Source organism: Brassica napus, chromosome A9 (genome assembly GCF_020379485.1).
Source record: "Brassica napus cultivar Da-Ae chromosome A9, Da-Ae, whole genome shotgun sequence".
NCBI lineage: Eukaryota > Viridiplantae > Streptophyta > Magnoliopsida > Brassicales > Brassicaceae > Brassica > Brassica napus.
In genome coordinates, this window is record NC_063442.1 from 27102799 (window position 1) to 27170602 (window position 67804).

General features: G+C 35.1%; 10 protein-coding genes, 2 long non-coding RNA genes and 1 pseudogene across 18 annotated transcripts; 7 read left to right on the forward strand and 6 right to left on the reverse strand.

The window, feature by feature from the left end:
* The first annotated feature begins 5376 nt into the window (after positions 1-5376).
* Positions 5377-6622, forward strand: LOC106367263 (V-type proton ATPase subunit E2). The gene is made up of 5 exons (XM_013806997.3): positions 5377-5655; positions 5732-5888; positions 5973-6175; positions 6265-6364; positions 6441-6622. Exons 1-5 carry the CDS (start codon positions 5453-5455, stop codon positions 6483-6485), a joined length of 708 nt encoding a protein of 235 aa, XP_013662451.1. The 5' UTR covers positions 5377-5452; the 3' UTR covers positions 6486-6622.
* On the reverse strand, positions 6617-8974 carry LOC106367262 (BTB/POZ domain-containing protein At3g08570). Its single transcript, XM_013806995.3, has 4 exons — positions 8733-8974; positions 8578-8644; positions 7358-8503; positions 6617-7285 (listed from the first exon to the last, which is right to left on the reverse strand). The coding sequence occupies exons 1-4, from the start codon at positions 8801-8803 to the stop codon at positions 6746-6748; spliced, it is 1824 nt and encodes a 607-aa protein (XP_013662449.1). The 5' UTR covers positions 8804-8974; the 3' UTR covers positions 6617-6745.
* A 3036-nt stretch (positions 8975-12010) lies between these two features.
* On the reverse strand, positions 12011-14742 carry LOC125577618. 3 transcript variants are annotated; one of them, XR_007316034.1, is made up of 6 exons: positions 13507-14742; positions 13245-13379; positions 13119-13170; positions 12933-12990; positions 12460-12553; positions 12011-12369 (listed from the first exon to the last, which is right to left on the reverse strand). It is a non-coding gene; the product is annotated as an uncharacterized LOC125577618 (long non-coding RNA). The 3 variants fall into 3 exon arrangements; XR_007316035.1 differs by having other exon boundaries at positions 13119-13179; XR_007316033.1 differs by lacking the exon at positions 13507-14742 and having other exon boundaries at positions 13119-13179; positions 13245-13474.
* Positions 14743-16222: 1480 nt separating this feature from the next.
* Positions 16223-19930, reverse strand: LOC125577619. Its single transcript, XR_007316037.1, has 2 exons — positions 16678-19930; positions 16223-16564 (listed from the first exon to the last, which is right to left on the reverse strand). It is a non-coding gene; the product is annotated as an uncharacterized LOC125577619 (long non-coding RNA).
* Positions 19931-20243: 313 nt separating this feature from the next.
* Positions 20244-24584, forward strand: LOC125578160 (annotated as a pseudogene).
* A 958-nt stretch (positions 24585-25542) lies between these two features.
* LOC106367265 (N-acetyl-D-glucosamine kinase-like) lies at positions 25543-27722 on the forward strand. Its single transcript, XM_013806999.3, has 7 exons — positions 25543-25923; positions 26159-26306; positions 26384-26575; positions 26800-26928; positions 27064-27233; positions 27323-27453; positions 27526-27722. The coding sequence occupies exons 1-7, from the start codon at positions 25707-25709 to the stop codon at positions 27592-27594; spliced, it is 1056 nt and encodes a 351-aa protein (XP_013662453.1). The 5' UTR covers positions 25543-25706; the 3' UTR covers positions 27595-27722.
* Positions 27723-27769: 47 nt separating this feature from the next.
* LOC106367264 (WPP domain-associated protein) lies at positions 27770-31003 on the reverse strand. 2 transcript variants are annotated; one of them, XR_002653866.2, is made up of 6 exons: positions 30411-31003; positions 28624-30268; positions 28402-28528; positions 28180-28281; positions 27917-28092; positions 27770-27837 (listed from the first exon to the last, which is right to left on the reverse strand). XR_002653866.2 is itself a non-coding variant. In XM_013806998.3 (5 exons), the coding sequence occupies exons 2-5, from the start codon at positions 30255-30257 to the stop codon at positions 28024-28026; spliced, it is 1932 nt and encodes a 643-aa protein (XP_013662452.2). In that variant the 5' UTR covers positions 30258-30268; positions 30411-31003; the 3' UTR covers positions 27856-28023. The 2 variants fall into 2 exon arrangements, 1 of the variants encoding a protein (XP_013662452.2); XM_013806998.3 differs by lacking the exon at positions 27770-27837 and having other exon boundaries at positions 27856-28092.
* Positions 31004-34459: 3456 nt separating this feature from the next.
* Positions 34460-37298, reverse strand: LOC106367267 (2-succinylbenzoate--CoA ligase, chloroplastic/peroxisomal). 2 transcript variants are annotated; one of them, XM_013807000.3, is made up of 10 exons: positions 36932-37298; positions 36718-36790; positions 36411-36582; positions 36228-36329; positions 36034-36131; positions 35727-35920; positions 35522-35649; positions 35066-35445; positions 34780-34985; positions 34460-34680 (listed from the first exon to the last, which is right to left on the reverse strand). In XM_013807000.3, the coding sequence occupies exons 1-10, from the start codon at positions 37129-37131 to the stop codon at positions 34551-34553; spliced, it is 1683 nt and encodes a 560-aa protein (XP_013662454.2). In that variant the 5' UTR covers positions 37132-37298; the 3' UTR covers positions 34460-34550. The 2 variants fall into 2 exon arrangements, with proteins under 2 accessions (XP_013662454.2, XP_048595048.1); XM_048739091.1 differs by lacking the exons at positions 36718-36790; positions 36932-37298 and adding an exon at positions 36670-36688.
* A 221-nt stretch (positions 37299-37519) lies between these two features.
* On the forward strand, positions 37520-38622 carry BNAC05G23510D. Its single transcript, XM_013804174.3, has one exon. It carries the CDS (start codon positions 37984-37986, stop codon positions 38431-38433), a length of 450 nt encoding a protein of 149 aa, XP_013659628.1. The 5' UTR covers positions 37520-37983; the 3' UTR covers positions 38434-38622.
* A 937-nt stretch (positions 38623-39559) lies between these two features.
* Positions 39560-43767, reverse strand: LOC111215900 (glutathione S-transferase T3-like). 2 transcript variants are annotated; one of them, XR_007316032.1, is made up of 4 exons: positions 43497-43767; positions 42790-42984; positions 42409-42707; positions 39560-41224 (listed from the first exon to the last, which is right to left on the reverse strand). XR_007316032.1 is itself a non-coding variant. In XM_048739092.1 (3 exons), exon 3 carries the CDS (start codon positions 42081-42083, stop codon positions 41316-41318), a length of 768 nt encoding a protein of 255 aa, XP_048595049.1. In that variant the 5' UTR covers positions 42084-42707; positions 42790-42984; positions 43497-43767; the 3' UTR covers positions 39560-41315. The 2 variants fall into 2 exon arrangements, 1 of the variants encoding a protein (XP_048595049.1); XM_048739092.1 differs by having other exon boundaries at positions 39560-42707.
* Positions 43768-43970: 203 nt separating this feature from the next.
* Positions 43971-46061, forward strand: LOC106367268 (ferredoxin--NADP reductase, root isozyme 2, chloroplastic). Its single transcript, XM_013807001.3, has 4 exons — positions 43971-44206; positions 44492-44551; positions 44798-45142; positions 45233-46061. The coding sequence occupies exons 1-4, from the start codon at positions 44183-44185 to the stop codon at positions 45950-45952; spliced, it is 1149 nt and encodes a 382-aa protein (XP_013662455.1). The 5' UTR covers positions 43971-44182; the 3' UTR covers positions 45953-46061.
* Positions 46062-46727: 666 nt separating this feature from the next.
* LOC106367269 (nuclear transcription factor Y subunit A-7) lies at positions 46728-48618 on the forward strand. 2 transcript variants are annotated; one of them, XM_013807002.3, is made up of 6 exons: positions 46728-46875; positions 47004-47068; positions 47244-47359; positions 47846-47938; positions 48004-48168; positions 48238-48618. In XM_013807002.3, the coding sequence occupies exons 2-6, from the start codon at positions 47041-47043 to the stop codon at positions 48385-48387; spliced, it is 552 nt and encodes a 183-aa protein (XP_013662456.1). In that variant the 5' UTR covers positions 46728-46875; positions 47004-47040; the 3' UTR covers positions 48388-48618. The 2 variants fall into 2 exon arrangements, with proteins under 2 accessions (XP_013662456.1, XP_013662457.1); XM_013807003.3 differs by having other exon boundaries at positions 46791-46871.
* Positions 48619-60407: 11789 nt separating this feature from the next.
* Positions 60408-65333, forward strand: LOC106367270 (homeobox-leucine zipper protein ATHB-9). The gene is made up of 17 exons (XM_013807005.3): positions 60408-60920; positions 61477-61636; positions 61764-61879; positions 61966-62056; positions 62147-62242; positions 62326-62439; positions 62524-62607; positions 62693-62848; positions 62937-63011; positions 63092-63198; positions 63285-63474; positions 63555-63743; positions 63814-64035; positions 64122-64411; positions 64489-64606; positions 64736-64885; positions 64983-65333. Exons 1-17 carry the CDS (start codon positions 60703-60705, stop codon positions 65127-65129), a joined length of 2523 nt encoding a protein of 840 aa, XP_013662459.1. The 5' UTR covers positions 60408-60702; the 3' UTR covers positions 65130-65333.
* Positions 65334-67804: the final 2471 nt, after the last annotated feature.

Here is a 67804-nt window from a genome sequence, read left to right on the forward strand (position 1 = left end):
TCTTCTTGTTGTTTAATTCTACTTTTAAAATATTATAAATCTTGTTTCAAATTTTTTTTATTTAATTTCATGTGCAAAACTTAAATTTATAAAAGAAATTTGAAATATTTATGAGATATAAAAGTCAATAAACAAAAAAATATTTAAGAATTATAAATATGACGTATAACTGTAAGGACCAAAATGTAAATAAAAAGATGAAACTTCAAATTTGAAGTTTTGAAAAGTGAAACTCTATATTTGGAGTTTCACTCTTCAAAACTTCAAATTTGAAGTTTTGAAGTTCATTTTTGGAGAGCAAAAAACTATATATTTAGAGTTATAAAGTTTCTTTTGGAGATGCACTGAGAGGATTGGAATAAAGCCAATTTAGAATACTAAGCCCACCTTTTTTTTTTAATCAAACAACAGCTTTATAAATCATTAGTCTATATAGCTGGAGAAATTGTTTACATCAAGCAATAACAAGGTCAAACCGGCTAAAACATCTGCTGCTACCATAGCAAAGCTGAGCAATGAGATACAACATCATAAGATAGGAGTAAACATAACACATAAACAACACCTAATGTCGCTGAGCAGTCCTCGAAACTCAACGCCAATCGTGCTAGGAAGTGAAATGAGGCTTTGAAAATTAGAGAGCACAAGTACTGGTCTAACGCCCGGGATTGAAACCGCAACAGAAGCAGCTTTAACAATCAGAAGTTCGGCATCACAAGCAGAGGCGATAAAGCAACAAATGGATGAGCCTTTGAACAGAACAAACATGGAAGCATACATAATCGTAGGCACACTACTCTGAATCTGCCACAAGCGATGAGGAAGCAACTTTAAACTATCATTTGATGGAATGGAACCAAAAACTAGACTGCATACTGCAGAGACTCACACAGAGGCGAGCGTGCCGTAACAAGTCACGAGAGAACACTCAAAGGACATCATCAAAGCAAGCAAGATAGAGACAGAAAGTTTCAAATCTATAACCTGCAGGGATGTATCCAGTAGAAAGATTAATAGTTCCAGTGATGGTGGTGAACGACATCCGATGGTGGCAGACATGGTGAAGGTGAGAGAAGGGTGAGCTTCAGGATAAGAGGTGATGAAGACAGATCTGCCTACTGTAGTAAGGGGTCGTATGAACACGACAATAAGAATCATCAGACCAGAATCTATTGGGAGAAAAGTCTCTTTGAAGGTCTGGCTGCTCAAATCTATCTTTCTAAAAATTTGAATTTTTAGATCTTGAATGGTGAGAGTAAAGACAGGGAAGCAAACAGAAGAGGGATAGTAAATTCTGAAGTTAGATCTGAGTGACCCAAGTTTGTGCATAGCTTCTTGTTTTTACTGTATAGCAAACTACATAGACTACATGCCATTATTTTTCCAGGAATAGTTTACCAATATTTATTTGTTTCTCAAGAAGTCAGAACCTTTCTTGGAGGGGCGGGGGAAGGGTAGTAAAAAGTCGTCTTTGCATATCATTTGAATTGGCTCATATTGATTTTAACAAATAACTAGATTTTAATCCGCACGGACGTACAGATATTTTTTTATTTTAAAAATAATTTGATATTATTACAAACGTTTTAAATATATAAATTTCATTTTAGTGTTATTTATTTTGTAACTCTATAATGTTATTGTTTTTATGTCTTATTCGGCATTATTAATATATAGTGATTTGTTTAATACATTTTACTTTGTTATTAATTTTTTTACTTACTAATATATTTTCGAATTATGCACAATAATATAACAATCTGAAATAATCAAATAGAAAAACTCCTTCAAAATATGTTTTTCTTTAATTTATAGATTTTTTATATTATACATTTAAAAATTTTATTTATTTATATTATAGAAAATAAATATGGTTAAGATAATTTTTATTTACATGTTGTGTTTGAAAATATACTTTAACATATATCATTTTTATTTTACGGGATCTATAGCTAAAAAGATCATTTTGCTTTGCGTGGATATTCTATTGTCAAATCTTCTTTTAATTATTCAGATTATATTATAAAAGTTTCAAATTTGTGGTTTGTATTTGTGTTATATAATATGTGGATTATATATATATATAATATTTTCTTTACAAGTATATAATTTTATTTGTGTTATAATATGTGTTGTAAATGGCTAGGATCTATCCAGCTATACAGTTTTATTTGATTTTGATTACAAATTTAAATCAATGAAAATGTGTAGTAAATTTTTAGAGTTTTATCAAATATGAAGTTCATTTAAGATAAGTTTGTGATATGTATTTCATTTAATTATGTATGCATCTTTGTTTTTGGTCTATAAATCAAAATTGTTTATGCTAGTTCTAATTTAAAATATTTATGATAAAGTAATTTGTATGTTCTTATGTTTTTATTTGTTATATTTACAGTTTGCGATAAAAAAAATTAATTTTTTTTAAATAGTATATAAGTTATTCAAAGTTATTATACATTTATCCTATATAAAATGTATACGTATATAGATATAAGAGAAAGTTGGTATAATTTTCTTATATCAATTAGTCATGAAAAATCAATAAGAAATTCTCAATGACTCTCTCCATACAACTTTTGCAAGTTGCATAAATTTTGGTTCTATGTAAATAATAAAAATGAAACCTGGTAAAGTTTACTCAAATATACAATAATATTAGTATATTAGACAATAGTTACGAAACAAAACCTAATCTATTCTATTAAAAGGGAAGCAATCTTGAAAAATCTACTTACAAAAAGTTGTTGGACTTATTTGTTAGAAATTTAACATGTCTTCTTTTATATAGTATCAATAATATTAACAGAGAATAAAACGTTCATTAATAGCAGAATATTCTTTTGGTTTTGTGGATTTAACTACATTTAAGCTAACAATAAAATCGACCAAATTAATTATACTTTATCCCACAATAATAGATCAGTATGGTATTTTACCAAATACAAGAGCGGTTATTTAATATTTATTCATTTCGAATTTTCAATCAAATCACATAGAATAAATATTTATTCTAAATGTGGACTAAGTAAACATACTAAAAATGCACTAAGATTTTTATACTAATTAACAACTTATCTATGTTTTTCTATAATTCAAAATCATTCAGAACTATAAGAAATAAAAGGGTATAGATTAACAAACAAAATAACATCTAATTATTTTTTAAAAAAACCTATGTATCAATATTCAAAATAAATCATTCAAATATTATGAATATATTCAATATAAAAAAAAATCTAATATAAACTAAAATACTATACTGTAAACCATATATCATATACATATTTGAATATCATTTATTTTAACTTTCATCCATCATAATTTTTTTTTTGAATATTCTGTAAAACCAAATAAAACTTGGGAAAACTGTTTTTTTAGAGCAAAAAAATGGTAACTATGTCCCTTTAGATTAATCTATATTTTGTGTCATATTTTCCTATAACACCCTTTAATATTTTTGAAAATAAATTTAATAAATAGTTTTACAAACAAAAAAAATTTGGAAAAATAGTAACTTTTGGTAAAATACTTATATGAACTTAGTGATATTTTTTCCAGTTATAAAAAAGTTAAAATTATAAATTTCATATTATGTTCTAAATAAAGTAGAAATGACATTCTACGAAGTAGAAAACGAAATCCACTTTTTTCATTGAATCTACAATGTTTAGAATACGTGATCTACATAAATAGGAGTATTCTAAAAATATTTAGAATACACATTCCGCGCTTAACCTATTGTTCTAAAATCTTTAGAAATCAAAATCTACACATTAATATAAATCTAAAACACGTAGAAACCGACTTCTACAGATTTACTATAAATCTAAAACATGTAGAAATCAAAATCTAAACATTACTATAATTCTAAAAAACTGTAGAAACCGATTTCTACATATTAGTTGTATTCTACGGATAAGAAATCAGTTCCTAAAAATATGGAAACAAAATATTTGGGAGTATTCACTTTTATATTTTGAAAAAAAAAAATCGATTTTGTTTTTTAAAAATAAAAAAAAAAACGAAAAAGGAACAAAAAAATAAAAAAAAAATGAAAAAGGAATAAAAAATTACAATTTTAAGGGCATTACTGCCATTTTGAAAAACATTAGTCTAATGGGACATAAAGTAGTATAGATTAGTATAAAGGGACATAGTTACCATTTTTTTGCTCTAAAAAAACAATTTTCCCATAAAACTTTTACCTAAAAATTAACATAATAAATTATTAAATAAAAAAATATAAAATTTTAAGCCTAAAAATTTTACCTGAAAATTAACATTTTTTTTTAATATTCCGTAAAACCAAATTAAAATTTTACCTAAAAATTAACATAATAAATAATTAAAGAAAAAATATTATAAAATTAACTTTTAAACCTAAAAATGAAAACATAAACTTATACTAAGTTATTTATAACAAAAATAAACTAATACTGTTATATCAATTTTTTTTTTCTGTTAACATTTTTTTCGAATGATATAATAAAATTTTATTCAATTTTAGTTTTCTAAACATATGAAAAATTTAATCAAAAAGTTTTATCATGTTTTTTGAGTTTATATGAGATCAATCGGTATCATATTACAGGTTAATAGCGGATTTTTGGATTGTTATTAGATTTATCATATTTTCTATGTTATTTTTTTGATGATCATATTTTATAGTTGGAAAATTCATATTATTATGATTTGGCTAAATTATATTCCATATTATTATTATTTTACATATGTTATTGTTTTTAAATTGTTCGGTTCGTAAGCATAAGGTTAGTATTTCCTTCACTTTCATAATATAAAGACCGAATAATAAGGTTTGATAAATTGTGTGATACTTAAGAGAATGACCAAATAAGAAAGTAAATATCAATGAAATTTTGATAAGGTGGAAAAACAAAAATATCACACGTATTTTTATAAAGATGTGTAATATAAACATAAGATATTAGAATATGGGTCCAAAACTTAATGACAACATTTAATACTAGATAAAAATAAAATCCTAAATTAATAGATTAGATATATTTGCAATGGCATGCTCCAAGCTTTTTGATGATTCTTTCCGCTAACAACAAAAGCAGCATGAGTAACTTAGGTTTCTTCACCCATAATTTAAAGCATTAACTAGCCAAAATGGAGTTATGCTCAGCCAAAATAGGCTGTTTAATTAGTAATAAAATTTTGATGAAGAGTAAAACCAAATTAATAATATGTTATTGGGTTTTATCGAACTTATTCATGTTTTTTTCTAAACAAGACTACTTCTTCACAATCTGTGATTCCAAAAATAGCAGTGATTTGATATAAAGAAAGAGTCAATGGTCCATGAAAACGAAGTTTTGGCACCAAAAAGTGGGTCTAGCTCCTCTCGCAAGAGTTATAAAATAGAGTTTGAGAAGGAAGTTTGTGATTGTTTTTGTTTGTGTGTGTGTGAGAGAGAGAGAGGGATATGAACGACGCAGATGTGTCAAAGCAGATACAACAGATGGTCCGGTTCATCCGGCAAGAGGCGGATGAGAAAGCTAACGAAATCTCAATCTCCGCTGAGGAGGAATTCAACATAGAGAGACTTCAGCTTCTCGAGACTGCCAAGCGTAAGCTCCGTCAAGATTATGACCGTAAGCTCAAGCAGGTCGACATCCGCAAGCGCATGTAAGCTTCTTCTTTGTTTATATCACTTTCATCTTCTTCCTCTCAGGCTTCAGACTAACTCCATTTCTCTCTTTAGCGACTACTCGACGCAGCTGAATGCAAGTAGGATTAAGTACCTTCAAGCACAAGATGATGTTGTCACCTCCATGAAAGACTCTGCTGCTAAGGATCTCCTTCGTGTCTCCAACGACAAGAACGCGTACAAAAAGCTTCTCAAGGCTCTAATCGTAGAGGTATTGATTTATTAACTTTCTATATATACTTATATTATCCTTGTCGACAAGTCCTTGACAGTTATAACTGTGCATGTACGTAAGAGTTTGCTGCGGCTGAAAGAGCCATCAGTGCTGCTGAGATGCAGAGAGATGGACAAGAAGGTTGTTGAGTCAATCATCGAGGATGCTAAGAAACAGTATGCAGATAAAGCCAAAGTCGCGTCTCCTAAGATAACCATCGACGAGAAAGTGTTCCTCCCTCCACCTCCTAATCCTAAGCAACCTGATTCACATGACCCTCACTGGTAAACTTCTTCCATCGTTTCAATCTATCTTTTTTTGCTTGTCACGTAATATCATCCACATGAGCAATGAGGGTGTCTTGATGGTGAAGCTCGGGAGGGGTGGTGCTAGCTTCTCAAGACGGAAAGATTGTCTGCGAGAATACTTTAGACGCACGTCTAGACGTTGCCTTCAGACAGAAGCTTCCCCAGGTTTGGAATCTTCTTCTTTAATTCTCATCATACTCCCAACCTCTCAATTTAGTCAGTTTTGTTTTCATCTCCACAGATCCGGACACGCCTCGTTGGAGCTCCTGAAACCTCAAGAGCATGATACTACCAAACCAAGCTTACTCTCTTGCTTAAGCCCCTTAATAAGTGACGTGACATTCAAAAGGATCATCACTTTTTTACATTTCTAATTATTTTCATCTTGACGAAGAGAATAAATTTCTAGTAATGCCATTTTCATGTCAACTTCTTCTAGAATTTTATTTAAGAAATCGCATTGCAAGATTTGTATACACTCAGACGTAGCCATAGACTTTGTTAAGAATACATGATATTATTATTAAGTGTTCCCTAGCTACCTTTTTAAAACATAGACTCTGTTCGGTTAATACCGGTTTTGCCCTTCAACCTAGGCCTGTTTTTGCGGTTAGCCTTCCGTCGCTTCTCTTCTTTAGCTCCACCACCAAATAAAGACATCCTCCCAATCCCTTTGGAAAGTGATGTCAGCAATGTTCCACCATGACCTGACTTCTCAATCATCCCGTGTTTCATCAAAACCTGCTCCTTCTCTAACTCGCTTAGCCTCACTCTCACCCTCGAGATCTCCAGCTTCAACTCTTTGTTCTCCCTTCTCAACGATGCGTAAGTGTCTCTCGGAGAAGTTGCCCCGCTCGGGACCCCGCTGCTGAGTTTCTGAGACGACATTACCATCCCTTCTTCCCCTGACTCTCCTGAAACAATGTTCTTCAGACGCAGCTGTTCCGAATAGAGCACTCGAACAACCATCTGCACCGGTAACCGATCGTTCTGAGCCGCGTGGCTGCATGCTTCTTGTGTAAGTTTCTTCGTGTCTACGAACTTGCAGAGACTTTTGCATTCTTGTTCGGTCAGCAACGGATGCCCCTAAACATTCATCACAAAAACATCAATACGAGATTCTTGCAAAACACATAGATGTTCAAGGCTAGTAGTTACCTTAAGAAACATATCAATAGCTCTGTAGAGACCATCATGCGTGACACGCACGTAATCCGGCAAAATCTCTATCAAATCCGTAAACTTGTTAAGACTCAGGAACGGGTCTGGTGCGATCTCCGCCAGGTACGCATCTATGATCAGTCCCACTTTAAGTAACGAGCTGTGGCACTTGGAATCAAGCAGACTCTCAGTCTCGTTGTCATCTTCGTTACGTTCTTCGTCCTCTATCCTCTTCAAGAAACAGACTAGTATCCTATGCACGGTCTCCACATCGTACATGGACTCTTCCTCTCGGACGACAGGTATGAGTAGATCATCGAGCGAGACTCTTTCAAGCTGATGAGCGATTCTCATCTCAAGCTCAAACCTGCAAGAGACGGAAACGTTTATAGTAACCCCAACCCTCAACATCCCAAAGAGGAAACTCAGAGGGACTTTGTCGTTGGGGAAGAGGCTAACGATGGCTTCAACTACGTTCCTCTGCTCGTTCTCAATAGTTCCAGAGTCGAGCTTGGTACGTTCTTGACGGTTTCTGATTCCTTTTAAAGACTCCTGAGAGTAATGCATTAAAGAAGTGATGATACTCTCGGACCGCAAGCCTGTTCTCGCCATGGCGGAGACAACACGTGCGTAATAGTCGATCCTAAGAGCAGAGAGGTCTTGGATCCACCACTCTGGTGGAGAGTCTCCTCTCTGGCTGGTTCTGTTGAGACGCGATAGTCCCAACACTAGCTGTTCTCTACATGCATTCATAGCTATAGCCTCCACGCACCTTTCAGGGACGTGGTAAGCTTCGGCTACGTCGTGAGGGTGAAGCAACAACTCGCAGGAGCAGAGGACTTCCACCGACTTCTCCAGGCTTCGAAACACGACCTGCTCGAGGTAAGTCTCGGTCCGTGCGATGAGATTCTCTTCTTTGTGGTCCTCTGTCATCTCGAGGTAACCGGCTGCGCAGCGGAGAGCGACCACGTTGGAGATGGTGATCTCGAAGTTGATGCCGTAGCAGAACTTCATGGCGAGCTCGAAGGTGTGGGACCCGCCTGGGAAGTCTCGGAGCTCAGTGTGGGAGAGGGTTCTTGAAGTGTCTTTCATCTCTGCTGCCACTAGCTTCCTGATCTTTCCACACCTAGCCACCAGAGGAAACTGCAATATTGAAAATTACCGTTTAATTGAATTTTGTTAAACTGCTTATGTGCGTGTTTGTGTAAGTCACTGACTTTGTGGAGTAGAAAAGGCTCTCCATCTACGACAATAGTGATATCTCCCGCAACGTCGGAGAATATGCTGCAATATCCTTCATTCATTAGTAAACATATATTGCAAAAAAAGGAACAAACTTGGACATGTAGAGTGAGAGAGAGAGAGAGAGAACCGGGTGGTAAAGGATTTGGAGAAGCTGGTGGGAGGAACAGGAGCAGGAGGAGGGTTGTCCGATGTACCCATCAAGAAGACCAAAGTCTCTGCAGACAATCTCTATGTCTCTGGTGTTGAGGAAAACCTTTCAAAAACATAGGCTTTGGGGGATGTTAGCTTTTCTTTTTTAACTTTATCTTTGAAAAAAAAAAGTAATTCCAAGTTGAACACTTTCTTTTTTCATCAAAATCTTTTGATTATTATTTTTAATACAGTTACACTTTAAGTTTCGTGATCTTGACTCCAAATAGTGTTACATGTGATTGGAAGCACGTGAGAAAAGAGGGTTTGTGTGGCACAGGGCTCCATAAAGACTCAATTATTATAGTCTATTGGGGACACACACACACATTCTTTCCCTTTACCAATTGAGATATCTGTTTTTCAACCTCTTTAACACTAAAACCACCTTCAGAAAAACCTTACTTTCTGGTATAAACAATCACAATTGTGTATTGGTCCACTATGTCACCACTACTTTTGCTCCCATTTCGTTTCAGCAAATATATGACATGATGATTTGAGGCCGGACCAGAAATCTACCCACTACTAGCAACAAAACAAATGGCATAAGGACACAGCCAATGCATCCTTTTTGTTGAATATCTTGTAGATTCTCAGTCACTAGATACATCACTGTAGTTTTTTTAACATTTAAAACCACCTTTCTGTCAACTCAAATTTATGTTTGGTATGTTCTTGTTGGAGCTTCGTTCTCTTGCTTCCTTTGGATGTGGACATGGTTGAAGATACTCACGTAAATACTTGGTTTTTAACTTATTTCTGCTGGTATCTGTCTAAATTTTCCATATATACACTAGTCCTTCTTCGAGTCAGTGTTCACATTCTCCAAGTGTTCCAAGGACATCTCTGGGGCTTAAACAATAAACTGTTGTTGTTGTTTTGTTTCTTGTCTTTTCTGAATGCCCCAAGGGATCACTCATTACGCTTGATGGTATGGTCTTCTATGTTTCTGCGTAACGGCTATGCGTGGTGTTTGTAAACTAGGCAGCTTGACTCATCTCATCTTTTTCGAAAGTAGTCTTTTTCGCTTTTCGTTTTCATATCTTGCAAGTAGTATTGATCATTTTTTTTATCAACACTTGCTCTTCAAGAAAACATCACTTGTAATTGTAAGCAGTTTATGCTCTGTTTTTTATGCCGACTACTTCGTAAACTCTGGGCAGTAAAGACGGAAATGCATGTGTCCTTCATTCGTGTTTGGTCCAAAGTTGTGAAGTGACTCGACTGTATGTCCTTTTAAAGTATAAGATAAATGTTATATATAAAAATAATTTTTATATATTGTTATTTGTATTCATTTATGTATTATATATATATAATTAAAGGGTGTTTTTCAAAACCAACCCATTTTTTCAAGTCAAACCTAAAATCAACCCTTTTTTTTTGTCATTACTATTCATCAATGAATTTTCCATACTATCCTTATGTTTTTGAATTATTTACAAAATTGCCATTATAATTTATTTTTTTATTAATTTCGAAATTAACAAAAAACCAAATACATCCTAAAAATTTCTTCTTATTTACAATAATGTCATCATCATCAATTTTTTCAACCACCATGAACCACCATTTTTGAACTCTTAAAGCTCTAAAATTCAATTTTCAACCACTTATCTCTCATTCTAAACTAATAAATCTTTATTTCTTTTCATTTCCTCTACATTTCCATCTAAAAATTTCTCATAACTTTCATTTTCATAATCACAAACTTCATATTTTCGAGTTTCTTCATCAGTAAATCGTCAAAAGTGCTTTTTTTGCTTATGTTTGAAGTTTGGACGGTTGAAAAGGTTGGAAATGAGCTTTATACCGGAAAAAGGTAACTATTTACATGGTTTTCGTCATTTTTCAGATCTGTGTCGCGATAGTAGACTGTTTTGTATGTCTACGCCTATGTGTAGACTTACGATGCAGTCTACTTGTCAACTCACAAGTCAATTTTGCAATTGACCAAAAGAAATTTTTTGGTAACAGAGACTTTCCTAGCAGTCTACGTCTTTACCTTTGGCAACAAAAACAAAAATTTAGGTAAACTTACTAAAACGTCTACGCAAAAGAGGTTAATTTTGCATTTGACCAAACTTTTGACTTTTCAAAGTAGACTTCACAGGATGTCTACAAAATGTAGACTGCCCGAGAAGTCTACAAAAGGTCAGTTTTGCATTTGACCAAAACTTTGATTTCGTTGAATAGGTTCGTTTTGTGTTTGACATAAAAGTTTAAAAATATTTCAAAAATTTATTAAATTGTAGACTTCATATGCAGTCTTTTAATATTAGAAAAAAAATGTAGACTGCGTGTAAAATCTACTTTTTTGTTTTGGTCAAATGCAAAACTAACCCGTCGGATATGAAAGAGACTTCATGCGAAGTCTTCACACTTGTAGATGTTCATTTCAATCTACTCGTTGAAAGTCAAACATGGTCAATTGCAAAACTAACCTCTTTCAAAAAAATTCAAACATGCAGACTGCATATAAAGTCTAATTCTGAAAGTCAAATCCTAAGTGAATTCTGGTCAATAGCAAAAACTAACCTGTTTAAAGTGTAGACTGAAAATGAAGTCTACTTTTATGAAATCACAATTTTTTTTCAAATATAAAAAGTAACTCGTAAAATTTGCAATTGCAAAAACTAACCCAAAAAGTAGACCTATTTGACAGTCCACATTAGTAAACTGAAAAGAACGTCTACATCTCCTTAGACTGAATATGGAGTCTACATAAAAAAATATATTAAAAGTGAATTTGTGTATTATTCATTAAGTTTTTTTAAGATTTTTTTGGTTGACAGTGTGTGTTAAATAATCCTAATGGGTTTGAGTGATTTTGAAAAAAAAATCTGTTATAGTTATGAAAGTATAATACATTTGATTTGACTATTTGGTTAGCTAATAATTGTAGACATATTTGTAAGTCTACGTTTATAATTTTATCAAGCATAAAATATTTGTTCACTAATTATGTAAACCGTATTTTTTACAGAAAATAGTTCAGTTACGGAAAATAGCTGGTGAAAGACTATTTGTGAGATTTTGAATAACTGTGTTGAACTTATGAGATGTCTTATTGCTTTGGAGTTGTCTTATATGTTAAAGTTGTGTTGATACTCCTATGAGTGCCACAAATGATTGCAATGCAAGAACTTGATCAAGTTATCCAAGACATAATGATATATTAATTTTTGAATTTATGTATGTTGAAAATGTCAATGACGAATACAAAACATCAAGTGTGTTAACCAAGTCTACTTTATGCTGAGTAGACTTCAATATTAGTCTTCTTTTACATAAAATTATAAGAGAAATCTCCTAGAAGCAAACTACACAAATTTGTTACACCAACAATACATCATTCTGATACAAAATAGTTTACTCAAATCTTTTTTGTGTTTTTCTGATTAAGTAAAACAAGACAACTCAGTTTTCATCAATAACAAAATCTACTGCTTAGAAAACGATATAAAGACAACTCTACTGCTGATCTCCCAGTGTCTCGGTTACTTGTACTGATATCAACATGATCATCTGTTACATACACGATTGTATTTGACCCATGAGCTGTTAAAACCCTGGAAATTTTTGAGAGAACCATTAGTTCAGCCATCATACTGAAACCAAAGAGACAAATCCTTATAGAGTAAGATGATTGCAGAGCTTACCTACAGTTTTCATGAATTGGGAGACATGCTTCATGAGTATTGTTTGTGAGACGATCCTTTTGAATCTCTTCGGTTACTCTATATTCAAACTTTCCTACAACACAAAAAGGACAAGGAGTTAAACCCATGCCATACTCCATGTTCTTTGGCTGTAACAATCACAAAATTAAAAAGATGAAAATAATTTACTTTTATGTTCCTAACATCGATGAACCCATTCTCTTTGATTCTCTTAAAGTAATCCTTAACATGTTCAATTAGCATAAACTCTAGATTTAATCTTTGACAGACAGAGACTTTATGTGAATCAAACATGTGAATTAGTTTGCATAAGAAGTCACCTTCACAGTCAATAAAAATCTGAAACACTTCTGACCAAAATATATAAAGAAACCAACTGAGATACAATCATTAAGAAACCAGAGTCCAGACACAACAAAATAACAATAGATCGAGACAATTGATACACTTACAATGTCGTCCTCAGCTGGTTTGTGGCAGTTATTCATCAGTGCCCAAGCCTTAACGTACCTACAAACAGAAATGTACAAGGCACAGTCATTAATAAAATCATATTACACGAACCAAGGAGCAAAAGACAGTAGAAAACTATAGAATAGAAGGTATTTAATCATGTTACACGAAGAAGAAGTTTTTACAGTTTTGGAAAATGTGGTTCAGCAGCTATATTCACCCTCCGTCGCACCGCGTCTTCGTTTCCTCCATAATCAATTACAATGAATCAGAAATGAAACTGAATCTCAGAAAGAGGGTAAGAGACTTACCTTTGAATCCAACTCAATCTCATCTCTCGAGTTCGAACACACGGAAGAACTCCATGGAAGTCGAAGTTAAGCTCTGTCTCCTCACCGCCGCTACTCATCTCCGGCTCACCACTGTCCTCACTCCCGAGACTCTTGCTGAAAAGTAATCGGACAAGAGGTGCTTACATTGGATTGTAAGGAAATACCCGAGCAAATAGAGAGAGAGAGAGAGAGAGAGAGAGAGAGAGAGAGAGAGAGAGAGAGGTAAAGAAAGAGATATTACAACAGGAGTAGAGGAACGGTAGTGACGAGGTGGACGGAAACGAGGTGGAGATGGTGATTCGGAGAGGACGGCGAGTAAGAAGAAGGAAGAGAGAGCCGCAACGGCGCTAGGTTTTGTGTTTTTACCAAATTTCACAAAATAAAATGTATTTATATGTTGGGTACTACATCCGGTTAGGTTAAACTTTTATGGTTTAATTTTGGTTAAGTTAAATTATTTTGGTTAAAATCTGGTTAGGTTAAAATATTTACGGTTTGGTAGACATATTTATAAGTCTACTAGAATTTTATTTTTCTTATATTTATTATTTAAAATATAATATGTAACCTTTTTATGATTTTTTTCTTCATTCCTTTAATAAGTTATTGTTTTATTAATTTTAATATATAATTTATTAAATTTATTTCATTATTTTAATAGTTAAAATATAAAATGACATATTTTTATCTTAAATAACAAAATTTAATTTTAAAATAATTTTTTTTTGTAAATACCGACTAAAGTAGACTGAAAAAGCCGTCTATAGTGAAGTAGACTTTATTGTAAGTCTACTAAACCCTAAACCACAAATCACAAATCCTAAATGTTTGCTTGGTAATAAAAAATCTCAATTATTGGTTCAAATATCCAAATATACAAAATATAAACTACTAATCATTAATATATAAATTTAAGTAATAAAACAAAAAAAATCTCAATCTAAAATCTAACCCTTAGAAATCTAATGAGATATAACATGTTAGAACCTTTTGTTTCTAAACTATGAACATTGTCTAACACTTGGTAACCAAATTAGTATATATTCTTTAAAATTGTTCAATTATATGAAAATTTAATTTATTTACTTTGTATTATCCATTATATTGATGATTAGTTAAAAATATCACAATAATTATTTTTATACATTTTAAAAATTAAATTATTTGATCAAATTAGAGTGTAGACTACAAAATAAGTCTATAAGGTAGACTTCGTATGAAGTCTATATATATGTAGATTTCTTTTATTATGTGTAGACTTCCGAAGGATATAAACGTAAAATACATTCTGTTTTTTTGTTTGGTCATAAGAGTTAAATAGTACTTTCACTACCTCTTTAGGTTGGTTTTGTATTTGACTGAAAGTGGGGTACACTTTTAGATTTGACTTGAATATTTGGGTTGTTTTTAGCAAATGTCCCATAATTAAATAAGAGTAAGCACATAAATCAAAACAATACATTTTGTTTATTTACGATACTCTTTTAGTAAATAAATCAAAACAATCATTTTATTTATTTTATATAGTATATAATTAAATTTCAATGACATGGATATAGATATATAGTATATTTTAATATAAATATTTATTATTGAGAATTAATATCTCATACGATAAACACAAAATTTCTAATGTGCGAATTTTTTAGTACAAATTTCAAAATTAAAATATTAAGGTTTCAATATAAATTTAGAAATTATCATATTTAAGTATTTTTCTATGTTATATAGTTTAATTTTAAACTATATTAATATATAATATGAATGTCTAGTAAATGAAACTTCATATTCATACGATTTATTATCATTTGTATTTTGTTATTACCAAAAAATTAAACCATTGATCACAAAAATTTTAGTGTGAGATATTTAACGTTTTTAGTAATTTATAGTGGTTTTAAAAATTCAAAATATAGCATATAAGAAAAAAAATTATTTTTTATTATATGGTTAATGTAGTTGTTTAAAATCTTTTAATAATATAAAATTAAACAAAAGAAACTAAGATACAAAAATTTTTATCAAAAATTTATTATTCATAATCATTAATTGTCATATATACGTTAATCATATTAGGTAATTCAGTAGATTTTATTTAAGGAAAGTACGAGAATATTATTTTGTACACTATTTATAAATTTAATAGTTAGTTTAATAAACATTATAATATAATTTAAGATGAACCAAATTATTTCTGCAAGAATTCTGAATTTCATTTTCATGGTGACACGTGGCTATAAAATAATGTTGTAATGTTTCTCAATTAATATATAACAGATTGGGTAGTTAGGTCCCATGGATTTTATTTAGCGACAGATCCAAAAATATATTTTATTGGAATTATCTACAATTAAAAATAATTTATTATAATAATAAATTATGTAAAATAGAATATATTTAAATATTTATTTTAACATATAAATTAACATATCGTTTAAAACACACAAAATTATTTATATGATTTAACATGTTTCTTTAATATTTTTTTACAAATATCTTTTTTGTAAAAAGTTAAAACTAACTACAATAAGCTAACACATACATACATGGAGATATAAATAGACTAACGTTACTATTCTAAAAATTGTTGACAATAGAAAACATATACTCCTTCTGTTTTTTGCTCAAAATAAAAATACTCATTTCGTTTCAAAATGATATATGTTTTAATTTTTCACACAGATTAATAAAACATATTAAATTTCAATATTTAATGCATAATTTTCTGTGATTATCTATTTCCTATAATTTTAAACCAATAAAAATTCAGAAACTATAATTAGTTTTCTTGAAATTTACAATTAATCATTAGTAGTTGATAAAAATTGCATTGAAAATTAAATGTATTATTTTGAAACAATATTTTTTTAGAATATGTATTTTTTTAAAAAAATGGAGTGAGTATAGAAGAGAAAAGTAAAATATGGGAACGAATCAGTAGTTGATGTGAGAAAAAATTACATCTAGAACCACTTTCTTATTTCTCTATTTCATTTTACTCCACATAGTGCATGAGATATACATTTTTTTATGAGATATACATTTTTTCATGATAGAAATACCTCAATGCCCTTCTAGTTAACCCACTTATTAAACCAACGATTCATACAAACATAAGTACATAACTAATTAAGGAGGCAATACAATGCATCATCAGTCCAGGAAAGATTCTAGGATCTTCCTTACACTTGAAACCTAAGCCAGAGTACTCTCTCCTCTAGTCACCTCCATTTACTTGCATACTGTATCTAGAACAGACATAAAGTCTCTTACAATCACGAACATTCTCAATAGCATCACTACAGCAAAGATAATCATAAAACAAAAGAACACATCACAAAAGGCACATTTTTTTTAGCTCAAAAGCAACAATCATCTAAGCAAAGGGAGGCACAACACAAGTTTGCATTACCAGAGGAAGGAGAAGAGAAGCTGTTCTTGAGATGTGTCTTCGTCGGTAACGAAGGAGTTGATGAAGACACCAAGTTCCTCGTCGTAGTTTCCGTTGAATGGGTTAACGGAAAATGAATCATAATCTCGTTCCGCCGCCGACCGTACTTACTCGCGTACCTGTCGCTGCTGTAAACCCCTTCGGATACAAATCAAATCTTCTTCTTTTCACTTTGATCCAGTCGTCTCTTCTCTCTCTCTCCACAAACGATTCAATTTTTCTTGCACGAAAACTTCGGAAATATCGACGAAGAAAGACCAAAAAAAATTTCTTCCTTTTTGCCTAAAAGGCATCTCCCAATAAGAAATAGACACATATGGGGTCCTTACCAGTTCTTAAAATGCTGTGTTTAGAGCAAGATTATCGCACGTCCTTGGGCTCGTCCTTAGGCTTTTTGGACTTAAAAGAAAATGAAAAATATGAGAGAAAATGAAGGACGGGCCTTAATACGGGACTTCTCATTTCGGTCCTTTACATGCCAGCTGGCATTTTTGAGCACGGGTCGAAGTCGTCTAGTGTTTGTCTCGACATTCGGTATCCATTTCAGCCTCTTCCTCTCCCGATTCAGTCTCGAAGGCAATGCAGTTGAAGAAGATTCTCCCAACGATTTCTCGCCGCAAACGAGATTCTCTCGGTTAGTTCGCAAGATGAGACCGATCTGTTGTCTCCACGGTCGACATCCTTCGATTCTCCTCCGTTTTCGAACCAAAAGGTATGCGTTCCTCTTCCATTCGAGATCCGTAGGATGTCAATTGAGATGATATGATTGGTAATCCATTTGATTATGGTTTATTATTGTTAATCTTGTGTGTGGATTCGGTTGTCTCAGTCCATAGGTATGAGAGTGTTATAGTTGATTTTTGTTGTTAATCTTTGATTATTAGTTCATCTGCCATTCGAAATCAGTTCAACATGTACTGATTTAAGTAGCTTTAATATTGCCTAGTCTCCGAAGTTGTGATTGTTTTGAAAAATGAGTGTCGAAACTTGGTAGTGTGTTCATGTTTTGTTGGTAATGTTGTTATTGTGTATTATTGCTTTGATGGTGTATGCGATGGACAAACATGAGTTGATAGGTTGTAGTTCGATTTTGTAGTAAGTATATTGGTTTTTAGTTATGTTTTGCGGTCTATTATTGCTTGTTACAGTTGCTTCTGATCACACATTGTAGTTTAGAACGAAAATTGATTGTATTGTAAATGAGAGTGTGATAGCTTTGTAGTTCAAGTACGGTATTAAGTTCTGATTAGACTTTGGTAGATAATAGTTAGGTGGTTGATAGTTATTGCTTTTTAGGTCTTTTATGTTAGCTCTTAATTTCTCTTTAAAACCAAAGCGTGTTATTACTCTCCTCAAAGCTCATCCTTCAGCTTTATTTGGAATTCTCTTTGCTCTGTCTTTCTTGCTATGGATTCCAGAAATCAAAGTAGCCAGTACTCTGGCTACATTGGCCTTCTTACGAGTCAACAACAATATGTTGTTCAGGAAAACATTCCTCCTGAAAGTTTTCCTTATAGTGTAAACATTGGAGGCTCCGATATACCTCCTTTCAGTTCGCAGCAAGCTCAGACTCCATCCCAACCTGATGCGACAACAGTGGAGCGTGTGGTGAGAAAGAAATGGACTCCTGCTGATGACGAGGTTCTCATCAGTGCCTGGCTAAACACATCAAAGGATGCTGTTATTGGAATGAACAGAAGTCCGGGACCTTCTGGAAACGCGTAGGAGCGTACTTCGCAGGTGCGACAGAGGCTGGTGAGAAGACAGAGCATGTCCACTGTAAGCAAAGGTGGCACAAAATAAATGATCATACCAACAAGTTCTGTGCCGCATTTGCCGCAGCAGAGAGACAAGTTACGAGCGGTCAGAGTGACAATGACGTTCTAAAGGTGGCTCATGAGATCTTCTACGCTAATAACGGAACCAAGTTTACCCTTGAGCATGCGTGGTGTGTCTTGAGGTATGAACATAAGTGGATTAACCTGAACCCTCCTAAAGCTGCTGTCAGTTCAAAGAGAAAGACTGGTGAGGACGCTTCCGAACCTTCAAGTACCAACGTTGGTGAGGGAGAGATAAGGCCTGAAGGTATAAAGGCTGCAAAAGCCCGAAGGAATAGCAGTCAAGGAAAGGCTGTTGAGAACTATAGGAACATGTGGGAGCTCAAGATGGAAGATTTGGCAAAGAAGGAGAAACTCTCGAAGCTTGCTGTACTAGACACTCTCCTTACTAGAAAGGAGCCACTTAGTGAGAGTGAAGAAGCTGTCAAAAATATACTCCTTGCTGAGTTGTTCTAATTTCTAAAAAAAAATCAATCTTTGTTTTCCGTGGTTGTGTTGCGTCTAAGATAATCCTATTGTTTCTTTTTGCGTTGAGTTTATTTTATAATGTTCTTTAATGTCTATGTTCTGTGATGCTATGTAATGGGAACAAGTCTTGTCTAATATAATGCTTCTTTATTTGATTTTGTTGCGTTGAGTTATGTATTAAGTTAATGCATGATTCTGTTGCCATGAATTATGTTTCATTAAGTAAAAAACTTATGTTCGTTTGCAGGTTACAGAAGAAATGGGGCTGGATTATAGCTACACACAGCCTTCAGAGTCGGAGGACTACGGTGAGAACTCAGCAGACAGTGGATACAGCGAAACAGAATTTAATATCATGCTGGACCAAGCCGAGATTGATGCCGCGCGGGTTGTGTACCCTCCGCAGCCAGAGGTTGAGTATGGCTTCCCGAAGGAATGCTATTGTGGTGGCCAACCGGTTGTAGAGACGTCTTACACAAGAACTGATCCTGGAAGAAGGTTTTACACCTGTGAGAACAGGGATGACGGAGATTGCCATGTCTGGAAGTGGTGGGACGTCGCGGTGATGGAAGAGATGAGAGCTATGTGTACACAGTGTGGCCTGCTGTCTCAAAAGGTAGATTCTCTATCATTTGTTACTGAGTACGAGTCAAAACTTATGACTTATGTTTCTGTTGTTTAAACTTCGACTAGAACTTGTACTTCTTATGTAACATGTTTATGTATAATATGAACACAAAGTTCACGGGTGTTTTGTACTTGGTATGCTTGTTGGTACATCAAATGAACACTAGGTTCACAGGTGTTTTTTACATCAAAATGAATAAGTTTCACAGGTGTTTCAAAACAACCAACATTCACGGGATGAATAAGTATAACGGGTGTTTCTTACATCAAAATCAAAACTACAACTCCTTTAGCTATATATATGAGATATCTCTTCTCATTTGAGCAACACAAATCATCCCTCTCTTTTTATTTTCATTTCAAATGGCCTCATCTTCTCATTATCATTACCACCAAGATAATGATGATGATATTGATCTTGATACCCCATTTGAAGAATTTTTTAACAACTATGTTCCTATTCTGGAACCAAAAGAGCGAAAAAAACGTGTTTTTATCGAGAGACACCGGGAGGAAGGCCACAAGCAATTGTGGAATGATTATTTTTCTGAAACTCCGACGTACTCGAGCAATTTATTTCGGCAACGGTTTCGAATGAATAAACCACTGTTCATTCGTATTGTGCATCGTCTCTCCGCCGAAGTAGAGTATTTTCATCAAACACAAGATGCACTCGGACGGTATAGTCTATCACCTCTACAAAAATGTACCGCAGCAATTCGTCAATTGGCATATGGAAGTGGGGCTGACACGGTTGACGAATATGTCCGTCTTGCCGAAACAACAGCTCGAAAATGTTTGCACGAATTTACCGCCGGAATAATCCTCATGTTTGGCGATGAATACCTAAGGCGTCCCACCCCGGAGGATCTGACCAGATTACTCCATATCGGCGAACAACGTGGATTTCCAGGGATGATTGGAAGCATCGACTGTATGCATTGGGAGTGGAAGAATTGTCCCACCGCTTGGAAAGGAATGTATTCACGAGGAACAGACAAACCAACAATTGTCTTGGAGGCGGTGGCTTCATATGACCTCTGGATATGGCATGCATTTTTTTGAGCTCCAGGTACTATGAACGATCTTAATATTCTTGATCGATCACCTGTTTTTGATGACATTATTAACAGAATAGCACCAGAAGTAAAGTTTAATGTCAACGGAACGGAGTACGGTATGGCTTATTATCTTACTGATGGTATTTATCCAAAATGGGCGACTTTTATTCAATCTATCAGACTACCACAAGGTCTGAAGAATTCATTATTCGCTAAAACCCAAGAAACTGTTCGAAAAGATGTTGAACGTGCCTTTGGAGTCATGCAAGCTAGATTTGCCGTTGTCAAAAATCCATCTAAGTTATGGGATAAAGACAAAATATCAAATACTATGAGAGCTTGTATAATACTCCATAATATGATTGTCGAAGATGAACGAGCATCATTCACTCAGTTTAACGCTTTTGAATTTCAAGAGAGAGAAGATGAGGATTCATTTTCTGTCAATATGTCTTCACAACTCGGCAATACAATGGATCGTCAGAACAAGTCTTCGGAATAGACAAACCCATCAACACTTAAAAAATGATTTGATTGAAAATATATGGGCTAAATTTGGACATCTTCCAAATGACATATAATTTCTAAATTTATATGAATTGAATAAATTGTTTGTTTTGTTTTATTTTCGGTGTTTGTATGATTTTCTGTTTTTTTATAAAAAAATGTGTAATATTCTATGAAATGAATAAAATGTTTGTCTATTTCATATTTTAAAAATTTAAAACATTATTTGTTTTATCCTAAACACATTAATTCTATGTTGCTATGTACTAAAATAAATAATTTATGTAGCTAAGGATAAATTATAGTCCCACCAATAATCACCATATTTAACAAAGTCCCATAACAATGTCCTAACCATAACAATATTAATAGAAAATTCTAAGGACTCAACTTAAAGTCCTTGCAATAATGTTGCTCTTAGTACCGGTTCTCTTCTTTTCTGTATTTTTTTATTTATATTTTTTTTAGCTTTTTTTATGGAACCCTAACTAAAACCTCCCAATGGAGATGGTCTTAGTTGTCTTTCCCTCTTTTGTTTTTAGACGAAGCATTTTTTTCCTCTGCACATTAACTTTACCAAGAAACATTTTCATTCTTTCATACAAAAAATCTTTGCTTTATTAATCAAAAAAAGACTATCAAAAGTTGTAATCAGAAAAATGGCGGTGCCCCATGGTGTCTTTTGTATCTCCGTCGAAGCTCATCTTCGTCGTGGTTCTCTCCGTCATAATTTGCTTCCCTCACAGTGCATCTCCTCTACCACGAGATCTCCTTGTTGCTGCTCATCTGTTGTCAAAATTTCACTCATCACTTCAGCATTACTCCACCGCGCTTAGCTCCACTGCCGTGGCCGTTCGAGTTTTCTCCATTGCATAGTAGAAGCCTTGTGGACAAGCCTTGTGGACACGGTGTCCACGAAACGTTGTAGGTTTGAGATCTTGTCCACCATACCTCATCCACAACATTTTGTGTGGATAACAGCTGAGAGAGTTCTGAAAAAACTGCAAATAAAATTGAGTGCCACTTCTCCGCTAATGTAGTTTCATCCCTATTTTATTCGCTGTATTTTAGCAATTTATGTCTTATCAAAAAGATTGTTCTTAGTAATTGAAGATGGTTTTGAGATCAGATGAATGACATGTTTACGCAATTTACCTTGAAGATAACGGCTGCATGAAAGTTTTAGCACTGTTAAATTCACACATGTACTTTGGACTAGAATATAAAGGCAGATAATCTTGCACTTGGTGTTTCATGTCAGTCGTTCTTTTCTTTTTCATATGGACATGAAGTCAACAGTTTAGTTAGCATAGTTTATAGTTTATGTTGCGTGAAAACAATTCCTAAAAAAGAAAAAAAGGTGGAGATGCCAAAATCGTAAATAGTGGCCCTCATAACGTTACGATCCAATTTTGGCAAAGGCCTATTAACCCTAATTCCGGTTTTCTCCAAACCGGTCGAGATTTAAGGTTTTGTTTATAAACAGCCAATTAGTCCAAATAATACCAAAACCATACACACCCTGAAACAGGAGTTTGACTCTTTTGACTCACAAGTGAACAACAACATGACACCTATGAACGTTGTAGGGGATGGATTTAACCACCCCACAAGGCCCAAAGAATAGAAGGCCTGACCCGGATTAGGTAGAGCGACGGTACGGTTCGATCGGTCGGCTCAAGAGTCAGGTCTCTCGGCTTGACTCTAGAGTACTTTTAGTCGATCATCGTCGACTGAAGTACACTCGGCTCAACGGCTGCTCGGACGCACACGGGCTTTTCGGCCCAGCAGGGGAGGCCCATCAAGATGGCGTAAGCTAGGTCAAGGACGAAGCATCAGAACGACTATATAAAGGAAAGGGGAAACAACGAGAGAAGGATCCGAAACTCTTGACTAACACTTGGCGGCTAGATTCGGGTTTTCACCTTTGCTTCATCTCGCCGTTAGCTGTACTTTTCCGGTAGCTCATCGAGCCACTGGCTTTCTTTCTGTCGCATTCTCTTCGTTTACTTTGTAACCGACTGAAGGTTTTCTCCGACCATAAATAAGACGTCTTTGTTAAACCCACATCTTCTTTATTACCGTTTTCCGATCAAACAAACGTCAAGAAACGATAGCGCTTGGAGAAAGGTAAGGTAACAGTAGCTACTCAATCCGTTAACTTTCGATATGTCACTTAATCAAGTTCTAAGTCCATTCTTCTGCTTTCCATCTATTGACAATAAATTTATCTTCTAACTCATCAGCAGAGAAAGAATATGTTACGAGTCCTAAGATTACTTAGTACTGGATTCAACGTTACGATCTCTTATCGAGGTATGACGAAGGTATCAAGATGAATGAAGAAGGATGGTACTTTTGTGACTCCAGAAGAAATCGCAGTCAAACATGCAGAGCGATGTCATGGCAAAGTGGTTATTGATTGCTTCTCAGGCGTTGGTGGCAACACTATCCAATCCTAAAGTGTAACAATCTCTCTCTCTCTCTCTCTCTCTCTCTCTCTCTCTCTCTCTCTCTCTCTCTCTCTCTCTCTCTCTCTCTCTCTCTCTCTCTCTCTCTCTCTCTCTCTCTCTCTCTCTCTCTCTCTCTCTCTCTCTCTCTCTCTCTCTCTCTCTCTCTCTCTCTCTCTCTCTCTCTCTCTCCCTGAAACAAAGACAAGAAGAAGAATGTGATTGCTTAATGGTTGCGTCATGTTTTCTTGTGATAAATAGATGTTCTTCTGTTGTTGCTATCGACATTGATCATGTGAAGGTGGAACTGGCTATGAACAATGCAATGGTGTATGGAGTTGATGACCGTGTTGACTTTATCATTGGTGATTTCGTCCAATTAGCTCCGTCTCTTAAAGTAATCTGCTTCTTCTTGTCTCTTTGTCATTTTTATATGCCAATATATATATTAACCGTTTTATTATTGTGCTAAGGAGATATATTGTTTCTAGCTCCGCCATGGGGAGGACCAATGTATAACAAAGTTGAGAGTTACAAAATGGTATGCTCCAACCAATAGACGGGTAACTATTGATGATAGATTTGTGTTCAGTATATACAGTTATTATTGAAATATAACACTTTGGTTGTTTTGTTCTTGTGTAGGTACAAATTGTTTCAGATTGCTCAGTCCATTATGCCTAACATCATAATGTTCCTACAGCGAAATGTTGGTTTATCTCAACTGGAAGAGCTCGCTTGGCTCTCCTCTCCACCTCTAAATCTTGAGGTAAGGCATTTATCTAAGGAAGACCACAATGAGAGCACATTTATTTGCAAAACTCTTAACTTGACAATCCTTCATATGTTGGTGTTTTTAGGCTAAAGAAAACTGTGTTGGAGACAAATTGAAAGCCATTAAAGCTTATTTTAGTTGACAAAGTGTAATTGTATTTGCCTTGGAGGAACTAATCTCATGTGTTTAGATACTTGGCTTGGGACTTGTTACAGAGACAAAATTAGAAGGTCTCTGGATAATGGATTCTTAGAGGAAGTATGTATTAAGGGGTCATCTCTCAGGACACTGAGGAAAAAAACTTGGTTTGATTTGATTTAGTAACCATTAGCACATGCAAGCATATAAATAAGAACACATGTCTTTCTTTGTATGTGTGATCTGTCTTTTTTTTTAAGCTCAACATCAATTTTCCATTAGCCAATTCAATGTCATACAAATGGCTTATAAGCCTCAATACAAGAACTTAGCCATCTAGGCACAATATAATACAATTTAGGGACAATAAACGTAAAAGTAGTAGTTTCCTTCGCTATTCTATCGGCAGCTTTGGTAATTGTTATCACTCTTAGGGTAGTAAGCCACTTCAAATTCTCCTCTTCCCAATAATAGGATGATAATCTCTTGTATGATGGGGTTTAATCCTTGGCAAGATCTCCTCTTCTCCGCTTTGCATCTTCGTTAACATCTGAGAATCTGTTTCAAAACTGACATTTGTATAACCAAACCCAGCCAAGGTATACATGGCCCATCTCAAAGCTTATGCTTCTGTTTCGAGCACCGACCCCATCTCGGATAATCTCTTCGCCCCAGCCCACAACATGCCCCCATGATCTATCTTAAATTTTATGTGTGATCTATCTTCTATCTTTAAATTTCTCTTCCTACGGACCCGTGTTTAGTTTCTTCTACCACACTGCTATATTAAAACTGTCAAAATATAACCTCAACTCGAATGATTGAAAAGAAAGAGATTTTAAAAGTTCGTAAATTATTATAGAGTGAGATTCAATCACTAAAATAAAAAAAACTTTGACGTGGATATATTGTGCTTATTTTGTTTGTTTGTCCTTTGTCGTTGATTGATAAACCTCTAAAACAAAAATAAACTCGTGAATTACGCTTTTTCATTTTCAAGCGTGAAATATCTATCTTTCGTTGAAAATTGAGGGGATCCCAATTTTTGATCTACCGATCGAAAGGCACCAACTTTCCGACGACCCATTTCTCCATCTCCCTTGATCTCTTCTTCTGGGTTGATGAAATGAGGAATCCGCATAGCAATGGAAACCTTCCCAAGCTGGATGATGGTAGAGAATCAAACGGCTACGGAGATGGCGTCATCTTGGGCCTTGACGGCGGCGCCACCTCGACGGTCTGCGTCTGCGTGCCGTTTTTCCCGTACGGAGATCGTTTCCCCGAGCCTATTCCGATCCTCGGTCGAGCCGTCGCCGGTTGCACCAATCGCAATAGCGTAGGAGGTTCCCTCTCTCTCTCTCTCCCCCAATTTCGAATCTTTCTCACTTTTAGTCCTGGAATTGGATTTGGTTTACAACCTTGATGAACACAACAAGTCTTTGGTTCTAGTCCTATGGAATGTGGATCTATAGTTGTCAATTCTATCTAGGAATTGGCTTTCATTCATTGCAGCAATATGTTTGGTTATACTTGTGTGGGGGCACCACTTTGATTCTTCTACCTTTTTTATGTATGCAGAGACTGCAGCGAAAGATTCACTAGAGCAAGTTATTTCAGAGGCGCTTTCACAGTCCGGTTCAGATAAATCACATGTCCGTGGTGTTTGCTTAGGTGTTTCTGGTGTTAATCATCCCTCAGACCAGGAAATGGTTGAACATTGGATAAGGTGGTGTAAATAATCATATGGGTTATAGGAGTTTGATGTGTTGATGGTTATCTCCGTTCTTACTCTCTTTATTTCAGGGACATGTTCCCAAGTCATGTCAAGGTATATGTTCAGAATGATGCTATAGTGGCTTTAGCTAGTGGGACAATGGGAAAGCTTCATGGATGTGTTTTGATTGCCGGTACTGGATGCATAGCCTATGGCTTTGATGAAGATGGCAGGGAGGCTAGAGCATCTGGTGCTGGTCCTATCTTAGGCGATTGGGGAAGGTATTTATTTTCCTTTCCTATTCTTTTATCATATGTTCTGATCCGCATGGAAAATGGGAAGATGTTAGTTTTTTAGTTATACTTGTTAAATGGTTTCATAGATACATTAGCCAGCTCGTGATGGAAGCTATAAGACTTTACCATATGCTATTTGTTGGAAATACACTTTGTAATGTATTGAGATTCTTTAACCGATGATTGAATCATGATGTGATTATTTACAGCGGCTATGGGATTTCTGCACAAGCCTTAACGGCGGTGATTAGAGCTCATGATGGCCGTGGTCCAGAAACGATGCTCACAAGTACCATCCTAAAAGCGCTTGGACTTTCCTCTCCTGATGAACTCATCGGGTACATGTAGCTTTCTTATCCATTACTCTTTAGAAATGAAGAGCGGTACTCCTTTTTTCTCTTTATTATCTATCCCTTTGGACGAAAACACGAACAGCACATCCAAATTGGTAATCTAATGTTTCTGGGATGTAGGTGGACTTACGCTGATCCATCTTGGGCACGTATCGCTGCTCTTGTTCCTCAAGTGGTAACTTGTGCAGAAGCTGGTGATGAAATTTCAGATAAGATCTTGGTTGATGCAGCTGATGATTTAGCTCTAAGTGTTAAAGCTGTTGTACAGAGACTTGGTTTATGTGGCAAAGGTGCTTTCACATATCCAACAGACTGTTTTTTTTACCAAGTTTGCTTTGCCACTCCGTTCCTTAATACGTCAGAATTGTTCTCGTTGCAGATGGGACAGCTTCTTTCCCGGTTGTAATGGTGGGTGGTGTCCTAAACGCTAATATGAAATGGGACATTGGAAAAGAAGTCTCAAAGCGTATCAACAAACACTTTCCCGGCGCTCAGACTATCATACCAAAGGTTCAGCCTTTTACTTCTCATTCATCATCTCTCTCACAAGACTGAATAAGTAACTATCGATATGTTCTTCAGGTAGAGCCAGCTGTTGGAGCAGCATTGTTGGCCATGAACTTTTTAGCTGTCAAAAACGATGTTTCTTGAATCTTTTTAGCACACGACATAGTGATCAATTTTTACTCTTGTTGTGGTACATATGTACAATAGCACATTAAAAATCTCATTGTCAAAGGCCAAATCTTGTTATTGTCAAGTTCCAGTTCTTGTTATTATTTGTGATCTCTTGAACATTCTTGAGATGCTCTCTAATGCTTTAGAATTGGAGGGTTATAGAAATTCCTTACGACGATCCAAGAGAGGTACTATTTTGTCTTCAACGAGATCAACCTATGATTCACATAGATATAAGAAAAACTATCGTCAACGCTAATTCTTGCTATTGATTCTCTCTGGTTACAAAACATACCCTACTAAACAAGAAGAGAGGTGAACATTGGCAGAGGATGTAGACTTGGACAACCAGTAAAGCAATGAAACTTGTGAGAAAAGAGATTTTACTATATGAAGACGAGATCAGAAAACTGATAATCTCTTCGAGCCTTTTCTCAATTCCCTCTGGACAAGCTTCAAGATCTCCATAATCTGCTAGAAATAAAGAGAGAAAAATGATGAAAGCTTACTATTCAATGCAAGCTTCATAAGATTACTATAAGAGATGGATTTGCTTACGCCAGGGTAGTGCTTTAGAATTGGTGAGTAATGATCAAGAGCTATGTATATTTTCTGAAGGAGGTCCAAGAGAGAATCAATTTCATCACCAAGGAGATCAACCTACGTTTCAAGTAGCAGATAAGAAAAAGATTTATCATCACTCTATTGCATGTCACTGTGAAATAGGGTTTAAAAAAGCTTCTATGAAATGTTGAAGAGAGAGGAACAATAGAAACTCACCTCAGTCTCAGCCTTTTGGAGGTCACAAGTCTTCTTCTCCATTTGTTGCTTGTACATCGATTCTCTAATCTTGAGTTCATCCACTTCATCTATAAGATCATTTAATTGGCTCTGCATACTTTTCAACCTACAAATCAACAAATACTCATACGTCAACTGAATCAAATGCCTAGATAACTATGTCTGGAGAAAACTTTTAAGCAAACAGAGATTTGAGTAAACCTAGAGTTTGCTTTCTTCGTCTTTTCTGCTACCAAACACTCGAAATCTTGACTCCATTTAGCAAGACTCAGAACCGTAGATACAATCTGATCCTGAAGTAGTTTCTGCTCTGCTTGTGTTGATGATAATTTCAGCTCAGACTTTATTCTCTCATTTTCGGTTATCTTCATATCCTTTCTAGCCAACTCAAGCTTCTGTCTCAACTCAGATATCTCCATAACATAACCTTTAGTCTTTTCCAGATCACGAGATGACGAAACTCCCAGTTCTTTGCTTTGATCTTGAATCACTACTGCTTGCTGATCAACTTGAGATTGCAGATTGTTAACATGTTGACATACTATCTCTAGCTTCTCCCTCACTCTAGCCAAATCATTCTCCTTCTCCTTAACAAGACATTCAAGCGAGTGAATCTTTTCTTTCAGTATTCCTTTCTCAGCAATCTCCGATCCCAAAGCTCGTTCCCTTTCTGATACATTTATCTTCAGCTCTACAAGCTTTTCACCAGCTTCCTTCAAAGCTTCTTTGTACATTATCGCGCAGTACTCTTCTTCCATGTAGGACTCCACACAAGAGTCTTCAAGAGCAATCTTGCTTGCAGAGGCTTCTTCTCTCTCCAAATTAGCCTCTTCTTTTGCACACTGAATCTGGTTCACAAACTCTCCCACAAAAGACCTATATACATCTTCATAGATAGAGGCTTCAACATGCAAATCCTCAACATCTGATTCAAGCTTCCTGACCAGCTCTTGATTATGTGACATCTCCTCACCAGCCTTTAAAAGTGAACCTTTAAGTAGACGGTTTTCTAGAAGCAGAGAATCTAATTCCCTCTTGGAATCAGCATTGGTCTTTCCTTTAAGCTTCTCACCTTCCAATACAACCTTGTCCAGCTTCGAAATGATATCAGGGATCTTCTTTCGCAGCACATTAAAATCCTTGTCCTTGTTCAAAAAAGAAAGTGAAGGGCACTCCTCTAGTTTCAGGCATCTTCTCTTAATGCTAAAATACTCCTCAGTCATCTCTTGCATCGTACACTCATGCTCTCTTTTCAACTGATTCATCTCAGTCTGAAAATGATTGATCAACTGTTCGCGTGGTAACTGTCTTAAATACTCTAAATTCTCAGGCTTTGACGACGTGACAGATCCTATATGCTTACCAGAGACTTTACGTTGCAGTAGATCAGTAGTTTCTTCATGGTCCTCCAAAGTCTTAATGACTCCCTTTTCATGACCCGAAAGTAACTTAGAAATCAACTCTAGTTCCCGGCGCAAACCAGCAATCTCTTTACTCTTCTCAAGTACCAAACCACAAGATTCCTGCACCAACAATGTCTCCCCATAGTCAAGAATCAAACGAGACTGCGAAGTTTCGTTTCCTTCAGAACTCGACAGTTCCACTTGTGTCTGAGCAATCTTATCAGCCGCTAGAGTCTCAACTGCATTTGGCATTCCACTTGTAACCGAATCACTAACGAATCTTGAAACAGTTAACCGGTGCTTATTCATATCATTCTCAAGAAAATCAACATCCGGATTCTCCTTAGTTACACTATTATCAATAAGGACTGATTCATCATGATCTTGAGAATCTAAACTAACTTTACCATCAAACATAACCTCTGCATCCATAAGGAAACTCCCTGAAACAGATTAAAATAGCAGTGTGTATGGGTTTACACCGACCGGGCACAATCAGAGATAGAAAAAATGAAAAAAAAAAAGGATAAAAAAGGTAACAAATTTAGACAGTAATTAAAAAAAAATTTGGACAAAACAACTTACAAACAAAGCTGTGTGTATGGGTTTCTTTTGCCGGAGAAAAGTGGTGGGACCAAGTTCTAAGGAGGTGGGTCTTCTTCTTAATAAAGAGCTTTTAGGGTTTCTATTTCTTAAACGAGGAGAAACGCAGAGAAGATGGATCGACTTAAGCAAAAATGCTTTGGGAAACGGTTCGGAGGAGAGTAAAGGACAAAAGGTTTTAGCGAATCAAGGACTCTGCATTTTTACGTAAACACCCCTTCGCAGAAGTTATTCTCTGTTGTTGTAAGTGTGGTGCGAGTGCTAACGGTTCATATACACTCTGCTCATACACTTAACTGGCTCTTCTTATAGGATAAACCGGTTATCCTTTTGGTTTAGTTCTTTAATCTTTGATTTAGTTTTATGGTTTAGTCCTTTGGTTTAGTAAATTCTATTCGTAATCTCTTTCTCATTTACGGGTAATTAATCAAACACAAATATTATATTCTAAACTTTCTCTGTTCATCATCGTCCACTATTGAATTTTTGTTTTCCTCTTCTTTCGTGACCATCCTCTAGGCTTAGAATTATCGGTTCTCCAGCTCTCGCTGACTTCTAGAGTGGATCTATGTATTGTTTATGAGTTTACTGTAACAGTTCTGGTTAACTATTAAACCAAGTCAGATCTGACATGTTCGGTTTGGTTCTATCATTTATGAGGTGGAGTGAGAAGGGCCATAATAGACCATTTAATGATCGGAACTACTCCTTCCGTTTTTTTATATATGACGTTTTAGAGAAATTTTTTTGTTCCAAATTATTTGACGTTTTCAATTTTCTATGTAAAATTTATTACTAATTAATGCTAGATGACCAATGATATTATAGTTTCTATTTAATTATTGGTTAAATTGTAGTTAGATAAACAATTAATGATGTTTTTGTTTAGAAATTAAATGTTTCTTAATCTATGTGCACAATCCTAAAGCGTCATATATAAAAAAACGGAGGGAGTATAATTTTTTAGGATCAAATGCTAAAATAGACCGACACATGTTTCTTTCTTTTTATTTTACATTTAATTCTAAAAAAAAAAATATAAAATAACAAAAACTCAAGGACTCTTAAAACAAAACAAAACTTTTCTTTCACGATTCACCAATTTTTAATTTCTTATCCCAAATCGATCGATTCATTGTCATGTTTAATCAATACTAGATTCAAGTAGGGCTGGGCAAATAAACCGAACCCGAAAATGTAAACCGAATCCGATCCGATAAAAATGAATCTGAACCGATCTGAACCCGACATAAATATCGAATGGATCTTGTTTTATGGTATTTCGGGTTATGGGTATAATCCGAACCAAACCTGAAATTAAATGGATATCCGATAGAACCCGAAACATTCAAAATACCAAAAAAGAACTTGTACCAAACATGATCTCAATTCCTGATATGTAGCCAAAATACACTAAGATATTATTAAACATCTACAATAACTATCTACTACATGAAGGTTGACGGTTGAAAGTGGCGGTTGAGGCTTGAAATTTTTATATTTTGGTTTTATTTTCATTGAATATTTTTTTTATTTCATGAGAACTTAATTTTTCTTTTTATGATTTCATTTATTGGTTTTCTTTCTATCAATAACAACGTATACCTTTCGTTTGACTTTGAACGATCATGTTTGATGTTTTTTTCTTATTTGTGAATCGATTTTACTTATGTTTTGATTACAAAATAGGTACAAATCAAGTATTTTAAACCCGAAGAACCGATTTTACTTATGTTTTGGTTACAAAATAGGTATAAATCAAGTACTTTAAAACCGAAGAACCGGTTGGAACCCAAAACCCGAAAGTACACCGGGTTGTATCGGTTCTTTGAAGATTTACTAACCCCGATCCAAACCCGATAAAACCCGAACCGGTCCCGATCCGAATTTTTATATAATCCGAATGGGGCTGATTTTGATAAACCAGAAAAACCGAGACCCGATTGGACAAAACCGAAACCCGATTGGGACCCCCGAATGCCCAGGCCTAGATTCAAGATAAATATGAACGCATAGTATTACTAGTATAACTACTACAATTCGAATTAGAAAAATTAGTAAAACTAAAACGAGTATAACTAGTACAAACAAATTGAGTATAACTAGTATAACTGGTATAATTAAAATACGTATAACAAGTACAACCTTTATGATTATTTTTTTTAGCGTATAAAGATGGTAGAAAAGAGTATGATGTAGATACAATAAGACGTGTTGGTATAATTTTTCTCCGCATGCATGTGTTAAATACATGAATAGTATATTTTAATAATATTTAATTTGGATAATGATTTGTTTACAAGTTGTACTAGCTAGACTAGTCGTACTATTTTCAGAAAAAAAATTATTTCCATTTTTTTGCTCTCAAGACCAAAAAAGTAGATTCAGAGCAAGAAAATGATACATAAACATTTATGTTTGATGTTTGAACTACGGTAATAAAAGTCCAATTGGTTTGACTATAGTAATAGTTTAGCTGTACCAACACTTGAATTGTGTTGTTTTAGCATTGAGTGGTAGGCTTTCACCTTAAAACCTCTTTTCTTCACATGGACATAAAAATAAGATAAGAGATAAATAACATGATGCAACTTGCATTTTTTGATATGAAGAGATGACATATCAATGTTTTGTTATATTTCCATATATGATTTCAAATAGCTTTTTATTCTAATGTTTTCAAATTAGCAAGGTCCATTCAGTATATCATAACACTTATGACTAAAAAAATATTTGCATATACAAATAATGACAAGTGATGAAGATATAATAGTACAACCAGTACAACTATTCGACATTAGTGTACGAACACAATGTTTAAAACATGATAGACATTTAAAACGTGATGTACATTGAAAACAATACTAAATAAAATAACAAGTAGTTGTATCAGTTTTCTAGTTATACCAGTTGTACATAGTTGTACTAGTTTTTGAGTTGTATCAGTTTGTGCACAGTTGTACATTAGCAGTAAAATCGAAAAATATTAGTTATACCACATAATAAATAAAGTTATCTCAGTTGTACTAATTATTTTTGTTTTCATGTCTTTGCCCGGTTACAATAAAATCAACAATTTTGTAAAAATATATTTCATGTATGTTTTCCAAAAATTATGTGGACAAACAAGTTAACAAATTTTAAAAGTATAAGGTAGATCATGTTAAATTATGGAATTGGGTAATAATTTTCAAAAAAAAAATTCCAAAACTACAAATAAATTAAGAGTAACTTTTTGAGTACATACCAATTGAGATATTTGATTGCTTATCTCATATGGAATACCAAATTAGCTTTATCAATTTCTGAAATGTCAGAGTATTACTAATTGTACGAGTAATACTCGTCTAATATATAATAAAAATATATCAATTGTTTATATGTCTAGTTTAGGGTTTTACCAATATTTTCACATCATAACTTTGTAAAATATGTTTGATGTTTGTTTATCATAATAATAATATAGCTAATATAGTTAACAAACCTTAAAAGTATAAAGTATATAATGTAAAATTAAGAGTGTAGTGTAATAATTTAACAAAAATATGAAAAATCTCAAATAAAATAGATGAAATTTTGTCTTTATATACCTATCAAGATATTTGTTTGGTTATTTCATATGTAAAACATGATTTATTAGTCGTGTTTTAATTATAGTAGCTACGTATTATATATAAATTATAACAATTATATACCAGTTATACTATTTAGTTATTCAATTTCTTAACATGTTTGGTTGTAAGAGTTATACTAGTTGTATCCAGTCGAATGAGAGAATAAAATAAAGAAGATTGTCTAATTCATCACGTGGTTTAGATTAGAAAAAAAAAAAGAGAATGTATGAGAGATGAGTGAAATCGATGACTAAAATTATAACATCATTAGAAGATCTGACGGTTCAGGATTAAGTTTCATTAATTGCAATCTTGTAATATTTCATCTTTTTTTTTCTTCTAATGATCCAATGGCTGTCATTAAAACAGAATGGATTTGATCGAAGGATTCATATTGACCCTGTAGAATAATTTAGGTGGTGGGAGATTAATTTTTGGCCATTTGGTCCATTTGAGATTTGTGTCCAATTCTGTATCATACAAAAAAAAGTCTTAGAATGTAATGTGGTCAGAGAGAGCTAGTCAAGAGTTGGAAATGAGACATAACTTCTCTTCGGACTTCATCTCTTTTCACTTTACCAGTTGTTGTCAATGGAAACTGTTTCTCCCATCTGACAAACCTCTTCGGAATCTTAAACCTGTCCACATTTCATACGTATCATGGATCAACTAACCAAATATAAGAGAGAAGAAATCAGAAGCGGTAACATTTTCTTCCATTTTTCAAGATATGTTACCCTGTAAGATTCTGTGTTCTACAATGATGCTTCAGTGCCTCACTAGACAATTCGGGATCTCGGCTGCGGCGGTTTTCGACATCAGACCATGTCCAATTCTCTTGTAAACGAACACAAGCAACGACCATCTCACCAAGACGAACATCCATGACTCCTATAACTACAGCAGACACAATCCCGGGATGCTCTAACAGAACAGCTTCGACCTGTACACATTATATAATGGATTCAATCACAAGTCAAAGAAGCACAAGACTTGAGGCCAATCTTGTGTTGGAAGTTTAACCTCTTCAGGGTAAACATTCTCGCCTCCAGTTTTGATTCGTCCACTGGACCGACCTATGAGCCACAAGTTACCAAACTCATCGATGGTCCCAATATCACCTGTGTCAAGCCAAGCTCCATTCCTGCTGGATTCTGATGTTACAGCATTTTCATGAAGACTCCAATATCCAAGCATTGTGTGTGGTCCGCGAGTTAGAAGTTTCCCAACCCTCCATGAATTTTCATCGAGCTTAACCATCAGTTCAATATGAGGAGCAGGCTTTCCAACACATGTGCCTTGCTTTGGTCGACTAACCAAAGGATATGTCACTTTACAAGACTCTTGTGTTGTTGGATCATAGAGAGTCATGAAGGTAAGCGAAGAGCACGCTTCTGTCATCCCTTTAATACCAAACCAAAAAAAAAACGCATAAAGATCAATGAATCTGGTCGACTTAAAAAAACAACAATAACTCACCATATGCTGAGAATATTTTAGCTCTTGGGAAGATTTTTGCGGCATCTTTTAGGAGTTCGGTTGATAAAGAACCTCCTCCATTTAGAATCTTTCTCACGCAGCTGTTTTGATCTCCATTTTTCGTTGTCCTTAGGAAACAAATAAAAGTTTCAGCTCATCAACAGTTTTTAAAGACCAATACTTACTTCTCATTTGTCTAGTTTACCTGTTGACAGAAACAAGATCAGCCATCATAGCTGGGACGGTGATGAAACAAGTAACATGTTGTTGTTCCATAACTTTGAGAGCTGTATTGGCATCAAACTTTGGCAGCAGAACATGGCTAGCCCCGACCATTAGCATGGCCATGGCTGATGATAGACCCCCAATATGGACTAATGGTGATGTATGCAAATACACCTGCAGAAAAGAAAATCACGCGATGAAGAGAGAATTTTACAAGCTCCTACTTAAAGAAGTATATTCAGCTTTTTAGCTGAAGACAAGAAGATAAATGGAGGTAGAAGGCGTACATCATCCTCACCGTAACCAACAACGGCAATCTTAGCTAGAGACTGTGTGATGAACGCCAAGTGGCTTATCGTCACACCTTTGGGTCTTCCCGTTGTGCCTATTACCAACAAAAAGAAACAAAAGGAGATCAAGTACGCTGAGGATTACAAAGGAGGAGGAGAAACGCATGAAACAGAAGTCAACATGTGTGTACCAGAAGTGAAGCATATCACAACAGCATCATCAGGAGCCCAAGCGTATGTTGTCGATAAGGAAGGCACCAGGACATTCTGTTTAAGCATCTCGGTTGTCAAAACTGCCCGGAAACAAGACAATAAGGTCATTAGCATTAGCTCCTAACCGTTGAGTATTGAAGGTTTATATACACAAATCATACATTGGTTATGTTCACTTGCAAAATCTGTTGAGGTAGACTCCATCAACACACGCCATTTTAATGAAGGTATATCGATATTCTGTACATCAATGCACCACGAGACACAGGCCTCATCGGTGACCAAGAGCACAGGTTCTACCAGCTGCATCGCCAGTTTTGTTTCTTTCAAGCTCTAACCATTGGCAAAAAAAAAATGAGCTGTCAAAAATTCTCTTTAACATATACAAAATCTACTAATGTAAAACGTTGTTCTTTTTACCATCACATGATTTCAGACAAAACTGGAGTTAAGAAAGTGATTACTGACCCATCTGTAATTCAAAGGAGCAACTATTCCTCCAACCAATGCAACAGCCAATAACCACTCCAAGAATAAATCACTGTAAGGACAAGACGAAAAACTTTTAAAATAGCCAAATTCTAATTCACTTTAAAGAAAGTCAACGGAAAAACAATGGCGGTCAACGCCAGGAACCCAAAGAAAATGAAAACATGTTAGATAAATCACGCATGCATTTGACCTGTTAAGAGCAGCAATAGAGACGACATCTCCGTTTCGGAGGCCTAGACGAACCAACCCTCCGGCGAGTCTCAATACGCCATCGACGAACTCCTGGCCGGTGCGCCTCCGTTGACCGTAGACTGTAACGACGGCGTTTCGTTTGACGGAGGCAAGCCGAGTCAAACAATGACAGAGATGGGGACGAGAGTAATTAGCCATTTCCAATTCCAATAAGTGGCGATATATCTTTTACCGCATCGGAGGTTTATTGGACTGTCAAGAAGAAGAAGAAAAACACAAAAGGGCGCGGGATTTGTGTTCTTCTTCTTCCATTGATGACGTGGCGGTATATGTCAATCGCATGGACGACCTCTCCTTATCTTATCTTGTTAGAAAAAAATCTTAGTATTAGAATCGCTGTTTAGTGAGTATTTGGGCCAAGTCCATTATAAATAAACTGGCTTTCTTTATAAGACTGATATAACATCTTGGGGAAATTTTACTTTCGAGTCTCTAATTCTTTGAGAAATTGTCCCCCCCTTTCGAATAAAGATTCGACTTCAACAAAACAAAAGGAGAGGTTTATTTCATGCTTTACAGAAAGAGAAACCTTGGATACCACTCAACTAGAAATGCTTATTTTCTGGTCTATACGACCCTTTGTGCCATTTCGTTTTCTCAAAATCTTACTATTAAACCATATTTCGTTTTATCCTATGGCAATATAATCTGACACTTTCCGTACTTTAATTCGTTAAAATTCCCGTAAATTTAGGGCCAATCTCCGACAAAGAAATTCACGAGAAATTTTAATTTTAAAACCGGATTCAGACAAAAAGCACAAGAGTCGAGAGACACTGTTGTTAGTCGACCTGCTGTAATAAATAAAAACATTTTGCAATCGATAGGCCGTTTGCTTGTTCACGGGATTGTTACTTTAAAAACGGCACCGTCTCTTCATGAATCGTATACTTTGCACTACAATATTTTCTCATATAAAATACCAGCATTCGTTCACTTCACGGGATGGACTTTGTACCTTGCTGAAACTTTCTCCAAAAGCACAAATTAATGGCTTCACAAAGAACCGCTGTGTTTCCGACACCTCTGGTCTCATTCGTGATCGTATTCATTATCTTAGAAGCGACGACGACGGTAGACGCTAGAGAATTACGACCGGCGGATCACGGACTAGAGTACTACTACGAGCCAAGCGAATCATCATCGGAAATGACGTCCTTCTTTGGACCCCCTTCTTGGAACGAGCTAGATTCGACACCATCATCGTCGTCACCTTCTGGCTCGATATTGCCTAGTGCGGTGAAATCTCCAGTAGTGACGTCGGCACCAAAAGACCGGGGAGATGATGGTCACCTGATGAATCACGTGCTGGTTGTGGGGAGCTTCGTGTGTGGAGTCACCGGTGTGGCTTTGATGGTGGCTTCTGCTCTCATTTATTTTCGTCCAAAATTACAAAATTCGTCTGTTACTTGTGATCAGATTCATAATGATACCAAGTAGGCGAGTTCATTATTTCTAAAATTGTTTCTCAAAAAATAATGATGCGTTTGTCTACATACTAATGTGAATCGTTATTGATGTAGAAAGCAAACATCTTTATTAGACCATGATTAATGGAAGATTTTTAGGGTGGGGTTCTTAGTAGAATATATAATCGGTTAAAATATTTAAGAACATGTTCTTAAGTTTTCTAGTTAAAAGTTAAAAGATGTGTTCCTGTTAAAAACTCCACCATAAGAATTTCGATTAATGATGCTTTTATCTTTGTCTGTTCTGTACCAAAAAGAACAAGAAAGAAATACATAAGAGCATGTACATCAATGAATCCCCTATTGGGGTTCATATGTATTTTTTATGTATTTAATTGTGGGCACGTGAACAGTGTTGAATCCGGATCAATTGTGCTCCTCCATCAATGAACCTCAAATCCGGGTTCATAGGAATAAAATAATATTTAAAAAAAAAAATATAAGTTTTCATCCAAAAAAAATTATTTTTTTAAAAAAAACTTACTAAATATTTTACATTATTTATGAAAAGTTTTTATTCAATACATTGAAAAATCATGAACATACAAAGATTATTCATCACGATTACCAAATTTTTTCCAAACATTTTCAACTAAATCAGCTTTCAAACGCTCATGTACGCCTGGATCCCGAATTTGATTGCGAATGTTAAGCATATCGACATTCACACTTTCTCTCGTTTTCACCTTGGCACTTCGGCTAGATTCTCCTGACTCGAACTCAGATGTATCAGCTAGAGTGTATCCGTGTCGTTCATCCTCTACTATCATATTGTGCAATATGACACACGTTCTCATTATCTTTCCTATCTTTTCCTTGTCCCATTTTAGAGCAGGGTTTTTTACAATTGCAAACTTCGATTGCAAGACTCCAAATGCCCGTTCGACATCTTTTTTGACTGATTCTTGTCTTTCTGCAAATTTCTGGGCTGTAGGACCTTCAGGAAGCGGGATGGATTGGATAAATGTTGCCCAATTAGGATAAATTCCATCGGTGAGATAGTAGGTCATACGATAAGTGTGGTTGTTGACCTTGAACTTCACTTTAGGTGCTCGACCTTGTAAAATGTCATCAAAAACTGGTGACCGATCAAGAACATTGATATCGTTAAGGGTACCTGGTAATCCGAAAAATGAGTGCCATATCCAAAGATCTTGTGATGCCACAGCTTCTAAGACAATTGTCGGCTTTCCTGAACCACGTGTGAACTGACCTTTCCAAGCCGTAGGGCAGTTTTTCCACTCCCAATACATACAATCGATGCTGCCTATCATCCCCGGAAACCCGCGTGCCTCTCCAGCGTCAAGTAGTCTTTGAAGATCTTCTGTTGTAGGTGTTCTTAGATACTCCTCTCCAAACAAATGTATTATCGCTTCCGCAAATTCTCCAAACATAAAATTGCAGTACTTGCCGCAAGTCGGAGATATTCGTCATTGACATCTCCCGCTTGACCGTATGCCAACGATCGGATGGCTGAAGTGCATTTTTGAAGTGTAGAGAGGCCGTTCCTTCCATGACCATTTCTTCGTTGCTGAAAGTATGGAATTTCATTACCTAAGCGTTCGACAATGCGAAGGAACAAAGACTTGTTCATTCGAAAACGCCGCCTAAACATGTCGTGTGTGTATGTAGGATTTTCACTGAAGTAATCCTGCCATAGTTGATTGTGTCCTTGTTCCCGATCTCTTTCGATGTATGCTCATCTCTTCGGCTCTTTGGTTAGAACAGAGTCGATGAAATCATCGATTTGTTGGTCCACCATTTCCTCAAAAACTTCATATCCTTCATCATTTGAGGAGCTTGACATTCTTTCTTTTTTCAAAAAAATTAAAATTATCAATTTTATTCTCTACTCCAAAATATAACAAATTTTCATTTTTATTCTCTAGTCCACAATATAACAAATTAACAAATTTATTCTCTACTCCAAAATATAATAAATTATCAATTCTATTATCTACTCCAAAATATAACAAATTTTCATTTTTTTCTCTAGTTCAAAAAAATAAAAATTATCAATTTTATTCTCTACTCCAAAATATAACAAATTATCAATTTTATTCTCTAGTCCACAATATAACAAATTATCAAATTTATTCTCTACTCCAAAATATAACAAATTATCAATTTTTTTTCTCTAGTTCAAATCCCACATAAACATTGCGTTAGTCTGATCATGTCAATCTCGTTTAACCTAAGTATTATAATGTAATTAAGAGCTTACGTTGGCTGAAGCGTTTTATGCCAAAGTATTATAATGTAATTAAGAGCTTACGTTGGTTGTGTTGTTCTCGGTTGGGTGAGGCAGTAGAAGCGAAGTTGTCCTCTTCGTTTGTAGTTGATCAAGTGTTTCAGAAAGACATCAAGGAAGAGAGGTAGTTGATCAAGTGTTTCAGAAGTTGTGTTCTTGAAATTTTGAAATTCAAAGACAGAGACAGAAAGAGAAGTAGTTGAGTTCTGATTTTGAAACATACATCAAGAGCATATTTATATATGCTTCTTTGTTACATAGTACAACCCGTGACTTAAATAAACTAGTGTCGAAACAGAGAAAAGGACATAGTAGCAGTGTGAGAAAGACTCCACTGCATACGTTCATCATAAAGCAACATCAGTGTAGAAACATACAAAAGACTACACTGATCCCGTACAAATAAAGCAACAACATACTTATTAATACCAGCAACAGACATAGCAACCCGTGATCCAGACATATGAACCCGTGATCCAGCAAAAGACACAGCAACCCGTGACATAGAAACCTGCAAAAGAAAAAGGCAACCTCAAAGTTAATAACTAAACCAAGATTCGACAAAAGAAAAAACAGAGATTCGAGCAAGCAAGTTAACCAATTCAATCAAGGAGTTCAGAAATGAGTTTGTTTTTGAGGGTGATTTCATTAGGAGATAGATCAGTTTTGGCAAGAAGACGATATAGGAGTTTCTGCTGAGAAATTTTCTTTCTCTCAGCCAAGATACTCTCAATTTGATCGAAAGCAGCTTCATGACAGTGCCTCTTGCGTTTGGCTGCTTTAGAAGCCTTAACACCAGGCGGTCTAACCTCCTCCTCAGGTATCACCTCCTCAGCTTCCTTCCTTTTCTCCTTGCTGCCATCTCTTGACTTAAAAACTGACTTCCACTTCTGATCATGTCTCAGTTCCCTCCAACAGTGTTCCATGGTGAACTTCGCTTGATAATCATTGAAGAAGATCTCATGAGCAGCCTTCATGACATCATCCTCATTTTCACCACTTGATTGGTGCTTCAGAGCCGCTTCATAACTTCCCACAAACTTGGAGACCTGCTCGTTGACCCTTCCCCACCTCTGCTTACACTGACTCCATTCTCTAGGAACGCAGCCAGTGAGCAGAGGGCTACAATTAACATACACCTCAATTTTCTTCCAGAAGGAAGTAACCTTCTGCTCGTTACTGACAATAGGGTCCTTGCTCGTGTTCAGCCAACCACTGATGAGCACAAGGTCCTCTTTTGTTGTCCACTTTTTCTTAGTTGCCGGTTTCACTAAGCCGGGAGAGTTCGCTACAGCCTCAGCATACTCGCAGTCCATTGCTGGATTGCTCTGCGAACAGAGTAGCGAAACTAACCCGGAAAAGTGTTCCATGATTCTATTAAGTTAATGGGGTTTTGGTTCTCTATTTAAACTAGTTTTAGCTTAGATAGAAGTTAAAAATTAAACTCTACCTGCCAAACATTGAATATAAAAGCTAATAGAGCAAGCAACTACTTCACAGAGAGAAGTAATGACACATCAAATCGACTACTTAATACAATCAACTACTACTTCAACCATTAAGAGCAAGCAACCAACTAACCCATCTTTAATTTGACTGTACTTTTCGCTCTAGGTCTAGTTTAGAAAATTAATACAATCACAGGAACCAAACAAGATGATACATCACATCATAAGATGGGTTTTAAACATTTACCTCTGATTTTCAGTCGAAGCACACCTTCTCCAGGATGGCGACCTGGACAGTGAGGCTTCTAAACTGTTCCTGCCAATGGAAACAACAGTAATACAGTGTTAGTTACTCATTAAGGACTTACATACAAGGTTACTTCTAAAATAACAGGAAAATATAATTACCTGCAGGGTCTGAATCTGGAACTTGAGATTCCACACCCCCTTGATCTCCTCCTCAGCATCCTCCAGACGCTTCCTCATCCTTTCGATCTCCTCCTGGACACCAACCACCCAAGGATGACTATAATGCAACCGATCATCCTTGTTGACAACAGAAAACAAATATTAGTTCAGATCCTGTTTTTATTTATTTTAAGAACATTATTAAGAAAGTAGAACTTACTTCATAGTTGATGCACGTGAAGTAGCGCTTTCCAGGCTGACTGTCGTAGTCTTCCTTCCCCCGGACCTCGTCAATGATTTTCCCACCGCAAGCACACCTTCTTGGAATCCCGTACTGTGAATCCTGGACGAACCATAACATGTTGCAGTTCTCCCTTTGTTTCTTTGAATGTCTTATTTCTTCTGCGGGATCCATCTGCACCAGAAAGAAGAAATGATTAGAACGAACCGGTAAGAGAAACAAATAACTGAACCCAAACAATGAAACACAACCCAATGTGATTAAACTAACTAACAAAAACAGTTAAGTAAGAGATACACTAATCTCTAATCGATTTCAAATCTACTCGGAAACACAACCCAATCTTTAACGAACCCAAACAAAGAACCCAAACAAATAAACCCCCAAATCGATTTTAGATCGACTCTATTCAACCATTAATAAAAAAAACCTCTAATCGATTTCAAATCCCAGACTCGATCGAACCCTAACAAAAAAATCAATGACTCGATGGAACCCTAACAAATAAACCCTCGATTTGAGTTCTGAGACTCGATGGAACCCTAAAAGATCGATTCACTACAAACCTCGTAATCGATCTCTCCTCCAGACTCTATTGGAGGAGAAACCCCCAATTCAACTTCAGATCGAATCGATGAAACCCGTGTAAACAAACCCTAACAACGTAACTCTACTCGAAAACGAACCTGAGATCGATCAAGAGACACTCCCTCCTCGATTTTATGAACAAAAGACCTCTCGATCGCCGTAGCTACAAGAATCGCCTCTCGAGTCGCAAACCCTAGCTATTTGGGAGAAAAGAGGAAATGAGGAGAATAACTCGAAACACCTCTTTTGCAGCTCGTCATCACGACTCCATCCAGCCAATCTGGTGCCTCCACGTGTGTTGAACTCGTCTCACACAAGTTCACGAGAGAGGCCCGGTTCACGTAATATTACCCATTTTCCTTTTTTTTTCAAATTAAAAACCTGTGAACCCAGGCCCATGACCCTCTTATGATACCTCAATGTACATGCTCTAAAACGCGGATATATTTGGTTCGGTTTGAATTTGTTTGCCGATTTGGTTTGGTTAAAATTTGTTTGCCGATTTGGTTCGGTTATCTGGAAGATAATATACAATTAATTATTCTTACTCAATTGGGTTGGTTGATAAGAAAATAATTAATTAACAAAAGTGTGCATAAGCGTCAGTTGGAACCCTGGAGGAGTCCAAAAGAGGGAGAGGAAAGGAGGAAGGGGTTGGCCTTTGAGGAGATTCAAAGGATCGTGTAGCCTTACTCTACTTATAAATAAACCCTTATTCCCCCCCATGATCAAAGGATCATACTAGTGCCCCCCCTTACCATCACCCTCTCTCCGATCCATAACAATGTCTCACTCTGCTGTTTCTCAGGTCAGAAAGTTTTAGTCAACGATTGCTTTTTTTTAATTCTATGTTTTAGGGATTTGATCCGAGCTAGTGCACTTAAACTTGTCTTGTCTGTTTGCGGAGTAAACGAGAGAAACTTTTGATTTAATTGATCTGGGGGGTTTTATGATCTTTAATCTGCTTTTGTTTTCCTCCTCCTCCATTAACGAATTTATTGAATTTATTTTGTCGGGAAAACGAAGCACAAAAGTTGTTTCATTTCATATCAGAAGAGAGTTTTAATCCCATGTATCTTTCATTTCACTACAGGCTGCTGCTGTCTCTGTTTCAATTGGTAACGAACGTTCTCTTACAAGATCTGTCTTCAAGGTGATCCCTCCTTTCTCTCTCTCCTTACAGCTTCCTATTTTCTCTAGTGTTCAGTAAACAAAACGAAAAGCTCTCACAAGGTTAACCATGACCTGTCTTTGTACACAGAATCTTTGGTTTCTATTGTCTTTCCCCTAGCTATGTCCAGTCACATTCCTTGAGATATGTTTGCTTGATTTTCTCATTGCTTCTGAGTTTGATCTTAAACCCTCGTTTGCTTGTGTTGTGTCGATTTTCATCCTGCAGCAAAACAATAGCATCAGCTTCAACACCAAGCCATGGTCATCTTCCTTGGCGTTGACCCAGAAAACAAGTACCATAAGAGATGCAAAACGGTACTCAAACACAACAATATGCATGTCGGTTCAACAAGCAAGTAGCTCCAAGGTCAATGTCTCTCCTATAGAGTTGGAAGACCCCACTGATCCTCCTTTGAACTTGTACAAACCCAAGGATTCTTACACAGCTAAGATTGTCTCCGTGGAGCGAGTCGTTGGCCCCAAAGCTCCAGGAGAAACTTGTCACATCGTGATCGATCATGACGGTAACCTTCCTTACTGGGAAGGACAGAGTTACGGTGTCATCCCTCCCGTAAGTCACCTCCCTTTCGTGCCATTACATTGGTTCTCATTGTCTTCAAAATTATCTATTAACGAACTGGATTTTTTTGGCGCGCTGTAGGGTGAGAACCCGAAGAAACCAGGAGCTCCACACAATGTGCGCCTTTACTCTATTGCATCAACGAGGTATGGAGACTTCTTTGATGGTAAAACAGCGAGTTTGTGCGTACGCAGAGCTGTTTACTACGACCCCGAGACTGGTAAAGAAGACCCTTCAAAGAACGGAGTCTGCAGCAACTTCCTTTGTGATTCAAAACCCGGAGACAAGATTCAAATCACAGGTCCATCCGGGAAGGTAATGCTATTACCAGAGAACGATCCAAACGCGACGCACATAATGATAGCCACGGGAACAGGCGTGGCTCCTTACAGGGGCTACCTACGTCGACTGTTCATGGAAAACGTCCCAAACTACAAATTTGGCGGCTTAGCTTGGCTCTTCTTAGGCGTGGCCAACACCGACAGCCTTCTCTACGACGATGAGTTCAGCAAGTACTTGAAAGACCACCCGGATAACTTTAGGTTCGACAAGGCGTTGAGCAGAGAAGAGAAGAACAAGAAAGGTGGGAAGATGTACGTGCAGGACAAGATCGAAGAGTATAGCGATGAGATCTTCAAGCTTCTGGATAACGGAGCTCATATTTACTTCTGTGGGCTTAAAGGAATGATGCCTGGGATTCAAGATACGCTTAAGAGAGTTGCGGAGGAGAGAGGTGAGAGCTGGGACGCCAAGCTTTCTCAGCTCAGGAAGAACAAGCAGTGGCACGTGGAAGTGTATTAAGCTTTCAATTACTTTCTATTTTCACTTGTTTATTGGGATTTGTTTTTGATTTGGTTTGGTTTAAGCTTCTTCATAAAATAATTGAATTGATGTGGTTTGAGTTTTCAAACATGATAATTGTTGGTTTGAGAAGAAATATTCTTCGGAATATTCTCAGAGAACGAACTAGGTGATGACATGAGTCATCAAGAATAATCTTATCTTAGCTTTCCATGTGCTGCCATAAACCCCAACCAAACCTTTTATAGAATATTACAAAGATATTCGAACCAAGGAAAAATGTACGTAATTTTTTGTATAATTTTTATATAACCATACAATTGTTGGAATACTGAAATTTTTGTTGTGATTTTAAACTGTTTTGGTCTTAAACACACAAATAAGCTGACACGATTCGAATTCGAATTTGGTTTGGTGTATAGATATCAAGTGTGTGCATGAAGAAACCAAACCAAACCGAGATTTAGTTTCTTGTCTCTGGAATTCGAACAAAAGAGAACGGTTCGCTTTCGATGACTCATAATGGGAAAATAATATTTTAATTGGGGTAGCGGGTAGAGGTAGACCCGTAGAAAGCCGTGGACTAAATCAGACAGCGAGCTATTTGGGGCAGAGCCATTAGATTATGATCTGCCCGTAATCTACTACGTGTCTCTCATTCTCCACTTGTACGCTTGATATTGCGTCGTCCGCATCGACTATTGCAAACCTTGCTGTTTTCCAACTTCCTGAAGCGGAAAGACGGCATCATGTTTATGACTGATGTAGAAGGACGCTCTGAAGTGTGAGGTGTGAAATTGCGGAATAACTTGCGGAAGGGAAGAAAACGACACTCGCTCCTTTTTCTGTTGATTATTTCTTCTCTTTATTTTCTTTTTCTTCTCGGAGACTTTGAAGAAGAGACACATTGAAAATTGCAGTAGGTACTTTTTTTTATGATTTTCTTGGTCATGGATTTATTGGATTTTGATAATTCTGATTCATGATTAGTTGCTTTACCATGCCATGCACTTACTGTTTTGATGTTTTCTTCCTTCTTTGGAACTTTCAGAGTTGTGTTTTTGGACATTTAAAGCTGCTCATGAGTCATGGCTTCTTCAGTCCATGATCTTTCTGGTTCTGCCCTCTCTCTCTCTTTAATTCATTTCATGTTTATGTTGCTCTTATTCCAAGTTAAGCTTTCTGAAAAATAGATTATAACACTAACTTGCTCCCTAGTTCTCATGTTCATGTGTCTCTCACTGATTCTTGGTGGTGCTCTCTTGGTTAAGTTTGGTGTATTCTTGTCCAGATAAAATAGAAACTCATGACAAACAAGAACATAAAGATTCTCAATTCCAAATCCAACCACCAATTCCTCCAGGAAGAAACTCTGCAGTCTACTCGGAACAGCTTCCTCACTCCATGGTAAACACATCTCTCAGTGACCAAGGCCCATTAGAACTGTATGTTTGTTTTAGTTTAGTTTTTGAAACTCTTTTATCTGTGTAAATAATAAACGTTTATTAAGCCTCTCTTTATAACTGCTAATGAGTTTAATCAAATAGTTAATCTGTGAAATATTTGATTCCCTTACTAATTTGAAGCCAACATAGCTTTAGACCTTCTAGTTGACAAATTGTAGTGTGGCTACTTCTTGGCAGGCAGGTCCAGATTTTGGGGACTATAGACAGTTTAGTAAGACATGTATTAAAAAAAATTATTAACAATTTGAAGGGTTATGTTTACGCATATCAATTCCTGAAAGTTTTAAACCAAAAAAAATTCCTAAAAGTTTTAGGGGTCAAAGGTCAATGTTTCACTCGGCTCTGCGTGTTGTGACCATTTACTATATCACTCTGTGCATTCTCACACAATATACAAGTAACAGATTTGTTCATTATTACGTTGAAGGCACCTGGACACTACCCATATCCAGATCCTTACTACAGAAGTATGTTTGCACCAAACCCACAAGCGTATCCACCACGACCTTATGAAACCGGGGTATGGTGTATTACAACGATTTCTTGATTTGGATCATGTTAACAGCATTTTTCACATCATTTCAGGTACATGCACATTTAATGGGAGTCCAGCAACAATGTGTGCCTTTACCATCTGATGCAGTCGAGGAACCTGTTTTTGTCAACGCAAAGCAATACCACGGTATACTGAGACGTAGGCAATCCAGAGCAAAGCTTGAATCCCAGAATAAAGTTGTCAAGTCGCGTAAGGTAAGAATACGCCGCGTGTTGTTATGTTTCCTTGGAGTTGGGTGGTGAATCTTGAGTGTCTATTCGCAGCCGTATCTGCATGAGTCTCGTCATTTGCATGCGATAAGACGACCTAGAGGATGTGGCGGTCGGTTTCTCAATGCCAAGAAGGAAGAGGAGCATCACGAAGGCAATCATCTTGAAGAAAAGTCCATGGCTGCTTCTGGTGGTACGTCTTGAGAGAATGACGTATACACGTAGCGGTGTGGCTCTGTTTGGTCTCTCAGCTCATCCGTGTCTTTAGTGTTATGAAATACAAATCTTTGTAGAAATGAATAGGAGGATCTGGGGAGCAATTTACAATTAGATAAAGTGGGCTTTGACTTGTGATTAAATAAAGCCCACGAGTAACGAAAATAAAATAAACAATGTCATCTTGAAGTTTTTGGTTAAGAAACAGTGCTACTGATATTGTTTTCTTGTGAGAAATTTTTGTAATAAAACGAAGAATCCACGAAAACGAGTGACAAAGTTGGTTTTGGGACAACGAGCGTGGTAGGTAATATTCTACTTTTGAGTGCGAGGTAGAAAGACTCGTTAGATTTTCCATCTCTCTTGAACCATCTATATATATAAAGGAGAACTTCCCTTCACCTCAGCTTGCCACGTCATTCATCTCATCTCTCAGTCCTCCACGTCATTCCCTCTTCTACTTTTCTCCTTCGTGCAGATAACTTAAGATATGGGCCAAGCAAAATTCTTTTCAAGCCAACATCCATATCAGGCCACCCTCTTTTTTTTCTTTCTACAACTCTTCTTACCAGCCCATTATCACATGGCTCAGTCTCAGTTATTAAAAAACGCCTCGCACAGACGCTTCCATGTCACTTGATCTCCCTCATCTCCACCAGTAGGCAAAACCTTAATATTATCTCCTGCTCAGATTCTATGGTATAACGCTCTTCTCCACGACTAAGCTTCATTATTGCGCTTCTAATCGAAGCGGAACTAATCTCTCCACTTCCTTCATCTTCGCACCATAAAACCCAGTCAGTTCTCTCACTTATCTCTTACGCAAATACACGTTACAAAAGAAACAAAGAAAACCATGGCTAACAAAACGACGATATCAACCTCCACGGCCCACACTGCTATTTTTTTCAAGGATGTTCTTCTCGGCTTGAGCAAGAGGAATCTGGTTTGGTCTATAGGATTTGTTGGTTCAGTCTCAGTAATTCAGGTTTGAGCTCAGCTGGTTTGAATATTAATAATAGAATACATTGGCATCTTTTCTATTCATTCTTAGTATGCCTATTTGATTTACAACAGATCAGGAGCTACGCCCAAAAAAAACTTTTTCCAAGTTCGGAAAACATGACATTAGCACACGTGCCACCCCCTAGGCCTAAACCAAATACTGGTTAGTTCTATTACAAAAAAAGAATTACTTTGTATAGACAGATGAAGTTAACTGTGTTCAATCTAAACTCAATCCAATTAATATCTTAATGTTACATCATGTTTTCGTGTCCTTTCCTGCTCAAATAAATAACGTATCTGGATATACTTGATGGAATGATGATACATCTGCATTGTTAAACATAGCCGTAAAAACATGCCATATGTAATCAAGTATATCGGAGCCGAAATATGACACAGAGACAGAGGTAAACGGATGATATACAAAAATTGAGATCAAATGTTGTTCTAACTTCTGAACACATTAACTAAATATGGGACTGGATGGTGGTTTCTTCGGATCTGAACCCATCCCTTCACACCAAAGTTTTTTTTGGGTCAATTCACACCTAAGCTTTTAAAAGTCAACTATCTTCATGGACTTGGGAAATTAGCGAAGCAAAAAGGATTTTTTGGCTATTTTTTAGTTTGTCCCAAAAATTACATTAGCTCAAACCAGTTTGTCTGTGGCTTTTCTTAGCCATTTTTCTTTCTTTCTAAAGATTGTCAGCTTAACAATCAATATTAACTAATTAGCAATACCATGCTTATTTACCTTTTTTTTCTGGAAACCAGAACCCAATACCGTAATCCTTTAACAAAATTTCTACGCAGTAGTTCTCCACAACTTAGTCTTACAAACCTCTTCTAAACAAATATTTGTTTTAAATAGCCGATCCTAGAAAATTAGGAGCCCTACAAAAATATTCAATTTTTATTTTTTAAATAATATTTCATTAATTTTATTTTAACAAAAATGTATTTTGAAAGTATTTATTATTTTCAAGGAATTTTTTTGCAATTTTACTACAAATTTGATGCCACTTTTCAAAATTTTTATTAAATAATAATCATTTTCATAAATACTTTATGTTTGTGATGAAAATAACTAAACTAAGACTCCTGAAGCATTTACGAAGCATTTATCAATGTTTAAAATCACTTATACACACCCCATAGATAGTTCTAAACAATAAACCTTAAACTCAACTTACGTTATTGTTTGCTTGAAGATAATATTTAAAATGGTATTTAAAACAATTTCTCATAATTAATTTCAATGGTGTTATGAACAAAAAAAACATTTCCATTTTTTAAAAGTATGTGGTGGAGCCACTTATTAGTTATTACAATAGGTTTAAAGGAAAATAAAAACAGCTGTAGAAAACATGAGAATAGACTAAGAAGAGGCAGATTACAGGGAAACGAAAATCTGCAGCAAGGATGGAGATATCGAAAGCAACCGCATCTATATTATTATCGCAAACACAAAAATTTCGTTAGCTCGATCTGACACTCGCTCTACTGAAGAAGGCTTCCTGATTCACTCCAATGAAACTAATTGATGATCTCTAGGATGATATGATGTTTTTTCGCCTTGGCCTGGGCTATAATGTTTTTTTTTCATTAATTTTAATAGAATGCAATCTTTGAAAAAAAACCACAACATTTTCCATTATTCAAAGGTATAAACACAAAAATATTATGCTCTATATAATAATAATAATAACCAAATATTAGAAAAAGAACACCAACCAGACATTTAAATTTCCTAGAGATTTTATTAAATCTACAAAAAGTGGTGAGCGAGCGCCAAGATAAAAAAAGAAGAAGTCTCATTAGCCTACAACTCCTAACCACTACCCAAACATCTGTGTTTATCAAGCAGTTCGACAATCCTTAACATTATTCTCCAATCAAAGATACACATCAGACAATGAAACCCATCAGTCTCCTACCCATTTAACCATAATAATAAAATTACTTCTCTCTTCATTTTTACAAATCCAGTTCTACAAAATGCACACTTAAAACAAAACCTCAAACTTAATAGACCATAAACTTAGTTTCCATATCAACTATATTATACAAAAAAATTTCAACTCTTTCAAACCTAGAATCTTTACGACGCACTCAATACTAATTATTAAAATATATCAAAACTAAATGACAATTGCATCAGTATTTACACAATGTAACACACACAAAAAACAATTACACCTTTCAGTTTGACAATATATAACAAAATAAAAACTAAAACACATTACTCGGACAAACTTACTCACACACACCTTAGCAAAGGACAACCCTGTACCAACGAATATATCTGAACAAACATAAAATCAAAAACCATTCTTCGAACCCCGCGCGAAGCGCAGGACAACCCCTAGTATACTATATATGTGAATAGTAACTTATAATTAGACTACAATAATATACTAGTACTAACTATGCAGTATGCTTTTGTGAACGTAGAAATGTCAATCCGATGTCCATGTCCAAATGAGCTCGTCCATTTGGACAATCTCGTTTATTGGACATAAATTATCAAAGTCCAAATAACCACCGTCCAAATAAGACCAATTCTAAATAGAACCATAACTAGAGGCCCAAAAATATAAATTTTATATTTTTGTTCGACAAATAATTTTTTTATTGATTTTATCAAAAATGCAACTTCATAGTTTTATAAAAAGAATGATGATTTTACGGGTTGACAAAAAACATGATTTTGATAAATTTTACGGTTTTAGAAAAAAAAAAAATTTACAAATATAGCGGGAAAACTTTTTATTTGCCGGTTTTGGCGAGAAAAACGTAATTTTGCGGTTTTGGCAAAAAACGTCAATTTGCGGTTTTGGCGGGAAAAGAGGATTTTGCGCTTTTGGCGAGAAACATGATTTTACAAATTTGGCGGGAAAATGTTTTTTTGGTTTTGACGGAAAAACGTGATTTTACGGATTTGCTGAAAAAAATATAATTTTTCGATTTTGGCGGGAAATATGATTTTGCGGTTTGGCAAAAAACATGAATTTATGGTTTTGGCAAAAAAAAGTGAATTTGCAGTTTTGGCGAAAATACGTTAATTTGCAGTTTTGGCAAGAAACGTGATTTTGTAATTTTGGCGAGAAAACATGATTTTACAAATTTGGGGGAATTTTTTTTTTTTTTACGGTTTTGGCAGGAAAACGTGATTTTGACATTTCCAAGCTCCCAATCCCAAAACCGGCAAATAAAAAGTTTTCCCGCTATATTTGTAAATTATTTTTTTTTCAAAACCGTAAAATTTATCAAAATCATGTTTTTTGTCAACCCGTAAAATCATTCTTTTTATAAAACTATGAAGTTACATTTTTGGTGAGAAAAACGTAATTTTGCGGTTTTGGCAAAAAAACGTGAATTTGCGGTTTTGGCGGGAAAAGATAATTTTGTGCTTTTGGCGAAAAACATGATTTTACAAATTTGGTAGGAAAACATTTTTTTTGTTTTGACGGGAAAACGTGATTTTACGGGTTTGGTGAAAAAATACAATTTTTTTATTTTGCCGGGAAATATAATTTTGCGGTTTGGCAAAAAACGTGAATTTATGGTTTTGGCAAAAAAAACGTGAATTTGCAGTTTTGGCGGAAAGACGTTAATTTGTGTTTTGGCGGGAAACGTGATTTTGTAATTTTGGCAAGAAAACATGATTTTACAAATTTGGGGGATTTTTTTTTACGGTTTTGCAGGAAAACGTTATTATGCGCTTTTGGTGAAAAACATGATTTTGCGGTTTTGGCGGAAAAACATAATTTTATGGTTTTGGTAGAAAAACAAGGGATGTCAAAATGAGTTACCTCACTCAACTCGGCTCAACTCACAGTGAGCTAGAATATTTCATGAGTTAGTTCAGCTCAGCTCATGTATTATATGAGCTTCAATATGTAAACTCGAACTCATATCATCTAGATCATGAGTTAAATGAGCTAATTTGCGATCAATACAAATAAAATAAAATTAGAAAAATAATTAGAAAATAATTAGAAAAAAAAATAGAAAAAAAATATTTTTCATAATATAATAAAAATTAATCCAAAACATTAATATTAAATACTGAATAAATATAATACCTAATAATAAATTAAATCAAAGCTAAATTAGTGATCCTAAAATCTATTCTACATAAGAGTTTTGAGATGATTCATGTTCAAAATCTTCATCTATACAAATCGTTAAGATATATTCTGCATGAGAGTCTTAGAAATATTTTGTTTTAGATTTTAATTCTAAAGATATATGATATGAGGATTGATATCAATATTCTTTTACTTTTTTGTATATATTTATAGTTGACAAAAAAATTGTATATATTTATAACATTTTGGTTTTACATTTTAATTTTAGAAAATAAATATGATTAATTTATAAACTATATTTTTTTACATAAGAAAAATAGAAGTCATATATATATAGAGTATAAAAGCGACCAAGCTTATGAGTTAGCTCATAATCATTAAAAATTGCTCATATAACTCGTAATCTAATTTAAGCTTGAGTTAAGTTCATTTATTAAATGAGTCTAGAAAACATAGATCATACTCATGAAAAATAGAGATGAGATAAGCCAGCTCATGAGCTATAACTCATTTTGACATTATTAAGAAAAACGTGATTTGCTATTTTGGTGGATAATGTGTGATTTTACCACTAAAATTAAAAAAATTCTAAATTCTTGTGTTTATTGGATTGTCCATGTCTAAGTGGATTAAGTCCATCTAATTTAGGTTTAATGGACTTTTATCCAATTAAACAACTTTAATTTTTGGGTTTAATATATTTAGGCCTCATTTACCATTTGGGTTTTGATTTTGGCTAATCCATGGTCTGATGGTCACTGAGCTCATTTGACATCCTTATCTGCGTTTACCGTAACCACTAAAATAGAGATGTCAAGTATTATTATGATGCAATGGAAAAAGCAAATGCTGACTTTGAGATCAACATCATCGTCACAGAGGTTTTTTTTTTTTGTCAAGGTCACAGAGGTTTTATTTGACCTTGTAAGTGGGAAATATATTTTAAAAAAACCAATTTTCTTCTTTCACAAATATTCTTCTTATCATAAGATCATCCAAAACAATTTATTACTAAGACAAACGCAACATGTGTTCTTCTCTAAAGTAAGATATCATATTCTTTTTAACTGGTAACATAAAAGATCATGTCTAGTACTTTTGGTTCTTGACATGTCGTGAGTTCTATTAAGAGAACCTCAACCTATGTTGCTTTTTAGTGGCGCGAGATATACCATCGTACGTAAAGTATGCTAGTAGTTGATTATAGTCTGTTTAGGAAGACTTTATTAAGAAAGAGCTTTTACTAACGTCATTGAATGTTTATACTAATTTTTAGTAATTTATTTGATTAAGAATAACTTTACTGCTAAGTATTGTAGATGTTCAATAAAAATTAAATTGCAGAAGATGGGGTAAAGTGGGTATATCTGCGACTGCCATGTAGAAAATCGAAGCGCATGCACAAAGTAAGAACTCATGATGAGACCTCACATGACCTTCTTCACCCCTTTATTATTTACAACATTTCGTATTTATTGTTTTCTTTTATATGAAGATACCCTTTTATCTAGATGTTTATATATAGTTTTAATATTTGCTTATAGAAATGAGTTTTATCGCCTTGCTTATTATTATTCAGATAAATACCACTTGTTTCTCACTTTGACAGTTTGCTTCTTTTTCCCTTTCTCGTAGTTTCTAATTTCTTTAGTTACAATTTTTTAACATCAATTCATTGGTAGTATTCCATCAGTATATAATCGCACTTTTTTGGCAATGTCATGTATTAATCGACATAAAATAATAGGTAAAAGTAAAGCATACAAGCTAATACATATTTATTTATCGACTAATTATTTACATGTATATTCTTTTAACATTATTCCCCCGTTTTAAATAGACAAACAACATGAAATTGATGATGTCGTTTTCGCCAAGATAGCAAGAAATATTTAGTAATGATACATTTGGTGTTTGGTCGTATATGTTGATGGATGTATCATGTTTAGTTTTTTTCGTGCGTGTTGTATGATCTCGTAAGGTGTGAGAGCTAACTTTCTTACGTAGCCGGAGACATTGGCGGATGAGCAACCATATGCATAAAAATGAGTTTAGTCTGAATTATTAGTTTTAATCAGTGTCGTGCCAAGGCATATTGAGGCCTAAAGCAAACTTAAAAATAAATGTTTCATTTAAAATTTGGAAATATATGTTTCTGTTTCAACTTTGGAAATTGTAATACAAATTTTTAAATATAAAATTACTGAAAACAAAAGAATTTCTTTGTAACTTTTTTTATACAAAACAGTTTTTTTCAAAACATTATTTAAACAAAACAGTAAAAAGGACTAAGACATAATATGTTTTCTTATATTCAAGAAATTATTTTGCCAAATTTCCATAATCAACATTTATAAGAAAATAATTTTATACAAGTATATGATAGTTAGACCATCTCCAATGTATTTTGCTATTTTCACCTCTAAAATAGAGGAACTCTATAATAGAGATGGGATATGCTCCAATGTATTCCTCTAAAATAGCAATCTCTAAATGTAGAGTAAAAAATAGAGGAATGCTATTTATTCCTCTATAAATAGAGGAAAAAATAGAGATCTCTATTATAGAGGAAGAAATAGAGGTGGGTTGGAGCAATTTCACCTCTAAATGCTATTATAGAGATAGAAATAGCTATGGGTTGGAGATGCTCTTAGGCCATTCAGTAGTATCAATACATTTTGGATGTATTTTATAAAATTAGTAACTAAAATAACTAATTAGCAGTTCAACACTATTATAAAATGATTTTTCTATTTAACTTTTTTTGAACGAAACTTTCCTATCTAACTTAAGCTACAATAAAAGCATTAAGATTCTCTAGCCACTTTTCATATACAAGATTTGACATGTATTCATTGTTTAAGGTCCTATATCTATTGTGAATTGTGACTAAAATCCTAACATGAATTCAAGTGAAAATAACATCATACTAAATTTATATTACCAATACCCTAAACAAGAACTTGGGGCCCCTAAAGTATCTATTTTTTGGTGAGGCCTGAGGCAAATGCTTTTTTAGTAACACATAAGGCACGGCTCTACTTTTAATGTATATATAATTTAATGACTTAACTAATGATTCGTTATTGTCCATGATTTTAAAATGTCACGATATTAGAATTTGTCACATTTTTCGTGATTTTACACTGAATCATCATCTGTTATATAGTATTTTGTTCGGCTTATTTGTGTTTAAAACTATATAGATAATGTTTTGTAATTCTTTAGTTCTTAAGATATAAATTATTGATTTTATTTTTGAACAACATGATATAAATTATTGATAACATATAATAATTAATGGTTATTGTTGTGTTGATAATGTTTAAGAAGCTGTGACTTTTTCAAAATGCTTTCAATTCACAATTACAAAAATGCTTTATTTAAATCGAAATTGTGCAATAATAGTCAGGTTATTAAATTTTAATCTAAAATATATACCCAATAATAAAAATATTAAACAAAGCTAGAAATAATCAATACATTAATTTGTAAATATGAATAGACAAACGCCACCTTCGGATAGACAAATTTACCAACACCACCTTAGATGAAGATCCCATGGCAGGAATGTTGGTGGTGTTCATAGGTGCTGCTTGTTCTCCTGAGCAAGGGGGAGGAATGTTGGTGGTAAGATTGATCCGCTTCTTCTCTAGATGAAGATCCCATAGCAGTACCTTTAGCACTCAGTTTCATGGGGCAGTGTCGAACTTCATGGTCTAGGCAGTTGCAATGAGAACAGTGATTCTCCAGACCATCATAATCCAAGGTGACAGGTAACTCATCACCCGACCCAAATTCGATGATAGCTGTTTTAGTAATAGGTTGTAGCCCATCCACTGAGACTCTTATTTTTGTAGATATCTTGGAGATATGATAGTCTTCTAGTACCCCTAGGCCCTGGCCGATGTTATATATCATCTTCTCGTGCCAGTAGTGAAGAGGTAGTCCATGGAGGCGGATCCAAAACGGGATTTGTGATGGGAACAACGGAGACAGAGTAGGTTCCCATCTTTGAAGCATTAACATCCAATGCGCATAGTGATAAGGTCTATTAGCCAAGACATTGAGCAGGTCTTCTTCCAGTTCAAATCTAAATTGGAAGCAGTTTTGGCCTAGGTCTGCGCCCACCACAGTGCCCTTGAGGCTCCATTTCCATGGGAGCGAAGAGATGAGGGGTCTAATGGGTTGTTCTCTAGGATTTGAGACTCGTCCTATAAGAGTTAGGTTATTCTCCATGATGAGAGCAGAGGTGTCTATCTCCGGAGCTCTGATGCGTTTACTTGGTTGTTCGTGGTGCTGCTGTAGCTGACCTTTTCCTTTCTCAGCCGCGGTGAACCTTCGAGAATCCATGAAGAGCAGATGTTCTGAGGACAGAGGACACGACAGAGAGGAGTACAGTCCACTCTGAGTAGGTCCGTGAGATGTAGAAGCCTTATTTGTCAATATGAATATTGAAATTAAATAATGTATAATATAAGTCTAAAATTTGTAACAAATTTAATAACTTAAATTAAAAAAAACAGTAAAATTAAAATTGTTATTATATATATATATATATATTAGTCTGCACAAAGTACAGATTCTCATCTAATTATAATTAACAGTAAATTTACGTGTGTTTGAATATAAATTTAGCATATCAGAATTTATATATAGCAAATTATCTAATAAATTACAAAATCGTGATGACAAAAAAGAATGACAAAAAAATACAAAATTGCATTCATTATTCATATTGATATAAATCCTTTCATAGTACGTACTAGGTTACGAAGCTTGTATTTTGAGTAAATAATTCACATAAGAAATAATAAATCGCTAGTTATAAGAAACCCCAAAAACCACAGAAGAACAAAGATGTTTGGATACAACCATTTATAAATGGTAAACAACCAATTGGAAAATCGTAAACGGACCAGATACAGGTTGTACTCCCCCAGCAAAGGCAGACCTGTCTTAATTTGTTTTCTCATAACTTATTCACAACTTTATAAACACGAGTCCAAGAAACAAACAAAAACACTTAACGTAAGAAAATTATAACGTTAATTTAAGAAATTTCACGCTTCTCACGCGCTAGTGACACCACATACTTCTCATGCATCATCAAAAACCGTATGGATGAAATGTACAAGCATCATTGTGGAAATGATGTACATGCACATACAAACGGTACATACATACATCATCTTAGGACAAGAGAGAGCAAGAAGACAGAGAAAATTTGATGCTATGTTTGGGTAGGCCAGTGGCACAGAGCTTAAAGACAAGAGCTTTATTTCCCCAAGTTAGCAAATTACCCAATTTCGTCAAAAATTCCGTTTCTTCTGACAACAGCACTTTCGTTTTTGCGATCGGAAAACGCTACAAATTTCGTTATTGCTTCCAGTGATTAGCAAGCAACATTTTAGAGGGAGGGATTATTATTATTAAGTATTTGAAGAGACAAGTCTTGCGTGTTGGCTTTTCTCATCTATTAGTGTTTAGCCTTCCACTCCTACTTCTTGATTAAATGCTAATTTCTATTAGTCTGAATGCATCTATAAGTTACTTTCAATCTTTTTTCTTCTTCTTTGTTTTGTCAACATCTACTTAATTATAATCAACATCAGGAATAATGATGACAGAAACACATTGATACGGAGAATTAAGTGTTCTTCCAACTTTTTTCTTCTTTGGATCAACAGTGTCTTCTTCCATTTTCACTTCACAGACATAATGTGTAAGATTTTTTCTAGAAACGGTTTAAATCCTTCACTTCTTATGGTTAAATAATCACAGTAATAAAAGAAAATTTATGTCAGATAATTATAAAATAAATGATAATTAATGGATCATTTATCGAATTTAATACCTACCAGTAAATTAGTACTCCTTAAGTTTCACAACGATACACTTCTAACATTTTAACACATATTTAAGAAAACACATTAAATTAATATAATAAATGTATCATTTTTTGCAATTTTTAATTTTTAATATCTTTTAAATAATAGTAATTCAATAAAATTAATTAATTTTATTGAATTTTACAATCTTTTCATAGAAAACACAAAATATATATCTCTGTGAAACAATTTTTTTTTTAAATATTTATCTTTTTAAAAAAGAGAAACTAATTTATAATTAGTATACTCTCGTATATATTCAATTATTGTTGTAAAGAATGCGAGAAAATGATAAATATAAATGAATAAACCCAAAAAATGGACACAAAATTTCACGAAAGTTGATCAATTGACTATGTTCACAAATAAAGAAAGAGACTTTTATATACTGAAAGTCGAATCTATATTTTATATTACTTAATGTTATAAAAATACAGTGTATATAAAAGAATTCCCGTTCTAAATTTTGTTGTTGACAAACTCATAAGTTTAAACCTAATCAGAATGACAACATAAAAATTTAGTTATATATTTTGATCAAAAAAAAAAAATTTAGTTATATATAAAAGTAATTTTATGCCGATTGATCCGATGATATCTTCACCTCTCCAAACCCCTGGTCAGAGTGAATTCATCCTCTGGATCCCCTGATTCATTGACCGGTTAGTAAAATCATCAACTAACTAGTGTTAGAGCATCTTACCACATTCAAAGTATATATCAATTTTATTGCTAATGATAGTTACTATGCTCATTTCAAAAATATAAACAGAGACAAAAAAGTTTTTTGATCAACAGAATCAAAACTTTTTAAGTAAAAATTAGAAGTTTTTTTTCCCTCAATAGGTTTACGCTTTAAAGTTTTAACTTTTAAACCAATTCAACCTACCGAGCGTTTGTAAAATTCACCTTTTTCTTTTAACAATAAATAAATAAATAACAATTTACCCCGTTTTAGTGCGTCTTGTTGTGTTCTTGCTTGTCCTCTCCTTCTCGGAAAATCTTTACTTTACTTTTTCAGCATTTTCCTCTCTCTCTCTTTCTCTTACAAAGAATCTCGAGACTAGTGTCTTCACTTCTCTCTCTCTCTACTACATATCTCCCTTCCCTTTGCTCTTTTTTCCACTTTCCATCTTCTTCTTCTTCTTCTCTCTTTTCCCCAACCATTCTCTCATGAACTTCATACAAAGCTCTCTCCACTTAGAGGGCTTACCCGTTTGAATCAATCCTTTAAAAAGTGTTGATTTTTATCCTCTCTCTCTCTCTCTTTCTCTTTTAAGCTCTGTTGTGTGAATTTTGGACTTGAAAAGATGATGGCTCACTCCATGGACGATAGAGACTCTCCTGAGAAAGGATTTGACTCCGGCAAGTACGTGAGATACACGCCTGAGCAAGTCGAAGCTCTCGAGAGAGTTTACGCCGAGTGCCCTAAACCTAGCTCTCTCCGTAGACAGCAACTCATTCGAGAATGCCCCATTCTCTGCAACATCGAGCCTCGACAGATCAAAGTCTGGTTCCAGAATCGCAGGTCTAAATTAAAAAAAAACAACAATCTTTTATTAAAATTGTACTTGTAAACTGATTGTAATTAAAGTCTGATTTTCTTCTTTATTTTTTGGTTGTTCGTGTTTGAAGACAACATGTTTAACTACTCTGACAAATGTTTTTTTTTGGGTTAAGTTCTGTGTCTTGTCTCTCTCCATGGCAAGTTTTAAGCTTTTGAATTTTCAGATCTATGTTCTATAATAATATATCAAAGGGAAATTAGTTTCACTTGCTTAGTTAAAAGTTGAATGACAGCTAATCAAAACTGTTTTTTTTTATAAACTCTTTTTTTCTTTATTGAAATGTTTTAATAATTTTTTTTGCTGGAGAGGAATATGTTGGAAATTACGTTTATCTTTTATTTGTTCTTTATGTCATTCATTCTGGTATGATTCTAAAAGCAAAAAGCATGTTTCTTTGCTCTGTCTTCTGTTCATTTCTCAAACTGTTCAACACATTTATCATACTACTGCTGTTTTGTCTTTAGCTGTTTCTTTTTGAAGTTTATTCTTTTTTATTGGTTGTTTTGAAATTGTTAGATGTCGAGAGAAGCAGAGGAAAGAATCTGCTCGGCTTCAGACAGTGAACAGAAAGCTGAGTGCTATGAACAAGCTTTTGATGGAGGAGAATGACCGTTTGCAGAAGCAAGTCTCCCACTTGGTTTACGAGAATGGGTTCATGAAACACCGAATCAACACTGTAAGTATTTGAATTCAATGCAATGCAATGCAATGCAATGCAATGAAGAAGTTAAATTTGTTTAAAGAGTGAATTATTCTGTAGTTAGAAAATGACTGGTCTAGCTCTTCTGTGTATGGTCTCATAGGCAACTGGGACGACCACAGACAACGGCTGTGAATCTGTGGTCGTGAGTGGTCAGCAACGTCAGCAGCAAAACCCAACACATCAGCATCCTCAACGTGATGCTAACAACCCAGCTGGGTAAGGAAGCCTCTTGTTTATTTATTTAGAGTTTCTTTCTCACTGTTAGACTAAAATGGTTTTGTTTGAACATTATTAATGCACAGTCTTCTCTCGATTGCGGAGGAGACCTTGGCGGAGTTCCTTTGCAAGGCTACAGGAACTGCTGTCGACTGGGTTCAGATGATTGGGATGAAGGTATTATATAAAGGGTTTCATTTGTTCTAATGAAGTAATCTTTTTTGAGGGTTTTGCTAATATGTATTTTCTCTGGTAATGTATAAATAGCCTGGTCCGGATTCGATTGGCATCGTCGCTGTTTCACGCAACTGCAGTGGAATAGCAGCACGTGCCTGTGGCCTCGTGAGTTTAGAACCCATGAAGGTAATTGCATATTTTGTTTTATCTCTCTATATACATTTTTTTTTGTAAGAAGGCAGTCTAAAGTTTGAAGTACTGTGGTTTAGGTTGCTGAAATCCTCAAAGATCGTCCATCTTGGTTCCGTGACTGTCGAAGTGTTGAGACTCTGAGTGTTATACCCACTGGAAATGGTGGTACTATCGAGCTCATCAACACTCAGGTCTGTTTCATAAATCTTATCATTCTCCTCTGTTTATTTCCTTCTAGAATCTTTCTGACTGCTGTTCTTTTGGCGCGTTGTCAGATTTATGCTCCCACAACACTAGCAGCAGCTCGTGACTTTTGGACCCTGAGATACAGTACTAGTCTAGAAGATGGAAGCTATGTGGTGAGTCTTAAAAACCACCCTCCCTTTATTCTCTTTCTTAATTAGATTTTCTTCCCTTATATATAATATGCTTTCGTCTTTTCAGGTTTGTGAGAAGTCACTCACTGCTGCAACTGGTGGCCCCAATGGTCCACTTTCTTCGAGCTTTGTGAGAGCTAAAATGCTTTCAAGCGGGTTTCTCATCCGTCCTTGTGACGGTGGTGGTTCCATCATCCACATTGTTGATCATGTTGATTTGGATGTAAGCATCTTTTCATTTAATAAAAACACATTATTACTCCTGTTTTTTTTGTTGATTGCTAGTTTTTGTTTGTTTTGTTTTGGGGTAGGTTTCAAGTGTTCCTGAAGTCCTGAGGCCTCTCTATGAGTCTTCTAAAATTCTCGCTCAAAAAATGACAGTTGCTGTAAGTTCCTTTTATAAACCAAACGCACCAGTGACCTTTATTAAGCTTTGTGTTTCTTAGTTTTACTTTCACATTTTCAGGCTTTGAGACATGTGAGGCAAATTGCTCAAGAGACTAGTGGAGAAGTTCAGTTCAGTGGTGGACGCCAGCCTGCAGTCTTAAGAACTTTTAGCCAAAGACTCTGCCGGTAATATACATTTTCCTCGATGTTAAGTGTAGTTTTACTATATCCCAAAAGCATTGTTCTAAATTGGTTTACTTCTGAAAACTCAGGGGTTTCAATGATGCTGTGAATGGTTTTGCGGATGATGGATGGTCTCCAATGAGTAGTGATGGAGGAGAGGATATTACTATAATGATCAACTCTTCCTCTTCTAAATTCGCTGGCTCTCAGTACGGAAACTCTTTTCTTCCGAGCTTTGGAAGCGGTGTCCTCTGCGCCAAAGCTTCTATGCTGTTGCAGGTACTACTTATAATCATGATTTGAGATAGTTTTGTTAATGTCTTTAAGTGCATTTTCTAATTTATGTTCTTTTCGTGAAGAATGTGCCACCTCTTGTACTGATTCGGTTCTTGAGAGAACACCGAGCTGAGTGGGCAGACTATGGCGTTGATGCTTACTGTGCTGCATCTCTCAGAGCAACTCCATTCGCTGTTCCATGCGTTAGAACCGGTGGGTTCCCAAGTAACCAAGTCATCCTTCCTCTCGCACAGACACTCGAACATGAAGAGGTATAATAAGAGACTTGTCCTTGTTGTCTCTTCTTTAACCATGCAGCCTATAATCATGTTTTGTATTCAGTTTCTGGAAGTGGTCAGACTCGGAGGTCATGCTTACTCACCCGAAGACATGGGCTTATCTCGGGATATGTACTTACTGCAGCTTTGCAGCGGTGTTGATGAGAATGTGGTTGGAGGTTGTGCACAGCTAGTCTTTGCACCTATTGATGAATCCTTTGCTGACGATGCACCTTTGCTTCCTTCTGGCTTCCGTGTCATTCCCCTTGACCATAAAACTTCTCCGGTAAATATACATAGACATTTGATATGTCCTCTTTATAGTCCAATTGACTCTACACTCAATCTTTCTTTCTTTTGGTTTTTGAACAGAGTGATCATCTATCTGTGAATCGAACAAGGGATCTAGCATCATCTCTAGATGGTTCCACCAAAACCGATGCAGAAACAAACTCAAGATTGGTCTTAACCATAGCCTTCCAGTTCACATTTGATAACCATTCAAGAGACAACGTTGCTACAATGGCGAGGCAGTACGTGAGGAATGTTGTTGGTTCGATTCAGAGAGTTGCTTTAGCAATTACGCCACGTCCTGGCTCGATGCAGTTTCCCACTTCCCCTGAAGCTCTCACTCTGGCCCGTTGGATCTCCCGCAGTTACAGGTAACTAACTAACTCTTCTCGGAACTTGTTATCTTCAGTCACATGTTCCTTATTTGTTTCTTTTTTGGATGGTTTAGCCTTCATACGGGAGCAAACATGTTCGGAGCTGATACTCAAGGTTGTGATGGAGACACATTGCTCAAGCAACTCTGGAACCATTCTGATGCCATCTTGTGCTGCTCCCTCAAAACTAATGTAAGATTTTACTCGGTTTTTTGTTTTTGGTCTAGTGTTCAGATGTTTGATTTGGTCTGGATCGGTTTAGAACCGGGTTAGATATATTTAGGTGAAGTATTAATTTCTTTTTTTTTCTTGGTTGATCAGGCCTCACCGGTATTTACATTTGCTAACCAAGCCGGTTTAGACATGCTTGAAACAACACTGGTGGCACTTCAGGACATAATGCTGGACAAGACTCTAGATGACTCTGGTCGTAAAGCTCTTTGCTCTGAGTTCGCTAAGATCATGCAGCAGGTATTTTCTTTTGCTTGCTTCTTCTTTTTTCCTTCAAAAGTTGTTAGTTATTTTTTTCCTGGAAAACACTTCTAAATTTTGGATGTGGAATCTTTAGGGATATGCTAATCTTCCGGCGGGAATATGTGTGTCGAGCATGGGGAGACCAGTTTCGTATGAGCAAGCGACGGTGTGGAAAGTTCTCGACGACAGTGAGTCGAATCACTGCTTGGCTTTCATCCTGGTGAACTGGTCCTTCGTGTGAAGAAGATGTTTGTTTGTGAAAGAAGAAGAAAGGGATGATGTATTGTTATGTTATATATTAAGGTTAGGATGCTGTTTTTCTCACTAAGGTTTGTTAAATCTAGAGGGTCAATATGTGTAATATGTTGACAAATGTGATGATGTCTCTTTAAACAATTATGACACTATGTATGGCATGACTTATATTATTTATATTTTGTGTTTATGTTGTTTCTTTTTAACCTGCTCTTTTTTCTTTTATTTTCGTGAGGTTGTTACCTTATTAATTATAATTGTCAACATATATCAATCTGTTCAGGTACTAAAAATGATTAGATACACTATGAATCTGCAAAAGGTTTATGGATGAGGTATCTAAATGTTGTGTGTAAATAAACTTTTCAACAGGAAAATGTAACTTTGTGATTGGTGAGTGTGTAATTTGCGACATGAAAATGCACGCGGAGTGTGCTTGCGTTTGAATAATCATCCGATATTGGATTTGGATAAATCTTTTTGATATTGAATGATCTATAATCATTACTTTTTAAAAAAAAATCTGTTAAATTGAAAATGATCGTATCTATCACAAGAAAGCTAGTCATCATGATATGATTCTGCTCTTTGACTTATAGGCGTAAACCTATGAACATTTATTTTTAGTAATATGCGTACTTCATTAAAAAAATAGTAATATGCGTATAGGACTTTTTTGATATGCTCGTAACTTTCTTTTGGGGGGCAGAAACCTACAAATTTTGGAGCTTTTATTATATATGTGCATACTAGTAAAGCTATTTGCAGTTATTAAACATACAAAACAAAATATTGTACTACTATTTTTTAATATACAACTTGAAGTTTTGACTGCAAATTAGTTATTAAACATACAAAACAAATATTGTATTCGTTATCGTTTGATATACTATTTGGAGTACACGGTTATGCAGATATATCAATGATCCCATTTCCATTTCATGATTTCACAGTACATTCTCATTTCAAATTGTTGTTGTTTATAACAGTTACACATCCATTAATCTGGTATTATAACCAAGGCTGTGCCTACCATTTGTCACAGCTTTCTCAATAAATATAGTAAGTGTTTTGGAGCTTCTAATTTCTAAGACCATCTCCAACCCAACTGCAAAACACTATTTTAGTGTAAATTTTACACTAAAACCTTCTCCAACCCAACACTAAAAATCACACCATTTTAGTGTAACACTATAATTTTACACCAAATTTGGTGTGACACTATTCACCACACTAAAATACTATTCATTCTACTAAAACACTATTCACTTATTTTATTAATAAATTATATTATTAAAAACGAAAATTTAAATAAATTATATAAATATAATATTATAAAACAGTTTTTAGTGTGAAGTTTAGTGTTGTGGTTGGAGATGAATTTGTTTTTAGTGTTGAAACTACACTAAAATAGTGTGATTTTGACACTAAAATAGTGTTATGGGTTGGAGATGATCTAAATGTTTGGTGTAGTTTGTGGTTGTAACTTGTCAGTGTATTTGAGCCTCATTCAACATAAGCACGCCACTTACTTTAATTATCTTTCCCCAAGTGCTTAGTGGTTGGTCATATCTCTATATCCAAACAAAGCGTAACCAAACCGCTACGCTCTTATAATCCCTGAAACTGAAGCATATATATATATATATATATATATATTTACGGATCAAACTATAAAACTATTAAAATAAAAAACCGGAGCTAGACTCAGCTACCTATAACGAGCTAATAGTTAATGTGGGGCGGTGATTTGACCGCTAAGGGATGAAAAAAATGAATGTGTGGTGGGCTCATGTAAAACGATTGTGACAAAATAGGTTTTGAATTTCGTGTGGTGGTACAGAGAAAAGAGAAGGGTGAAAAGACACAAGTGATTCTGTTTGGGACAGATCTGGCATTGTGTAAGGAAATGCCTTACCGATTCTCTAAGTCAATATTGCTGATGTCATCCTCCCACGAGCAAATTTAATCCTCCTACCCACAGAATCAAGATAACTCAGAAAGCTCGTGTGTAGTAAATATTAGCTTTCTAATGGTAACTGCGATTTGAGCGGTGCAGAACAAACGGTTCAACTGCGGTACAAATTTAACAGTTATAAAAACGTATAGACATATGATATATGTAAAGATTTTTATTACTGTTAACTGCAGTGCGGTACAAGGCGGTTTATAACATTCAAAGCCTAAATATATACACGGACCCTGCAAAATATTCATCATTTTGTTTTCTTATACTTCTTCTGTATATGCTGAGATAAAATCTGAATAAATAAACACTGTATATGCATATTTCCAAAGTAATTTGTTTGACAACGACTTTTGAAAATTTACTGTTTAACACAATACGAGTAAAGGCCAACGTGAGTTTAGATATATATATATATATATATATATATATATATATATATATATATATATATATATATATATATATATATATATATATATTTATTTGTCAATTTTTTTATTATTTTGTTTCTGATGAATCAAACATGTAAGAAACCTGAAACAGATTAATATTAACCGGAAGTAATATTTTTTTTTTTCCAACTGGATGATTTTAATTAATAAAACGGGCCAAGCCCAGTACAAAGAAAAACACTAAAGCCCAAGACAATTAAACGGGCACACCCAATCCCCAATTGGGCCCAGACCTTCGGC

Bases quoted from the DNA above. Each gene is read 5' to 3' on its own strand.
- LOC106367263 (XM_013806997.3), top strand. From the start codon at position 5,453: ATGAACGACGCAGATGTGTCAAAGCAGATACAACAGATGGTCCGGTTC. The intron at 5,889-5,972 runs GTATTGATTTAT...CATGTACGTAAG, and splicing joins TCAAGGCTCTAATCGTAGAG to AGTTTGCTGCGGCTGAAAGA. The intron at 6,176-6,264 runs GTAAACTTCTTC...TTGATGGTGAAG, and splicing joins GATTCACATGACCCTCACTG to CTCGGGAGGGGTGGTGCTAG.
- LOC106367262 (XM_013806995.3), bottom strand. From the start codon at position 8,803: ATGGGTACATCGGACAACCCTCCTCCTGCTCCTGTTCCTCCCACCAGC. The intron at 8,645-8,732 runs GTTCTCTCTCTC...AGGATATTGCAG, and splicing joins TCCAAATCCTTTACCACCCG to CATATTCTCCGACGTTGCGG. The intron at 7,286-7,357 runs GTAACTACTAGC...ATGAATGTTTAG, and splicing joins CTATTGATATGTTTCTTAAG to GGGCATCCGTTGCTGACCGA.
- LOC106367265 (XM_013806999.3), top strand. From the start codon at position 25,707: ATGAGGAATCCGCATAGCAATGGAAACCTTCCCAAGCTGGATGATGGT. The intron at 26,576-26,799 runs GTATTTATTTTC...GATTATTTACAG, and splicing joins ATCTTAGGCGATTGGGGAAG to CGGCTATGGGATTTCTGCAC. The intron at 27,454-27,525 runs GTTCAGCCTTTT...TATGTTCTTCAG, and splicing joins CTCAGACTATCATACCAAAG to GTAGAGCCAGCTGTTGGAGC.
- LOC106367264 (XM_013806998.3), bottom strand. From the start codon at position 30,257: ATGGATGCAGAGGTTATGTTTGATGGTAAAGTTAGTTTAGATTCTCAA. The intron at 28,529-28,623 runs GTTTACTCAAAT...GTTGATTTGTAG, and splicing joins ACGAAGAAAGCAAACTCTAG to GTTGAAAAGTATGCAGAGCC. The intron at 28,093-28,179 runs GTAAGCAAATCC...TATTTCTAGCAG, and splicing joins TTCTAAAGCACTACCCTGGC to ATTATGGAGATCTTGAAGCT.
- LOC106367267 (XM_013807000.3), bottom strand. From the start codon at position 37,131: ATGGCTAATTACTCTCGTCCCCATCTCTGTCATTGTTTGACTCGGCTT. The intron at 36,330-36,410 runs GTATGATTTGTG...GTTTCCGGGCAG, and splicing joins TGCAAGTGAACATAACCAAT to TTTTGACAACCGAGATGCTT. The intron at 35,921-36,033 runs GTACGCCTTCTA...TCTTTTCTGCAG, and splicing joins TTGGTTACGGTGAGGATGAT to GTGTATTTGCATACATCACC.
- BNAC05G23510D (XM_013804174.3), top strand. From the start codon at position 37,984: ATGGCTTCACAAAGAACCGCTGTGTTTCCGACACCTCTGGTCTCATTC.
- LOC111215900 (XM_048739092.1), bottom strand. From the start codon at position 42,083: ATGGAACACTTTTCCGGGTTAGTTTCGCTACTCTGTTCGCAGAGCAAT.
- LOC106367268 (XM_013807001.3), top strand. From the start codon at position 44,183: ATGTCTCACTCTGCTGTTTCTCAG. The intron at 44,207-44,491 runs GTCAGAAAGTTT...ATTTCACTACAG, and splicing joins CTCACTCTGCTGTTTCTCAG to GCTGCTGCTGTCTCTGTTTC. The intron at 45,143-45,232 runs GTAAGTCACCTC...GGCGCGCTGTAG, and splicing joins GTTACGGTGTCATCCCTCCC to GGTGAGAACCCGAAGAAACC.
- LOC106367269 (XM_013807002.3), top strand. From the start codon at position 47,041: ATGGCTTCTTCAGTCCATGATCTTTCTG. The intron at 47,069-47,243 runs GTTCTGCCCTCT...ATTCTTGTCCAG, and splicing joins TTCAGTCCATGATCTTTCTG to ATAAAATAGAAACTCATGAC. The intron at 47,360-47,845 runs GTAAACACATCT...ATTACGTTGAAG, and splicing joins AACAGCTTCCTCACTCCATG to GCACCTGGACACTACCCATA.
- LOC106367270 (XM_013807005.3), top strand. From the start codon at position 60,703: ATGATGGCTCACTCCATGGACGATAGAGACTCTCCTGAGAAAGGATTT. The intron at 60,921-61,476 runs GTCTAAATTAAA...TGAAATTGTTAG, and splicing joins GTCTGGTTCCAGAATCGCAG to ATGTCGAGAGAAGCAGAGGA. The intron at 62,057-62,146 runs GTATTATATAAA...ATGTATAAATAG, and splicing joins TTCAGATGATTGGGATGAAG to CCTGGTCCGGATTCGATTGG.